Here is a 55,520-nt window from a genome sequence, read left to right as displayed (position 1 = left end):
CCTTAATCTGCTGTTTTTATAACTTAAAATGAGATCAACTCAAGACATACCCTACGTGAATACCGATTGCCCCATCAACATGACACAGAAAACCCATCCCTAGGTGGGATTATCATCACATAGAAGAACCCAATCCAAATCCATGGTCACAGAGTGGATTCCCCTTCATAGACACCCTGTAGGACGGGAGTAGTGTTGCCAGGACTCAGTCTTTTGTGAAGCAGACTGCCAGGATTCATTGTCCCCACCTGCCCCGGCCCCGCCTCAATATACACACATCTTGGGTCAGTAGCTCAGTACGTATCCACTGCATCCCCAGGGTCCTACCTCAGACACAGGGCTTAGGATTTCCCCATACATATTTTTCGGAGGCAGATTCAACCCCTCACATCCCTTCCCAGACAAATTTGCACACAACCCCACCCCCGCCCATAACCATTCGTCCAGTCACCTGCGCTCCTCAGAGTGTGTGTTACGTGCCTGGGGTGGTTCACCTCCGGGTCTTTGCTTCTCAATGCTGAAAGAGTTCAGGCAGGAGCACTTTTGGAAATCCAAGTAACTTTTATTGAGGCAAAGGGTAGTACAGTCTCAGACAGCACACGCTGTCTATGGAAAGTCTGCAAGGCAGCGTGGCGGGGGCGTGGGAGAGTGCCTGACCGAAGATGGTCACTTCAGGGGAGTGCAGGGAAATCACATGAAGGAGTAGGGGACCCAGAGAGCGACTGACCTTGGTGTCTGCCTCTTATCCCCTCGGACCCTCCCTTAAGGGGGCGTGGTGGAGGTATTGGCTGTTCTTAGTGGCTGGGTTCAGGCACACGTGTGACTAGTGAGCATGCCCAGGCTGACATTCACCTGCACCTAGGTGACCTTGGTCTGAACATGCCCAGCTTTGGATGGTCCCCATAGGTGTCCTGTCTTCCAACTCCTTTATTGTGGCATGGCGAGTTACATTTCGTTCTGCATAGGTATTCGGTGGAGACCACCCCCCCTTATCCTTAATCTTCCTACCTATCCAACACACACTCAACTTCCTGAAGCTCTACCCAGTGACCTGTGAGAGGTGTGGACGTGGTGGGGGGGTGGAGGGAAAAAGAGAGAGCAATGTATTGTGGTTACTGTGGGGGATGAGCTGGTTTCCATCTCTCCAATCGCCCCAGCTGTCTCAATCCACGAAGTTCTTCTCCAGTGGTTCTCAACGGCTCCCTTCCACTCCGTCAACGTCGGGGCGTAGAGGCTCCCTGTGAAGAGCCAAGCTGGCTCGCACAGCGTCCTTGAGTTCACCTTGGTTCTAGGTCACTTCCCAGGTCTGCAGACTCTGAGGAAGAGAGAACTTCATAAATTGGATCCGAGCTTCCTTCCTCAGCTGCCTCCCACCCAAGAAACCCTCCCAGCGGCCCTGATGGTTGGTGGTGGCGGCTAACCTGAAGGTTGATGATTCAAACCCGCCCGGTGGCACCAGGGAAGAACAGTCTAGAGCAGTGGTTCTCAACCTGTGGGTCGCGACCCCTTTGGGGGGGGTCAAACGACCCTTTCACAAGGGTTGCCTAAGGCCATCGGAAAAAAACATCTTTTTTATGGTTTTACAAATTGAGACACCTCTCCTCTATCCGTCTCCAGGTGGGTCTGCCCACATGCAGACACCCACCTACTAGTACCCGGTGTGAAGACTGTTACCCATGCTACACCATGCTTCCAGACTAAATTTCATTGATTTGTCATTAGAAATAAAGATTTCACAATATATAATTACATACCGTTTTGTGATTCATCACTATGCTTTATGTTCAATTGGTAGCAATGAAAATCCATCCTGCCTATCAGATATTTGCACGACAATTCTTAACAGTAGCAAAATAAGTGATGAAGTAGCAACAAAAATAATGTTCTGGTTGGGGTCAGCATAGCATGAGGAAGTGTATGAAAGGGGCGTGGCATGAGGAAGGCTGAGAACTGGTGCTCTAGAGAGTTGTGTCAGTAAGTGCGGACGGTATCCGAGGCAGTCGGGTTAAACCCTCTCATTTGATCTCCTTTAGGACCCATTTGAATTTGTTCTCGTTTTTAATATCTCCTGCTTTCTTTTCAAATTGAGGCTTTCCTCTGTTTCACCTTATTATTGTTAGTATTTTTTGGTATTTAAAAACAGCCAACATTTTATTAAGGGCTCTTTACAGCTCTTATAACAATCCATACATCAATTGTGTCAAGCACATTTGTACCTAGGTTACCATCATTATTTTCTAGACATTTAAAAAAATCATTTTATTGGGGACTCAGGCAGCTCTGATCACAATACATCCATGCATCCATCGTGTCAAGCACATTTGTACATACGTTGCCATCATCATTTTCAAAACATTTTCTTTCTACTTGAACCCTGGGTATCAGCTCCTCATTTTCCCCTCCTACCCTCCCTCCCTCATGAACCCTTGATAATTTATAAATTATTATTTTTCATGTCTTAAACTGACCGATGTCTCCCTTCACCCGCTTGTCTGTTGACTAGTCATTTATTATCTATTAAGCCCTTGATGTCAGCTCCTCTTCCTCCCCTCCCCTAACTCCCTCCCCCTAGTTTTGGTTCTGTGTGGTTTTCTGTATAATGAAATCCAGGAGAGGTCAACCTCCCGGTGCTCTTGTTCACTCTGTAGGCCTGTCTGGTGGTTGGCTACACAGGTGATGCCTAGGGGTGGGTCCTGGTCCCATCCCAGGTCTGAAGGGTGTCTGAGGGACATGTTTTTTAGAGGTTCCACTGGTCTACTAGAATGACAGCCAGGGAGTTGTTTTCCCCTTTCCCAACTGAGCCCCTGGGGAATTCCCAAAGAGGGGAATGTGTGAGCAAGTGGGGCATGGGGATGGGGATGGGGAGAGGATACAGCAGTTCTCAGGTTTCAGGTGTGAGACTTTGATCTTTCCACCCCGGAGTCTATGAGCCCAAACTCACCTGGAGCCTCCTGATCATCGGGAACTTGGGCGCAGCTGGTCCTGTGGGAGAGAAACCCAATAAAGGATGGGATCAGAAGACCTTAGGGCACCGCGGGGATGAGCGGAGCAAAGTCAGAGCAAGGGTGGAGAGAGGCTGGAGGAGAAGGTCAAGGCAGGGCTGGGCTTGCTGGTCACCTCTGGTGAACGGAGCAGGAGTTGAGTTTGAACACGCAACGGGACAAGAATATCTACCTCTCTGTGGATTCTCCAGGTGCTGAATCTGTTCAAAAACAAAGTAACAAACGAAAGGTTCTATCATTAGGCAAAGGAGAAGAAGTAAAATCGTTTACTTTCCCCTGGAAGGGAGCCCTTGTGGGGTAGGGCTGCAGCAACCACCAGCTGCTCCAGCGAAGAAAGGCGAGGCTTTCTGTCCCTGTAAGTTAGTCTCGGAAACCCACCGGGCAGTTCTGCTCTGACCTAGGGGGTCCCGATGAGTCGGGATGGACTCAATAGCAGTGAATTTGGTTTGGGTTTGGGGCCTCTCTGCAAACAACTGTTGCCCAGAGTGGATTTGGGCTTCTGGCGCCCCATGTGGTACCGAGTAGAACTGCACTCTGTGCTAAACACCAGCCTGACAACTCCCTTGTTGTTCAACTCGGGCTGGGACTGTCCACCTCTACTGAAGCCGACTGCCACGGCTTTCTTCCCGCAGAGCGACCGTGGGTTCCAAACGCCCGGCCTTTCGTGCAGCCTCCAAGCGCTGGCTAGCTGGGCCACCAGGGATCACTGGTGGAGAACCCACAGCTTCCTTGTCACGACCATGGGACTCCCACCTCGTTATCCTTTGCTGAAGGAGGCTGCTTACCACAAGCTCAGCAGTTTGAAACCACCAGCCCCTCCAAGGGAGACCAATGAGGTTTTCTACTCCCATAAAGAGTTACAGTCTCGGAAGCCCACAGGGGTGCTCCTGCCCTGTCCTGTAGGACCGGAATCAACAGGATGACGGTGAGTCTGGGTTTGGTATTCTTTGCTGAATGAGTCCTGGTGGCGGAGTGGGTTACATGGTGGATTTGAACCACAAGGCAAGAGGTTCAAAGGTACCATTCCTTCAGAGGGAGAAAGATGAGGCTGTCTGCTCCCGAAAAGACTTACAGCTCCCGAAAGCCACAGGGGCAGGTCTCGGGGTCTCCATGGGTCGGAATCAATCCATGGGAATGAGCTAGGAGGTCTCTTTTTTGTGTGTGTTTTAACACTGCCACCGATTCTGGTGGCCTCGTGGTTATGTGTTAGGCTGCTAATCACAAGATCAGTGTTGGGTCCAACCCATATCCGGATGGGTTCTGAGGGATAGCTGTGTCATTGAAGGGCAGAAATAAAAAGGCAGACAGAAGTATTGGGGCACTCACCTCCTCCATGATGCCAATTCCAAGCAGGAGAGAGAGAGAGAAAGAGAGGGAGAGAGAGAGAGAGAGAGAGAGGGAGAGAGAGAGAGAGAGAGAGAGAGAGAGAGAGAGAGAGAGAGAGAGAGAGAGAGAGAATGTATTCTTACACCAACGTCTATAGTCTCAGGGCACGCAAGCCGCCAATCACAGACACCTACTTATGTAACAAATGGGGCAGTAACTTATCCTCCGGAGCGGGGAGCACAGTAGCAACACATCTGCTCCTCTGGTGAAAGCTGCCAGCCAGATTGTCACGAGGCATGTGCTTCATAAGGGTCACTTTAAGGCAGCCCGATGACCGGAGGATGTTGTGGGGACGATTTCTCATTAGGGGCGAATAAAGAATCTGTCCGCAGACACTCTCTTCCCGGTCCTCAATCTCCCACGGGTCAACAGTGAGAAACCGCCAGCCTCTCTGCAGGAGCGCGAGGAGACTGACTACTCCCGTGAAGAGCGCCAGCGTCGGAAACCCGCACGGGCAGTTCTACTCTGACCCATAGGGTCACTCTGAGTCAGCGTCAACTCAACGGGAGTGAGTTTTTAATGGTGATTCGGGAACCCTGGTGGCACTATGGGTTAGGCGTTGGTTGGGCCTCTAACCACAGGGTCCCCAGTTTGAATCCACCGGCTGCTCCCATAGGAGCAGAGAGGCTCCGGGAAAGATGGACAGCCACAGAAATCCACAGGGTCTAAAAAAAAAAAAAAAAAAGAAATCCACAGGGTCTGTTCTCCCCTGATTTACAAGGTCGATAGGAACCCAAGTCGGCTCAGGGGTGGTAGGCTTGGTTGTGATTGCTCTTGGGTGCTGTTGAGTCAAGCCCACTTCCTAGTGACCCCGTGGGACAAAGGAGGGTGGTTGTAAGTTGGGAATCCACTCAGTGGCCGTGGGTTTGCTTTGCAATTTTTAGGGGGGGTGTTCTTTGCTTTTGGTTGAGTGTGGTGACCAACCTGTGGTGACCTCCCCGCCCTCACTCCCCAATCATGTGCAGAGTGGTACTGCTTCCTGGGGATTCCTGGACTGACTTCTGTACAGAGGCAGGTCACCAGGCCCTTCTGACGTGGCACCTTTGAGTGGCTTTGCCCCACCAGTCTCCCAGCTGGTAGCAAGGCACTGAGCCATGGCGGGCCACGCAGAATGGCGGTCAGGGGTGTGAAATGGAGAACTTGGAAGAGAGTACCTGTGGACACATTCTCGACGCTCATATTGAAGGAGTCTGGGAGGAACGAGACTCTCACAGGGGGAGACCTTCACACTCGTGAGGTGGAGATGCATCTCAGACATGTTCACCTACCTAAAGGTGTTCTCCACGAGGTCCCGGTAATAATGCCAATCCTAAGGTGCTGCTTGCAAGCACATGGTTGCTACCTTATATGGTTGAAGGTTATCTGCCATCCACAGCAATCAGACTAAGCAATCTAACCTAAGTAGGGCCCATTCCCTTCTGATAAGGATCATAGATGGTTCCCCTGGAGAAGAGCTCAGGGAACTTAAGGTCAAGCCAGCTCACAGTCGACCAAGGTCAGGCCGCCATCATAACTTTAGAACCCGCCTATCTTGTAACATATATAACTTCCTGTCACATGTATTGCTGTAGTACCTCCCCTTCCTACTGTGGCTATACCCCTAGCTCATCCCCTTCCTGGTACCTCTATGCCTCTATACAACCCTTTCCTGTTACACAGGTGTGACATGGCTTGCCTGCCTGAGATCATATGAGCCTGTGAGAGAATACATTCCTCCCTCATTCTGGTTCTGGTTTCATGGAAGAGGTGAGCTCTTGCCTTGCCTGATGTCTCTTTAATTTACCTGTCAATGACACAGCTGCCCCCTGGACCCATTCGGTTGTAGAGGCTGGTCCCCCACAGGCAGAGGGGCTCACCTTTGTCCACACTCACCGTGCTGGGTACATCTGTAGATGAGGAAGATGAAGATGAAGAGGAGAACAATGGAGATGCAGGTGAAGACAGTGACAAAGATGAGTCGTTTACTGCCTGGTGGAGGAAGGAAGTGTCAGAGGATCCGTTTGGTCCCTGAAAGGCACCCGTGACAGTTTGGCAGAATGCGGACGAGGAGCCACGAGCATACTGCCTTCAAGTCTTGGATCTACCACTTCCAACTGGGCCTCCCCATTGCTTCAAAGGCACACTGAATTCCCACTGTACATGCCTTTTCCCAGCTGTCACATGGTATCATGAAAGAACACGCTTTATTGAGTAATACCCCCAAATTCCATTAATGCTGAGTCAATTGCGGCTCATAGCAACCCTGTAGGACAGAGTAGAACTGCCCTGTGGTAGTTACATGATTTCATGTCAACTTGAAGATCTATAATAGTGTAGGGATAGAGTTTAGCCTGTCAATCAGATTAACTGATGGTGCCTTCATGTGGGCATGGCCTTCTCATAAGGAGGGCCTTGGGAACTTCCTCCTTCTTTCACCTTCCTGTTGGCTGACCCTGGTTGCTGCCAGAGCCCTGGAGATGCTTCCACTGCCATTGGATCCACAAGACTTTGCACCCACCAACCTGTGATCTTCCTGCATTCTGCACCATTGCATGTGGCTGCATGAGTCTGAAGAGGGATTTATGGACTAGTTTCAGACTTAAGGACTTAAGTTGGACTGGGTTGGGATGTTTTCCAGATAAATAATTGCTTCTTGATATAAAGCTCTTCCTTGATAACTTTCATTAGAAACCTCTTTCTTACACATATATGAGTGCATTGAATTTGTTTCTCTAGTCAACCCAGCCTAACACAGGCCACAGAGGGGTTCTGAAGCTGTAACTTTTACAGAAACATGCAGGCTTGACTTTCTCTCTGGAGTGGCTGGGGAATTCGAGCCACAGACCTTTTGGTTTGCAGCCTAGTGCTTAACCAATGTGCCAGAAGGCTCCTTGATGTTGACTCTACCCATGAGGATACTTATCATTGTTTACGTGTTAGTGGCTGGAGGTGGGGTGAGGGGGGCACAGGAAAAGGAAAGCAATACTGAGTCTATTCATAATAGAGAGTATTGGAATCGGGGGAGAAGAGCACTAGAACTGATTGTGATTGTAAAACTGGCCGGCCCCAATCCAAATTAAGTGGACAGCTGCCCCTCCTCCTTGAAGAATTCACTTCAGAGGACAGCACTGAAGCTGCAGCTCGGGAAAAGGGACATGTCTGACCAGAGCACGTGGGAGCAAATGAAGGGGGAGGAAGAGAGAGTGGAGCACATCCTGGCCCACCAAGATGAGCATGATATTCCTGCCTGCTCAGAGCAGCCAATCCACAGAGAAACCACATGGCCGGCCCCACTATGAGACACGACATCCCTCACTGACCCAAAGCCCTACAGGGGACAACCCTGGATACACAGTGTGGGAAATGCGCTTGATCTGACCACACCAAAGCAAAACACTAAGGGTGTGCAACAGAACATCAAGGGGAACAGAGCAAGGAATTCCCGAAGGAATACAAAAAATACACCTTGGGGCCAGGGCTTGACACCCCATCAGACTTAACCAGAAAACACTCCTAAAGGCCAACAAACAGGTCTTGAACTAACTACAAGCTTTTCTTTTTGGTTGTTGTGATGTGTTTTGTTTTGTTTGTCATTGGCTTTTTGTTCTTATTTTGTTTTCTTTTGTTGCTTGGTTTTGCTCTGTCTTGTTTTTGTGCATGTTATTATTACTGCAGGTCTGTCTAAATAAGATAGGCTGGATGAACACTCTGGAGGAGAAAACAATGGAACCAACAGTCCTGGGGGGACATGGGAGAGGGTGAGGTAGGAGGAAAGGAAGTGGTGTTAACAAACCCAGGGACAAGGGAACAAGTGATCCAAATTGGTGGTCAGGTGGGTGTAGGAGGCCTGGTAGGTGTGATCAAGGGTAATGTAACCGAGAGGAATTACTGAAACCAAAATGAAGGCTGAGCATGATAGTGGGACAAGAGGAAAGTCAAAGGAAAGAGAGGAAAGAGCTAGGAGGCAATGGGCATTTATAGAGGTCTAAATAAAGGCATGTACATATGTAAATATATTTATGAGGATGGGGAAATAGATTTATGTGCATATATTTATAGGTTTAGTATTAGGTAGCAGAAGGATATTCAGCCTCAACTCAAGTACTCCCTCAATGGAAGAATACTTTGTTATATTAAACTGGAATTCCGTGATGATCACCTTCCCTTCATGATCACTGAAGACAAAGTGGGTGCATAGCAAATGTGGTGAAGAAAGCTGATGGTGCCTGACTATCAAAAGAGATAGCATCTAGGGTCTTAAAGACTTGAAGGTAAAGAAGCAGCCATCTAGCTCAGAAGCAACAAAGCCCACATGGAAGAAGCACACCAGCCTGTGTGATCACAAGGTGTCAAAGGGATAAGGTTTTAGGCATCAAAGAACAAAAAAAATCATATCATCGTATATGAGGGGCAGTACGGAGTGGGGACCCAAAGCCCATCTTTAGGCAACTGGACATCCCCTTATGGAAGGGTTGTGGGGAAAAGACCAGAGCCAGTCAGGGTGCAGTGTAGCAATGATGAAACATACAACTTTCCTCTAGTTCCTAAATACTTCCTCCCCCCACTCCACCCCCACTCTCATGATCCCAATTCTACCCTACAAAAATGGATAGACCAGAAGATGTACACTGGTACAGATAGGAACGGGAAACATAGGGAATCCAGGGTGGATGATCCCTTCAGGACCAGTGGTGAGAGTGGCGATACCGGGTGGGGTGGAAAGGCGCAACCAATGACAAGGATCTACATGTGACCTCCTCCCTGGAGGACGGACAACAGAAAAGTGGGTGAAGGGAGACTTCGGACAGTGTAAGACATGACAAAATAATAATTTATAAACCATCAAGGGTTAATGAGGGGAGGGAGGGGGGAAAATGAGGAACTGATGCCAGGGGCTTAAGTGGAGAGCAAATATTTTGAGAATGATGAGGGTAAGGAATGTATAAATGTGCTTTATACAATTGATGTATGTATGGATTGTGATAAGAGTTTTATGAGCCCCCAATATAATGATTTTTTAAAGTGATTTAAAATGGAAGTATATGATATGTGAATACTATATCAAGAAACACACACACACACACACACACACACACACACACACACAGAAACCAAACTAGACCAAATGGTGACCTAGGTGAAGGACCGAGAGCTGTTGAGTGGGAGGCATTGAGTTTATGTCCATGGTGGTGGAATTCAGAAAAACTATCAATAGCGGCTGTACAGCTCGAAGAGTATCATCCACAACACTGAACGATACATGGAGACATTGTGGAATTGGAGAAGGATCTGCCGTGTCTGTTCTGGCCACCGTTAGCAAATTAAAATGACCTGAATACCAGTGAGTCCAAAGAAGAAGAAAATGTTCTCGAGTTGAATGTGGTGACAAGTGCACGACTCTTATGATTGAACTACTGAGTTGTATGACATGTGGATGAAGTGCTAATCAAACTTAACAAATAGAAAGAGTGCAAACACAGGAGACTAAAGAAGAGAGAGAGTCAGCTTCCTGCCACACACCTGCACAGCCACAGCCCGACTCTTCTGGACGCTGAGCATCTGTTCGTAAACCTCCTACAGTGATTCTGAAGCACAGTGTCCCCATGCGACAGAGTAGCTAGGGAGGGTTTTCTGGGCTGCTATCTTGACAGGAGCAGGTCTCTGCGTTGGTTCAAACCATCCACCTTTTCATTAACGGCTTTGCGCTTAACTGATCACCGTGGGAGACCAGAAAACAAAACCAAGCAAAACCATCAAGTAGTGAGGAACCTCAACCGACAGATCTCGCAGCAGAAGGGAGGAAGGTCAGGGTGTGGGGGAGAATTTGAAACCCCAAGCCAAGCTGCCCGGGAGCTTGCGGAGTCAGCACTGGCTCAATGGCAGCCTGCTGGGTTGTTGAGCGTGAAAATCGACCCCTGGTGGTACCCAGTGTCAGGTGGCTAACCACAAGGTGGGCAGTTTGAACCCACCAGCTGCTCCTCAGGAGAAAGATGAGGCTGTCTGCTCCCATAAAGAGTTCTAGTCTCGGAATCCCCCAGGAGCAGCTCTGCTGTGCGTCGGCGTGGACTCCGTGGCAGTGGGTTTGTTATGTGGGTTTCTCTTTAAATCATCATCAAGGACTGATTTTCGCGTCTTCCAAAGAGAGAACGATTTTGGCTCAGAGAGGTGGACCCATTTTACACCATTTTACTTAGACCCCAGGACAATCTGACCTCCCAAACCCTCTCTTTGTACCAGTAGACCCTCAGAAGGGAATGAATGACTAGAACCATGCCCCTGCCCTCCAATTCTCCTCTCGTTTCTAAAACAACACCAAGATTCTCAACCCAACCTCTTAGCTGATGCCATTACCTGGTTTTGAAGAAGGAATGTCCAATGCCTCATGTTCTCCTAGAAGACAATTTACACAGTGGTGGTTAGATGAGCAGGGTTATTGCCTGGTTCTCATGCATTTTCCTTCATTGTTACCTTCTGCTCCTTCCTAATATCGCTTTTTAAAATTTTAATAAATCATCTTATCGCGGGCTCTTACAGCTCATGTAAGATTCTTTACATCTGTCAGATCGAGCACATTTGTACATATGTTGCCATCATCATTTTCTAAACAGCTACTTTCGGTTTGAGCCCTTGGTATCAGCTCCTCTTCCCTCCCGCCTTCATTCCCACTTGAAAAATTATAAATTACTATCTCTTTAACAAGCAGGGCGTGTGTGGCAACCTTGTCACGGGCAACTCAAGCCGAGCCATTTTTCCAACAGCACGAGCTCACACTTCCTGTCTCTGCTACATTTTTGGTCCTTCTCATAATATTTCAAAGTTTTCCATCAAGCTGTTTATCCTACACTTCCTAGACTGCAATGCAGTGTCAACACAACTCATGTATTGATTTAATTTGAACAGTTTTATTGACATGTAATCCACACACCCTTTGATGTCAGTGGTTCAAATATATGAAAATTCATTGTCCAATCCTCACCACCATCCATTTTAGAACATTTCTTCCTTCTTGTACTCATGATTATTACCTCCACATTTTCCCCTCAACCTTCCCGGCTATAACCCTAAGAAATTATTAACCTAGTTACTCTCTCTAGAGATTTACCTGTCCTGGATTCAGTATAAAGAAAACCAACTGCCACGTCCACCCCCCACCCAAACACACACACACAAACACACACACACACAAAAGCATCAATCTGAAAAGAAACAAAAAATAACAAAAGCTAGAACACATTCTAAATGAGTCAACGTGGAAAACAAATGATATGGTGTTAAATTTTCACCTATTATCTGCATGAATCCACTTTCTAATGCACTCTCTCTGGCAGTAAGGCTTTGACGCACATCCCTGGTCATTGGTCGAAGGGAATTCAATGGAAACTTAATCCTCTAAATGCGTTTTGGGCTTTCACTACCAGAGCCTTCTGCAAACTCGGTATTCAAAATTTAAGCTCCCATACAATTCCTCCCTCCAGCCTTGGCTTTTATTATTTACGATCCTCGGACCATACTGGCTGGTGTGCTTCTTCCGTGTGGACTTGGCAAACACCTCACTTAGATGGATCGTTAAACATAACATTTGTAGGCACCAGGAAACAAACAACAAAATCTGATGGATGGAGATGGATTGTCATAGTGGCTGCAACGCGGGCTCCGGCACAGGAGCAATGGTGAAGACTGGCACTGGACCGGCCAGTGTTTTGTTCTGTTGTGCACAGGATCTGTATGGGTCAGCAATGGCCCGATGGCACCTAACAACAACATTTACATGTCTATCTATATCCAGAATCTCTATCTCTGCTGTGTGTGCAGAGAAATATCACTCGTGTATATATGAAAATGAATGATCTCACATATATGCAATAAATGATCAATAGGATAACCAAGATGACATTCCTCTGATATTTATCCAAACACACACACACACACACACACACACACACAATGGAACGAGTTCTTAATGGGTCAGGTGAGAGTAGCAAATGAGCAGAGGTTGTGCGATAAGACATGCTTGAATTCTAGTGCTGGTTCTCCCACATACACACTTTGTCACAGGTTAGTCTTTCATCGAATAAGAGGAGTTGGGATGTTCTTAGGTACTGCAGAGTTGGTTCCAACTCATGCACACCAGGATGAAGCACTGCCCCATCCTGCACACTCCTCACAGTCGCTGTTAGTTTGAGACCATTGTTGCAGCCACCATGCCAACCCATCTCCTTGACAGTCGTCCCCTTTTTCCTTGAACCTACACTTTGCCAATCAGGATCTCCTTTTCCTAGGGACTACCCCTTCTGACCATGTGGCCAACGTGTACTAGACTTCCTTCTTCCTAGTCTGCCTTCACCTGGAAGCTCTGCTGAAACCTATCCCCCATGGATGGCCCTGCTGGTGTTTGAAATATCGGTGGCAAAGTTCCCGCATCTCGGCAACACCTAAGCCACCATGGTGTGACATGCTGACAGCTGAGCAGTGGAGAGGAAGCAGTGAGGGGAAAGATCATACCTAATGTTTTAGTCTGGGTACTTTAGAGAAACACATCCACCAAAACTCATGTATAAGAGAAAGTTTTACGTAAAGGTTAAGTGCACATCAAGAAAACATCCCAACCCAATCCTGCCCAAGCCCACAAGGTCAATGGTAAACCATTAACCCATATGTCCAACACCAGTCCACAAAGTCCTCCTACATCTCACAAAACAGAGGCAATGATGCCAACTGCAAGCAGAAAGCCAAGTCAGTGAATGTGTAAGCATCTTAGCACTGGCAGGGGTCTCCACATGGCTGCTCCAGCACCCAGGGCTGAATCGGAGTAGGTCCATGTGGCTTCTCCTTGGGGATGTCTTGTAGGAAGTCAGCCTTGCAAGCTGAAGCAGGGAACTGCTAAGACAGCTGCACCCTAGTGCGACCATCACAAAGCAAGAGACCCAAGAACTAGAAAGGCGAGCCTCGCCAAGCCATTTAGCCCTTCACCCTTCAATTAATTCAACATGTGTTTATCGGCCAGGTTGACACAACTTGAAGTTAGATAATGATGGAAAATACTAACTTTAAAGCAAGGAGCCCAGAATCTGACTCATTTTGTAGGATAATGAGATTTTTGGCTGTAATGACTGTTTTCTCACCCCATACACCACCCACACCCACAATCTGTAACTCATGCTACACCACCCATATTCCCCAATTGTTTTGTTTTTGTTTGTTTTTACATTGCTAGGAATTCTAGATCATGGGTTCTTTCACCTTCCAAAAGGAAGACTCGCAAGCTGTTTGTTGAGGGACTGTCTGGGAGCCCTCCAAGTGTCTTTGGACTTAAGAATTCCAAACCCAAACTGAGTTCTCCGCCATGGACTCAGTGCTGACTCATAGCGACCCCTGTGGATTTTCAAGACTGTCACTAGTTACAGGGGTAGAAAGCGCGGTCTTTATCCCGAGGAGGAACTGCTGGTGGTTCCGAACTGATCGCAGACCAAGGTGAAACCACTGCACCACCAGGGCTCCTAAGAATTCCAGGTCCACCCCTTTAACAATGACTGTGGCTTATGGGAGTATGGATCTCCAAACTTCCTTGCCTCTGGGGTGTAAACAGTCAATTCTTCCCTTGTTAACCAGAAGCCTGGGGGCTGGAGTTCACTTAGGTAACGCTAGATAAATGGAGGAAAGATAGAAGTGGTCAAGGATTTCATTTTTCTCGGGTCCCACGGTCGATGCTCACAGGAGCGCTGGGAACTCAAGAAGATCAACCGGTGTCTGCTGCACAAGACTTTAAAGTGTTGAAGAGCCAGTGTGGGAACCTAACAAATGTCATTCCTGCAGATTCTCTCCTAACAGCTAACCTGCCTTAAGGTGAGCACATAGTTGATTCTGTCTCCCTGTAGAGGCAGACATTCCCTGATTATCTCCTTCCACTTCGGCGCCCATCCCCCCTCATGCCTTCCACCAATGCAGGTATTGGGGGTTTCCTCACCTGTGAGGACTTTACTGTGATTACCAACCACCTTGTGATGTATGTATGTAGCTCATGAATATGCATGACTAATGGCTACCTATAAAATCCCCAAAACAATATTCTAGTGGTCCTGGTCCCTGCTCCTCTGGCCCTCTCTCCTCCAGTCCATTTTTTCTCCTTTCCTCCTTCCCTGCAGTCTCTCTCTCCTGCCCTCTCTTCTTCCCACATCCCCACGGAGACCACCAAGAAGGGCTGTGAGGTGAGCATGCTTCCGTGAAAGGCGTCTGACTCCTTCATTTTACTCTCTCTCCTATCTCTCTTATTCTCTATGACTTTACTATGATCTTTATACATTACAGCTGTACAATTGTGCCTACTGGACCGGTGATTATTTGTTAGGGGCTGGTTACCTTCACAAGCCAGGTTGTCATTTTGGGCACTAAGGTGCACCTGCCCCAAGCCACAGTGTTTTGGATAGCTTCAGACGCATGTGAAAGTTGCACGATGAGTAAGGATGCGTTCAGAAAAGCAGATGCATTTGAATTATGCTGTTCGAGAAGAATACTGAAAATACCATAGGCTGCCAGAACAAACAAATCCATGTTGTAAATCGTAGTGAGGATGCTGAGGCTCTGTCTTGTGTACTCTGGGCATGTTATCAGAAGGAACCAGTCCTTAGAAAGGGGCATCATGCTTGGTAAAGCAGAGGGTCCATGAAAAAGAGGAATATTGTCAAGGAGACGGATCAACAGTGCTGCAACAGTGGGCTCAAACTCACAGCGATTGTGAGGATGGTACAGGACAGGGCAGTGTTTCATTCTGCTGTGCACAGGTTTGCTATGAGTTGGAATCAATTGGACAGTACCTAACAACAAAGGCACCTCACAGGGGGAAAAAAATCTCCTTCCGAGGGGGAAAAAAATTTCAACCTTGATAACTCTCCTTTGTCATAAGACCCAAAGAACCGTATGGTGCCTGGCTACCAATACTGAACATTTTGATCACAGATTGTGTGAAAAATAAATCCAGATCAACATGGGGGAACTGTGGACCAGAATTTCAAATTCTCATGGAATCTAGACTTGCTGGAGCCATGGAGACTGGGTAAACTCCTTGAGTTAGTCTTGAAATCTTAAGAAAAGAAAGAAAACCTGTCCCTCGACATCTCCTTTAAACTCAACAGCAATTTAGCCTAACGAGTAAGGAATGTCCAGCTTGAGTATTAAGCTCTTTTTAGATCAACCTCCGTGGAATTGCATGGACAATGCCTGCTTGACATATTAGATAGGACGTTCACGTTCATGTGGGAGGGATGACTTGGAAGAGGAGAGTAGGAATGGTTGCAGGCGTCGAAGAAGGCATCGGTGTCACCAGATGGTATGTGTAGAAATTTGATTGGTGCCTATTTTGCTGTGCATAGTCTCAACAACCACCACAACAAATCAGAAAAAGAGCCACTCTGTGCAACCCAGGCAAGACATGGGTTTGTCTCCCCGAGGAACCTAGATGTCCCTGTGATGAGGCAACCGTTTCCCTCCAAAGATTATCGATGGGGTGAGCGTTCATGTTCTGCTTGTGCAATGACGCAGAAGGGAACCCCTTGCCTGTGAGGCCCTCTGGGCTGTGTGTAAAGAGATCGGATTGGCCCCAAACTGTGCCCTTTGCCATGCTCTTACCTATTTCTCTTGGTAAAGTTTCTGGTCTTTCAGTTTCTGGTCTTTCAGTTTCTGGTCTCTCATACCCACCTAGGAAACAATGGAAGCAAAGACGTCACAAGGATTAGAGCAGCAGCTAAGGACAACCTGCACAGCTACATTTTGGAAAGCCACATGAAGACATTGTTAGGCAGCCACAGATGTGGCATTTTTTATGCAAATAACACTCTGTTCTACAAGGTTGCTTCCCCCCAAAATTCCACAACGCCCCCCCCCATGTTGGCTCCCTATGTGCTTTATCTGTGTGTGAGCTTTTAGGTGGGCACGTCCGTGGGAAATACGGCATGAACTCAATGTCTTTCAAAGTTATTCTCCATCTATGAGGATCCTTTTTCTTTCTTTTAAATCATTTTATAGGGGCTCTTACAGCTCTCCTCGCAATCCCTACATCCATCCATTGTGTCAAGCACATTTGTACATACATTGTCTTCATCATCTTCAAAACATTTTCTTTCTACTTGAGCTCTTAGTATCAGCTCATTTCCCCCTCCCTCCCCCATGAACCCTTGATAATTTATAAATTATTATTTTTTTCATGTCTTACTCCACCCACTATCTCCCTTCACCCACTTTTCTGTTGTCTGTCACCCTGTGAAGGGGTTATATGCCGATCATTGTGATCGGTTTCCCCATTTTCCCCCAACATTCCCCTCCCTCTCCAGGTATCACTACTCTCATTATTGGTCCTGAGGGGTTTATCTGTCCTGCATTCCCTATGTTCTGAGCTCTTATCTGTTCCTGTGTATATGCTCTGGTCTAGCCAGATTTGTAAGGTAGAATTGGGCTCATGATAGTGGAGGGTAGGAAGCATTAAAAAATTAGAAGAAAGTTGTTTGTTTCATCAGACCTATACTGAACCCAGATTGGCTTGTCTCTTCCTTGTGACCCTTCTGTAAGGGGATGTTGAATTGTCTACAGATATGTTTTGGGTCTCCACTCTGCCCTCCCCCTCATTCACATCGATATGATATTTTGTCCTGCTACCTGAGGGGGTCCTTTTCTTGATCTAAGATCTTTGCTTCTTTCCCCTGTCTTCTCAATAAGAATGTCACCTTCTTTGTCCCGGAGACCTGGCCTGCCTCCATCACCACTGCTCACTTAGGACATAGTTAAGTATCTGAATTTGTAGAGAGAATGGACAGTTATCTGGTGCCAAAATTTTATTTCATTTTTTTCTGAGGGAAAAAAAAGTCTCATTTTTCAATAGGGAAGGAGTAGAAACCTGACCAAAGCCTTGGCATTTTCAATCGCCTCTTAGGCATGCCAATGATGAACCATAAATAATGAAGATCCAAGAAGAGTTGATGCCTTAAAATTATCGTGTTGATCAAGAGTCTTGACAATATTCCAGGACTAGCCAGAAGAATGACCAAATCTGCCTTGGAAGCACAGCCAGAAGGTTCCTTAGAAGCAAGGATGGTGGCATTTGAGCTCACGTACTTTGGACACGTTATCCATCCCCGGAGAAGGACATTCCTCTTGGTAAGGTAGAGGAAGAGGCTACAGCAAAGAGGAAGCTCCTCATTGAGTGGGAAGGACACTGTGGCTGCAAACTACAGCCTCAAACATAGTTAACAAGAGTGAGGACGGTGCAGGACCAGACAGTGTTTCACTCCATTGCACACAGAGCCGCTATGAGTTGGAACCAACTGCATCGATTGGAACCAACATCTACCAACAACAACAAAGAGTAGAACAGGAAAGGGATTTGTAAAGCAGCGCAAGGCTACACGGAAGGCTGACCTGAAAACGACCCACCGACAACTGGCACCACCGTTTGTCTTCTTAAACAATGGTGCGTCTGAGGTTGTGATACAGTGATGTGTCAACCAGCCTCATGGATAACAAAACAAAATGTTGCCTGGTTCCCGGCCACCTTGTCAACTGTTGCCATGTTGACTGCAGTGTGGCAGTCCCAGGGTCAGCCTGGCTCCTTGAAGATCTCCTACTTTTCCCTGGCCCCACTACCTTACCAAACATGAGACAGATGAAGAAACCAGAGAACATTATCAGGAACTGGGAAGTCACCATCTGTTTTTCAGGGTTAAAGAGTGGGTATGATGATTCCTAAGACTGCATAAAAATCACTGGGGAAACAACATGAAATTCACATTAGGGTGATCCTTGTAGGAACATTAAGGGGTCATCGGAGATGAAATATTTCTGGGTGTTCATTTTCTCTCTGGGTCCCCGAGTTAAGGCTAAGCTGCTGATGTGGCCACATGACTGACTACTTCCACACTCCACTAATGATTGTGGGTTTCTCCAGAGATATCCCATGAGACAACTAACCCAACAACAGGAAGAAACTGTAGGCAGTTGAAAGATACCATTGAGTGGTTTATGAATGAGAGAATGGGTGGATAAATAGGATGGTGGATGGATGTGTAGGTGGATGGATGGAGTTGGTAGGTGGGTGGATGAGTGGAAGAATGGAGAGGTGGATGGATTGATGGATGAATGGAGGAGTGAATGGGAGGGTAGATGGAAGGATAGTGAATAGATGGATGGATGGATGGATGAGTGGAGAGATAGGTGGATGGAGGAGGACAGGGTACATGGATGGGTGGCTGATGGTTGGGTGGCTGGATGCATAATTGCTAGATAGATGAGTGGATGGATGAATAGATGAGTGGATAGATGAATGGGTGGATGGATGGAAGTGTGAATGGATGGATGGAGGGATGGATAGATGAGTGGGTGAGTGGACAGATAGATAAGTGGATAGATGGAAGACTGGATGGAGGAGTGGATGGATGGGGAAGTGGATAGATGAGTGGGTGGGTGGATGAATAGATGGGTAGATGAATGGATAGGTAGATAGATGGGTGGGTGGGTGGGTGAATGGATGGTTGGATAAATGAATAAGTGGCTAGATGGAGGAGTGGGTGGATGGATGGGTGGATAGATGGGTGAGGGGATGGATGTATGGGTGGCTGAATGGATGAAAGAATGGAGGGATGACTGTGAGAAGATAAATTTCTGTGGATTAAAGCCACCCCCTTTTGATAGCTCAGTCCCAGCGGCATTGACAAACTAGAAAACCAAACCAAACCCACTGTCATTGAAACTAGCACAGGGGTGAATTACTTATCATAGAGACTGGGACACAGAAAGCAGGTAAGGTAGGTAATCGACATTAAACATTCCATACCCTCATCCTTCAACGTGTATTTCAAGAAGTTGCTGGGGAAGGAGGCCAAGTACGGGAAGTCCCACTGGTAATACACACAGCTGTAGTTGCCGGACTGCTGGATCATCACAGACCAGGACATGGTCCCAGGATGGTCTTTTCTTACTTTCACGACTTGTAATGGTGCCTGGAGTCCTGCTTTCAGCAGAGCAACAGCCAAATATTCAGTGCCATTGTATGGAATCAGACACTGGAGCGTCAGTCTATGGTCCTCAAGGCGTAGGTTGTAGGAGAGGAAAGGTTTCGGGAGGGATCCTACAGGGGGCAAGACAATGGTGGTCAATAGATGGGCCAGGGCTTCCCACCCTATATACGCCTGGAACTCCCTTATCCTTCTTTCCCGTAGCCACACAGTGAAGCCCACTCCAAATTCCCCACGAGAGACTTGTCTTTATATTTTGCCCCCATTTTCCTACACTGAAGCTGTTGGGTCTGCCATTTTGCTTCTTGGTGATAATTTTGAGTTTTACTTGAATCCTCCCCAAAACAAACAGACAAGCAAACAACAACATCAACAACAAACCCTCACTGCCATCAAGTCAATGCTGACTCATGGTGACTCTACAGGACAGAATCGAACTGCTCTTGTGATTTTCCAAGACTGAAACTCTTTATGGGAGTAGAAACCCTCGTCTTTCTCCTGAGGAGCAAAGGGTGATTTCAAACTGCTGACTTTGAGGATTTCAGCCCAGTGTGGAACCTCTAAGGCACCAGAACTTGAACCCTATGATAACAGAAAAAGTCACGGCTAAAGAAACCGTCCTACCCTTTGTGTCCATGAAAATGGTAGACTGCAAAGAACCCCCTTTCCCACAGGCTTTAGATAAGGCTCCTGGGCGGCCCCTCCTCCTTGTGGACACAGGACAAATCCAGAACATCAACCCATCAAGTCCACTCTGATTCACAGGGACCCACTCTAGGGTTTCCGCAATTATCCACCTTTAAAGTAGGAGACGACCTCATCTTTCACCCTCAGAGCATGGCTGGCGGTTTTAAATCAATGACGTGGCGATTAGCTGTCCAATGCTTACCAGGCAGCCTGGTTCTTTCTTTGTTTTATTTTTTCACATTTTTAAAAGCTATTTTATTGTTTAGTTTTTATGATCCGATGCGCATAAACTGATGACCTCATTACGGTTTTCATGTACATGTCCCTGCATGTTGGAGAGATGGAGCATTTTATGTTTATAGGTTGTTTGAGTTTCTATATTTCCCTCTTTCCAAAACCATTAGTATGAAAAACGTGTCTTATTTTCCCTCTTCTATTGGGGGTCCCATACTTCTCCTTTGTGATAGACTTTGTGTCCTCTCAATCCATCCATGGTGTGAACTTCTTTGCCATTTCTTCCTTGTTCTTTAACGATGCGTCACTTCCCATCATAAGAGCTCTGGTGGAAGTACAGTGGTTACGTGCTGGGCTGCATGAGCATTTCAAAACCACCAGTGGCTCCGGGGGAGAAAGATGAGCCTCTCTACTCCCGTTCAGGCAGGTAGTTTATTGTGCCAACCTGGCCGATAAACATGTGGGGGCAATTGAAGAGTGGAGAGCTAAATGACTCTCTGAGCCTCATCTTGCTAGTTCTCGGGTCTCTTGCTTTGTGATGGTTGGACCAGGGTGCTGCTGCCTTGGCAAGTTCCCTGCTTCAGCTTGCAAGCCTCACTTCCTGCAAGACATCCCTGAGGAGAAGCCACATGGACCTCCCCTGATGCCGCCCTGGGTGCTGGAGCAGCGGTGTGGAGACCCCTGCCAGCACTGAGATGCTTACACATTCACCGACTCAGCTTGCCTCCTGCAGTCGGCATCATTACGTGTGTTTTGTGAGATGAAGGAGGACCTTGTGGATTGGTGTCGAACATATGGAATAATGTTGGCTTGGGCAGCACTGGGTTGGGATGTTTTCTTTTGTGTGTGTGTGTGGGGGGGGTGTTTTCTTGATGTGCACATAACCTTTATATAAAACTCTCTCTTATATATGAGTTTCTATGGATGTGTTTTCTCTAAAGACCCAGACTGACACACCTGTAAAGAGTTACAGTCTCAGAAACCAGAGAGGCAGTTCTACCTTTTCCTTGAGGGTTGCTATGTGTGGACTCAATGAAAGTGAGTTTAGTTTTGAACTCTTCATGGTGTGTATGTTCCAAGGTTTATGCATCCTCTCACTGATAGACATTTAAGTTAAAAAAAAATGTTTGTTTGTTTGTTTTTCTCTAACCCTTTAAGACACTTGCTGATCTTATTACGGTCTGAGTGGTGTCCCTTTTACAATTGTGGTGGTTACATATCTGTTGTCAACTTGAGACTAGAGAGTGAATGGGTGGAGTTCAGCCTATCAGTCAGATCAGAGCTTGATGGACTCCTTTGGAGGCGCTAAGGAGATAAATAGCTCACTGAAGGCGGGACACTGACTCATTCCCTGCAAGACATTCCTGTTGACAAGCCACATAGAGCTAGGCTAGAGACCTGGAGCTGGAGGAGCCATGTGAAGACCCACTCCAGCGCTGAGATGCTTCCACCACCACTGGATCCACAAGACTTTCCACCCTCTGGCCTGTGATCCTCCTGCATTTGGCGTCATTGCATGTGTTTCATGAGTCTGATGAGGACTTTGTAGACTGGGTATCGCACATATGGGCTAATATCGGACTTATGGACTTGGACTGGACTGGGATGGTTTCTCAATATTCCATTGCTCTTTATATAAAGCTCTTTCCTATAAACATACGAGTGTCTATGAATTTGTTTCTCTGGTCAACCCAGACTAACACAACAATGGACTCAAAATTTTAAAAAACGTACTCCCATTGATGGACTCCAACCCACAGAGACCCTACAGGACCAGGTAGAACCATCCCTGTGGGTTTCTGAGACTGTAACTCTTTATGGGAGCAGAAAGGCCCATCTTTCTCCCTTGACGGGGCTGGTGGTTTCAAACTGCTGACCTGGCAGTTGCCAGCCCAATTTGTAACCACTATGCCACCAAAGTGCCATTACCATGGACCCTCCCTCTCTCTCTCTCTCTCTCTCTCTCTCTCTATATATATATATATATATATATATATATATATATATATATATATATATATATATATATATATATATATATATATATATATATTCTGACAGTGGAGACACTTCCTGATCTTCTGCTCACAGTGTTCCACCTGTTTCCATGACCCTTTTATTGTAATAAATCTTTCCCCTCCATCCTTCTGGACAAAGTTTTTCCCCATCCAAGTTGAGTTTGGTTTTTCACTCCACACTAGATTCCTCCCTCCTCCCCAGTCAGGTGTGCATCACGGGAGCAGAAAGCATCCATGCCAAAGAGCCCCCCTCTCACCTGTGACCACCAGATGAAGATGCTCCCTCTTGGACCATCCCTGGGAGTCTGCTGTCTTGTAGGCACAAAAGTACTGGCCAGCGTCCTCCGGCTGAAGGTCCGTGAGCAGGAGTTCTGCATCTTTTCCCACCGGGCTCAGCTGCTGCTCCTGCCCAGTGCTGTTCAGCTTCCCCAGCCAGAAGGTCGCGTTCCGGAATGGAGACCTGCATGTCAGAGTCACGTTGCTTCTGCTTTCAACCACCGAGCTGGGCCAGGCCCTGAAGAGGGGCTTGGGGAGGGTCTCTGGAAGGAATGAAGAGTCCATGTCTGCCCACAGACAAATAGTCAAACCAACCAGGGGAGATTCAAAGCTCCAACACAAACTCACTACCATGGAGTTCATTCCAACTCATGGCCGCCCCACAGAGCAGGGTCGAGCCCCCACTTGTCTCTGAGGAGACTGTACTCTTCACAGGAGCAGAAAGTCTCATCTTTCTCCCACAGAGTGGCTGGTGGGTTCGAACCGCTGACCCTGTGGTTAGCAGCCTAACCCGTGACTCACTGACCACCCAAAACTCACTGCTGCCAAGTCCATTCCAACTCACAGAGACCCCACAGCATGTAGAATTGCCCCTGGGGGATCCTGAGGCTGTGACTCTGACAGCGTCATCTTGATCCAGAAGAGCAGCTGGTGGTTTTGAACTGATGACTTTGTGGTCAGCAACCCAGCACATCACCCAACATTGTGCCAGGGCGCTCCTTACAAGTCAGAGAAAGAGAGACAGAGAAAAGGAAAAGGGGAGCAAAAGAAAGCGCTCTCTCTCCCTCCCTCTCTCTCTCCATATGTATGTATGTATATATGTGTATGTATATACAATCAGTGTATTTTCTGTTGTGATTGAGAATCTACATAGCAGAACATACACAAGTTCTACAGTTGCTACAATTCAGGGACATGGATTCAGTTCTGAAGGAATTCTCATGGTGTAGTGGGTTACATGTTGGGCCACTAACCACAAGGTTGGTGGTTCAAATCCACCAGTCACTCCACAGGAGAATGAAGGCTGTCTCCCCCTGTAAAGATTTACAGCCTCGGAAACCCACGGGGGTAGTTCTACTCTGCCTAAGGGTCCCGATGAGGCAGAATTGACTCAACGGCAGTATAAAGTATTTAAAGCGAGTTAGTTAAGAGGTAGGCTGCTAACCACCAGGTCAGCAGTTTGAACCCACTAGCCACTCTGAGGGAGAAAGATGAGGCTGGCTCCTCCCATACAGAGTTACAGCCTCCGAAACCCACAGGAGCAGTTCTACCCTGCCCTGTAGGGTCACCATGAGTTGGCATCGACTTGAAGGCAGTGAGTTTGGTTATGTTCTGTGAGTTGTGCATCCAACCTCACCTCCTTCTCTCTTTCCTCCTTCATGGGCATCAACTCGCCGCCCCCTCCAAGTTCCCATCTAACCTTTCAAGTTGTCGTCAATTGGATCCCACGCAGATTGTACTTTGAAAGAGGGCAGTGCCCAAGGGAACAGTCTTAAAGCAAAACAACTCTTTAATGTGAATTGGGGGAAGGTTTACAGGGTAGACCCTCAAGCCACCATTCATACACTTTTATTTCATCTCATCCTCGGCCCTTCCCTTAGTGGTCCCTTATGATGCAGTGCCATCCCTAATTTTCCACTTCCTCCCTAAAGTTTGTTTCCACCCTTCCTCCTTCTCTACGTGGTTGATGATTCTCCCACAGGAGGGAGTTCTGTTTGAGGCCTGAAGAGTGACTAAGGGCCACAGTGAAGGCTCCCACCTGGCTCTATCTGACCAGTAAGCCTGGTCTCTTTCATCATTTTGAGTCTCGTTCCACATGTTCCCCCACTCTATCTTGGACCCTTGTGGTAGTTATGTAATCTCCTGTCAACTTGAGAAAAAAGGTGGAGTCTAGCCTGTCAGTCAGGTCACAGCCAATGAGGCCTCTGTGTGGGTGTGGTCTTCTGCTGAGGATGCTGAGAACTCCTGTCTTCCCCCCAGGAAGCGGGACATACTCCCTGCAAGACATTCCTGTTGACAAGTCACAGGAGCTACATTGTTGGACCCAGAGCCCTGGAGCTGGAGGAGCCACGTGGAAACACCTGCCAGCGTTGAGATGCTTACAATGCCACTGGATCCACAAGATTTCCCACCCACTGGCCTGTGATCTTGCTGCATTCAGCGTCATTGCATGTGTTGCGTGAGTCTGAAGAGGAATTTATAGACTAGTATTGGACATATGGGCTAATATCATTATGGACCTTATCTGGACTGGGACGGGATGTTTTCTTAATATATAATTACTCTTTATATAAAACTCTTTCTTATACACATAGGAGTGGTCTATGAAATTTGTTTCTCTAGTCAACCGGGACTAACACAACCTTCTAATGCAGTTGGTGGAGGCCGCTGGGCACCATCTAGTTCTTCTGATCTCCAGGTTGTGGAGACTGATGTTCTTATGGTCCTTTAGTCCACTGGACTAATTACTTCCCTATGTCTTTTGATTTTCCTGTTTTTCTTTCCTGTGGATGAGGAGAAGCCAATGGTTCCACCAATGGACGGGTGCTTTGAGGGGAAAAGTCTTTACTCATTAAGTTAAACTATTCTTGGGTTTAAAGATAGCTTAGGGATGATTTTGGTTTACAATGAAGAGATTAACTTGGGGCAATAGTTACAGGGGATCCTCCAGCTTCTGACTGGAGTCCATGAGAAGTTTAGCTTCTGTTCTGCACCCCCACCCCCTGGCCCTTTGACCACGATTCTTCTTCTAGACTATTTGATCAAAATGGTGCAAGAATGGTAGTTGGGCACCAACCCATGCTTCTGGTCTTGTGGCAATGGAGGCCATTAGCCACACATTCCGTCTTCTCCTCCTGCTCCTCTGACTCTCCTTCTCCCTCTGCGGCTTCCACCACAGTGTCATCGTGCAGAGAAGACACACACAGATACCTAAACATGTCAACGGGTCTCTTCAACTAAATGTGCTTGATGTCTGGAATTAAAACTTCAGAATTGAAACAAATCAGAACATGTATGCCAGCAGAAACGTTTCTGTGGATGACAATGAAGCCAGCATAGCTAGGAATTTCGAATGGAGAGGGAGGGCTAGATCAAAGGAGAAGCCTCTAAGCTTCTTTAACTCTTTCTAAGACTTGCCTTTTGTCACTCCAGCAGCTCTGGACAATGCAAGCATAACAATTTCTACAGTGGAATATTGGGTTGTTATGGGTTAGATTTAACTCAACAGCTATATGAGTTTTTCATTGGATCTTTGTGTTAGTCCAGGTAGACTAGAGAAACAAACCCAGAGAGACACATATGTGTATAAGAAAAGGATTTATATACAAGAGCAATTGAACATTGAGAAAATATCCCAACCCAGTCCAGTCTAAGACCATAAGTCTGATATTAGCCCATATGTCTGATACCAGTCTAAAAAATCCTCTTCAGACTTACAAAATTCATGCAATGACATGGAATGCAGGAAGATCACAGGCCAGTGGGTGGGAAATCTTGTGGATCCAGTGGCGTTGTAAGCATCTCAGTGCTGGCAGGGGTCTCATGTGGCTTCTCCAGCTCCAGGGCTCTAGCATAGTTCCATGTGTCTTGTCAGCTGCTATGTCTCTCAGGGAGTGAGCATAGAGACAGACGGTGTGCTAGGTTGATTGTGCCAACCTGGCCAATAAACACATGTGGGATTAATAAGGTTGTAGTTTAATTAAAGGACAAAGAGAATCTCCCGCCTCCAAGGAGGAATACAGGAGTTCGAAGAATCCTCAGGAGAAGGGCATGGCCACACAGAGGCCTCAGTGGCTATCTCCTGATTGGCAGTCTACACTCCACCCATACACTCTTAATCCTCAAATTCACACCAGATTATGTAACTATCACAGTCTTTATATAAGAAATACGTTTTCAAATGGATGTGATCCATCCAAGGATTAATGGACCACATAAACCAAAGCCTCCATTGCTCAGTGTGGTAGATATACAATTGTTTGTCAATTTGAGGAGTAAGAGTGTAGGGGAGTCTAGGCGGTCAATCTGGAGATAGCCAATGAGACTTCTGTGTGGGCATGGCCTTCTCCTGAGAATTCTGGGAAATCTGGGACTTCCTCCTTGGAGGTAGGAGACACTACTCTCTCTCTGCTACCCCCTGGGAGACATTGCAGAAGACAAGCCACATGGACACAACCAGACCTCGGAAGCTGGAGAAGCCACAGAGAGACCCCTGCCAGCCCTGAGATGCTTACAATGCCACTGGACCCAAAGACTTTCTACCCACTGGCTTGTGATCATCCTGCATTTGGCTTCATTGCATGGTGGTGCCCGACCACCACCACTGACTGCTCTGACTGGGACCACTAAAGGTCCTGGGTAGACTGGGAGAAAGATGTAGAATGAAAATTAAAATCATTAAAGAGACCAGACTTTGGACGGTGTCAGACATGACAAAACAATTATAACTTATAAATGATCAAGAGTTCGTGAGGGAGGGAGGGGAAAATGAGGAGCTGATGTCAAGGTCTCAAGTAGCAAGCAAATGTTTTGAGGATAAGGGTGGCAACAAATGTACAGATGTTCTTGACACAATGGATGGATGGATGGATGGATGGATGGATGGATGGATGGATGGATGGATGGATGGATGGATGAGTGGATGGATGGATTGTGATAAGAGTTGTATGAGCCCCCAATAAAATGACTTAAAACAAAAAAAGAGAGAGACAGACCAGACTTGCTGATCTGATAGAGTGTGTTGGCCCCCACAAGACTGAAGCCCTTAGATATCGTTAAGCCTAGAATGGAACCCAGCCCCAAGGATCACCTTGCAACCCAACACAGCTGCACTTAATGCGCGAAGGATAACACCGGAGAGAAACCAAGCAGAACAAACAGCCACACGAGACCCAACACAGAAGCATTGGCCCCAACCCAAATGGTTCAGAAGGCAGAACGAGGCAAGACAAAAGGACAGATGGAAACGGAAATCCCGCTGAGGACCTGGAACGAGTGTTTTTGCGTCGCAACTAATGTTACACATTAAGACACGTACAGGTTGTGGAATGGAAAACTACTTTGTTTTATACACCACAATGTACCACGACAAAAGCACATGGAAGTAATCGTTGGGTTATTTACATAAACTCTCTGGAATTCTGGTGCAAGTGAATGACTCTCGGTTCGTTCACTTGAGCCTCCATCTCCATGACCATGAAGAGCTTGGGGGCATGCACAGGGTTGGGGGGAAGGTCAGGGGATTTAGGGTGCAGAGAATATGTGAGCTGAAGGGGAAGAAAACTCACCATGCCTTTTCTCCTCTCCGTAACCCAGACACAGCCCTGGAAAAGAACCACAGTGAGAGACGAATGTGTACTGATCTCAAGAGGACAAGTAAGGCAGAGGGGAGAGAGGGAGAGAGAACTATTTTGCCGAAGGAATGTCACACTCCTTGAAGATATTCCTACAGGTTGACCATTGACTCTTATCCCGTGGGAGACCTGATGTCGCAGTGGCTACCCAGCAGTTCAAAACCACCAGGCCCTCCAAGGAGGGAAGAGGAGGCTACTTCTGTAATAAAGATTCACCTACAGTCTCAGAAACTCATGGGCAGTTCTACTCTGACCCACAGGGTCACTATGAGTCATCATTGACTTGATGGCAGTGAGTTTGATCCTGTTGTTTATTACTAAGATAATGTTGGGATACACACAAAGCCCCGGTGGTGTAATAGGTTACAAGTTGACTTGCCAACCACAAGGTCAGCAGTTCGAACTCACCAGCCTTTCTATAGGAAAAAGATGACGCTTGGTTATAAATTAGGCTGCCTCACGGGAGACTCCCGGAAAGAGTTACAGTCTTGGAAATTCACAGGGGTAGCTCTACCCTGTCCTAGAGGGTCCCTATGAGTCACATCAACTTAATGGCAGTGAGGTTGCTTTTTTGTTTGTTTGGTTTTCCACTCTGGTAATGATTTTAAAGTCTCAGACACCCACGAGGGCAGTTGTATTCCGTCCCACAGGGTCACTATGAGTTAGATCACCTAAATGGCAGTGAGGTGTTTTTCTGATTCCTCATATGGCTTCCATGATTAAACTCTTTCACCATCTAGAAATCGCTCGAGATTTACTATGTTTTCTGCTCATATTTTCTGTAATTGAAGTTTTCGCCCTTTACCACTCAAATAGCGACAAGGTTATTGAGCAGTGAAATGTGCGGGGCAGGTTTTCTCTGTTATTCAAACAGAGAGTTAGGAGCTGGACTGCTAACCGCTAAATGGACAGTTCAAACCCACCTGCTGCACCGTGAGACACCAATGAGGCTGTAAAGAGTTACAGCTTGAAAAGGGTAGACTTCAGTCTTCTTTTTCACCTCCCAGGCAGTGCCTGGGTGATGCAAATGGTTAGGGTGCTCAACTGCTAACCCGAAGGTTACAAGTTCTATCCCCACTCTGAGGTGTCTCAGAAAGGCCTGATGATCGACTTCTGGAAAAACCAGCCATTGAAATCGTCAGAGAACACAGTTCTGACACACATAGGGTCACTGTGAGGCAGAGATCACTTGGCCGTGACTATTTTTTAAAGAAACTAATATAGGAGTTCTGGTATTATCGGGCATTATGAATTAAGCTGCTAATCAAAAAGTCAGCGGTTCGAACCCACCATGAGGCTCTTTCCTCCCCTAAAGAGTCACAGCCTCAGAAACCTACAGTCGCAGTTCTTCTCTGTGCTGTAGGGCTGCAGAATCGACTCGATGACAGTGAGTTTGGTTTAGGTTGTGAGAGTGTAGTGGAGGGAAGCCTGATGGCACAGTGGTTAAATGCTTAGCGGCTCACCAAAAGGTTGCCGGTTCGAATCCACCAGAGCCGTCCCTCATGGGAAAGATGAGGCTGGTTATTCCTGTTAAAGGGTTATAGCTTCGGAAGCACACAGGGGCAATTCTGCTCTGTCCCATAGGCTTGTTGTGGGTCTGAAGCAACTCAATGGCAGTGAATTTTAAAATTTTTTTATTTTGGACCCAATATTGCAAAGAATTCAAGATCCGTGGGAGTGCGGAGATTAGCTTAGTCCCATTGCCTTTCTGAGTGGTTGGCATGGTTAATGTACTGTCCGCTCATATGAAGGGTGGAGGCTCCCGTCCACCAAGAGGGATGTGGAAGTAAGACCCGGTGATCAATCTCATGAGAAAACAGTCCTCAGAGACCCATGGAGCAGAGTTCTGCTCTGATGCTCGTTGGGGCTGACAGCCGGCTCTGCGGTGTGGGTGCGTGTGCAGGGGAGGTGCATGCCTCCAAAGGGAAGGGTCGGCATGAGAAGAATGAAGGAACTGGGGCGATGCACTACACCCCAACATCACCAAAGAGGAACCAGGAGGAGGCTCCGTGAGCGTAGACACTCCAGAGTCAAGCCAAGTTCTTGTGTGGCCAAGTGGCGGCGAGACACCAGCCTTCCGTTTCCCAGTCGGCGAGGTGTGGTCAACAGAAACAAAAATAAAAACAAGACCAGCATCAAGGAGTCGACCCCAACTGGCCAAAAGCCAAACTCGCTGCCATTGAGTTGATGCCAACACATAGCGACCCTACAGGACAGGGGAGACCTGCCCCCAGGGAGTTCCCAGACCGTAACTCTTTACCGGAATAGAAAGCTTCTCGCTGGAAGCAGCTGGTGGTTTTAACCTGCTGACCTATGGTTAGCAGCCCAATCGTCCTCACAGCACCTCCAGGAAGGGCCCCCCCGCCCCATCTCACAGAGACCCTACAGGTCAGAGGAGACTGGCTCACAGTCTTCCCCAGGTGATGTATCTTTATGGAAGCAGTCAGCCTCATCATTCTCCCACCGAACAAGTGTGGGCTTCTCACCTTGACCTTGCGGTCAGCAGCCCAATGCTGCATACTTTGCTTTCGCATTTGGATTGAGGACGGTTAGCATTCCTCTGAGAACGAGGCTGGCCAGGAAACGCCCCTGAAGGAGAGCACTCTTCTCTGTTGCCCTCACGCCCAGACCCGGAGCTTCCTGTTCTGGGGGACTGTACCACTCTGCCCTTCTGGTATTTAAAGGGTCCCATAGTGAGACTGTTTGCAGTTTCCAGCCAGCTTTAATCCTCCGCTATTTGTTTACAAACAATGTTCTCTGTGCATCTGGGAGAAATGACAGTCACCACGGCCTGCAGCCATGAGCATCCGCCCAGGGGTGCAGAAGGAGCCAACCAGAAAGATGTGCAGGACCCCTGTCTAAAAGATCTCTCTCTCTCTCTCTCTCTCTCTCTCTCTCTCTCTCTCTCCCACCCCCCCCCCACCTGCTCCTTCTCTGCCATAACCTTGCTCCATGCAGTAAAACGACAGGCAGTGACTACCTCATTAACTCCTTCTTCACCAAACTCTATTGCAGCTTGCTAGTGAGTCTGTATTAAAACCTCTTCCTCTCGTTTTCTGTGCAACGGAGGTTCTTGTGGCCTCGATACCTTACAGGCTGGTCTCTCCTTTCCTTTCACCGGACTCCAACTTACCCTAATGGTTAGGGTAATCCCTTTTCTCTCTTTCCCTTTGATCTCTGTAACTCCCATTATCCCCAAGTAAATCCTATGAACTAATACTAATACCTTGTCCCTTGCCTCTAGAGCAGTGATTCTCAACCGTCCTAATGCCATGACTCTTTAATACAGTTCCTCATGTGGTGGGGACCCTCCCCCCAACCATAAAATCGCCATGGAGATATCTGATAGACAAGATGGATTTTCATTGTTACAAATTGAACATAAAGCAAGCATAGCAATGGATCACAAAAATAATATCATTCTAGCTTGTGAAATATTTATTTCTAATGACAAATCAATGACATCGTGTCTTGAAGCATAATGTAGCATGGGTCAGTCTTCACGCTGGGGACTGGTATGTGGGTGTATCTGCATGCAGGCAGAGCCGCCTGGAGACGGATAGAGGAACGGTGTCTTGGTTCCTAAGACGATGGGAAATATGTGTTTTGCGATGGTCTTAGGTGACCCCTATGAAAGGGTCATTGGACTTCCCAAGGCATCGCGACCCACAGGTTGAGAACCGCTGCTCTAAAACTTTCTGGTGGTCCCGCCCCTGGAGAAGGGCATCCAGGACAGTAAAGCAGAGGACCCAGGAGATGGAGTGACTAGGTGGATGCCAACGTAACAATTGGGAGGATGGACAAAGACTAGGTGTTGCTTCATTCTGTTGTAAGCAGGGTCTCTAGGCCATGAAGCTTGAAATCACCTGATGATAACCTGTCAACGGATGACCTGTGATGGAAAATCCCATCCCGGGCATACGTCTCCCAGCTTCCTAAACAGAAGGGTGTCCCAACAGATCTCTCAGTCTCTGGTGTCTTGTGTAAGCCCGGGACTGCTGAATGCCAGGTCGGTGGTTCAAACCCACCAGCTGATCCGAGGGAGAAAGATGAGGCTTTCAGCTTCCGTAAAGATTTAAAACAGGGGTTCTCAACCTTCCTAATGCAGTGACCCTTTAATACAGTTCCTCATGTGGTGGGGACCCCTAACCATAGATTATTTTCGTTGCGACTTTATCACTGTCATTTTGCTGCTGTGAAAGGGGCATTCCACCCTCCAAAGGGGTCACGACCCACAGGTTGAGAACTGCTGAGTCACAGCCCGAGAAACCCTGTACAGGGTCTCAATGGTCAGAGCCGACTTGCTGGCCTTAGTTGGTGGTTGGGAGACCTGGTGGTGCCGTGGATTAAGCGCCAGGCTGCTTGCTGCTTGCTGGCTCATCAGTTCCAACCCACCTAGCAGCTCCTCAGAAGAAGGATGAGGCTGTCTGTCTGTGTAAAGACTGACAGCCTTGGAAACCCTCTGGGGGAAGTTCTGCCCTGTCTTCTAGGGTCCCTGCCCATCAGAATGGACTTGACAGGAGGGGGGTCTTTCATTTCGGTTCTCCCACATGGTACTGTTGTTGTTTGGCGCCATGGGGTCAGTTCGGACCCATAGCGACCTCAGGCACAACAGACGGAAACACTGCCCGGTTGGGCACCAGCCTCACAGCTGTTCCCAGGCCTGAGCCCATTCGGGCAGCCGCTGTGTCCATCCATCTCTCCTTGAGGGCCTTCCTCTCTTTCTCCACCCCTCCACTTGACCAAGCACGAGTCCTTCTCCAGGGACTGCTCCTGTTAAGCAGGGTAGCGCAGGCCTAAAAATGTCCATTAACGCATGCCCAGAGAGCCGAGCATGGGACCAAGGAGTGGCACTGCACATGCTCAGAGGTTTAGGTTTCCCGCCAGTAGGCATGGGTGGGCGCTACACCTGGATTGGCCCACCCAGGCCACCTGGATTGGCCCACCTAGGTCAGGTGAATTCAATTCAGCCAATGGGGTCGATCAGGAGTTGTCCACCAGCCTCCCAGTGCAATCCTTGAAAAGACAGGAGCCCAGAGTCAAGGCACACTTTTTCTGCGTGACACTGAGCAGCTTCTGCCAGGCTACATGGTCGGGAGGAGTCCTATGGGTGCTATGTAAACATTAAACTTCTTCTAACTCTCATAAAACGCACTTGGATCACGAATCAGGCCTCGGCGTGAATTCTTTCTCACGCAGAGCCAAGGACTGAGGTATAACTCTAGCCCCAGAGAGATTCCACACTCCCTCCTGACAACCTGTCCAAAGTAGGTGGGAGGCAGTCTCGCCATCCTTGTCCTCTAAGGAACCCTGTGATAAGGCAGTTCTATTGAGTCTGGGTCTGAAAGTAGACGACAGGGTGTGTCCAAGCTTGTGCAAATGTCAGCCTGACATTGCAAAATATTCCGCTCTGTACACTGTCGCTTTTAGAGAAACCACATGCCGGTACAAGCAGCTTTTTTTCGGGGGGGGGGGGGAGAGCTGCAAACTAAAGATAATGCAGAGTTCGCCTTAAAAAAAAAAAGACCCCTTTGTGTGAGATGCCTATAAAAGCTTGTCCCAGGTGGAAGCTCGGGGTCCACACTCGGTACTGGACAGAGTCTGGTGTGGACCCTCAGCGCTGAGTCTGGGTTTGAACCCAATAAATCTCTCTAAGCTGTACTCCGTCTCTGCCCATTCTGTTCTTCCACAACCTGCCTACAACACCCTCCGGCCCTACTTCCCTTCCCACGTGGAACTCGAGAATTCCACCGCACCCCCAGCTCTTGACCTACACCCCCGGACCCCTGGAAGCCATCTTCTCTGTTCTCCTGAGCTGTCCATTTAAATCCCAGCCCAGCCCGTATTTGCTCCACCCCACAGTCCCGTTTGCCCTGGTCCTGGGAGACTCACCCAGGCAAAGCAGGAGGAGGCTTTCCAAGTGCATTGTAACTCTTTGGAGCCCAGATCCCAGCCCAGGCCCAGGCCCAGGCGGTGCAGATCCCAGGAGACAGCAGCGCTGCCCGGTTAGCGGCTCTCTTCCCACCCACTCTGAATCCAGGATGTGTGGGTGGCCAAGGAGCCCGACCCTCCCTCTGGGCCTCTTGAGCCCTGGTTCCTGGCTTCTGCCTCACAGCCGGTTTAGGAAACACATCCTCTTTCCACACTGGGCTCAACGCCTGCGACTCCACCCAGCCCGCTTCCACCCTGCTCCCCTGCCCAGCGGCTCTCTGCTTTTTTTGTTTGTTTTTAACTTGAAGATGTACAGAGCAGACCTTCACATTTACATTTAACAGCCCCTGATTGCAATCCCACGATCTGACGTCACTCCCCCCTCTTCTCCTACCCTTTCCGAACTCCCTAAATCAGTGGTTCTCAACCTTCCTCATGCCACGACCCTTCCATACCAGTTCCTCATGTGGTGGTGACCCCCAACCATCACATTATTTCCGTTGCTACATCACTGACATTTTGCTACTGTGATGGATCAGGTGACCCCTGTGACAGGGTCGTTGGACCCCAAAGGGGTCCCCACCCACAAGTTGAGAACCGCTGCTCTAAATGCTGCCCCTTGGGTCTCAGATGGTTCCATCTTCTAAGGCTGGTTATCTCCCCGGGGTTCCTGTTCGCTTCTAAGACAATCACCAGTCCATCCTGCAATCCCCGTACTGGGTGTCCGCCCTAAAGAAGTCAAGGACACAACCCAGACAGACCTATCCGCACCCGTGTTCACGGAATTATTTTTACAATAGTAAAACCAAGGGAAGAGGCAAAGTCGGTGATTACAGAGGAACAGAATAACAAGCCCCGGTGCCTTCATACAATGGGGTAGCAGTCTGCACCAATTAGAAACAATGATGAATGGGGAGCTGACAGCATCCCATTCCATGGGATGGTGGGAGCGAACAGCAGGACTGTATCTGAATGGATATATTGGATTGTGTAAGATATGGCAAAGACAAACAAAAACTATTATAGGAAATAGAAGAAGGGCTGGGGGAGGGGATAAAAAGGGGAAGTTGATATCAAGGCATTCAAGAAGAAACTGTTTTGAAACTGATTGTGGAAGCAGTTGTACAATACTGTGTGATGTGATTGAACTGTGGAATGGTACGGTCTCTGTAAGAGGCCCCAATAAAATGAGATGAAACCACCAACAACCAGAAAAAGAAACAAGGACGACCCTCTTAAACACGGCAGGACAGGACGTGGGTAAAGCAAGAGAAAGGGAGACTGGAGTCAAGTAAGTCCAGTTTATAAAGACTCTTGCTTAATGATGCCCTCATTATGAGGACAAAGAAGTGTGGTTTTCACACCCAAGGAGGTGTGACACACAGGAAACCCGAGATGAGATCTAGGTGGGATGGGGATGGGGGAGGGACAAGAAATTATGGGGGGAGGGAGAGTGGAAGATGGGGGCAAAAAGAGCCACTGTGCGTGTGTGTCTCTGTGTGTGTGTGTCTGTCTGTGTGTGTGTGTGTGTGTGGCTGTGTGGGTGGGTGTGGGTGTGCGTGTTGTTTAAGGGGATGCTATTGTTGATTGGATGAGGTGGGCTATGCAATGACACAATATATTTTTCTTTAAAAAACAAAATCAAAGGTCTCGGCTAGACAGTAAATGTTTAGAAAACAATGGTGGCAACATGTGTACAAATGTGCTCGACACAATTGATGTGTGGATTGTTATAAGAGCTGTAAGAGGCCTCCAAACGTGATTTTTAAAAAGAATTCCCACCCTCTGTATGTTAAATCCATAAATCTCCAGAGACAGTAACTGGATCAATGGTTTCTGGGGGGTAGGACAAGGGGGGTTAAGGGGAAAACAGAGCGCTAGTAAGAATGAGGCCAAAAGAAGAGAAAATTTTCTAAAACGGATTGTGCTGATTATTGGACAACCCTTTATGATTTTATTAAACTGTTGACGTGTATGGTGTGTGAATTATATTTCAATAAAACTGTGTGTGTGTTATTGTTTGAAGTGAACTTGGTTGTTGCTAGACTCCAAGTCCGTTTCTGTTTCACTTTCCTCCTTTTTTCTTTAAACCACTCCGACCACGGTTTAGGTTTGAAGGCTAAAGAATCTGGAGGGGAAAACTATTTGTTTTGTTTTTTTTAAGAATTCACATCCTAGAGGGAAAAAATAAAATAAAGTTTAAAAAATATTTTTTTCACACCAACAGCCTTACATTATTTATTGTTAAACTTGATTAGGAAGCAAAAAAACAAGGAATAAACCAGATTATTTGCCAATAGAAGTTCAAGTCATCAGGTGGGGACAAAAGTCTTAATCCATGATTTGAGCCTGGGAAAATGCGGCCATGCATGCCACCCTTCAGGGGGCTCCTTACAGACCCAGCTTGGTTCTTCTCCAATGTCTTCTCTTGGAGTTGTACCTGTTTTAATTACCGGTTTTCATTCGAATCCATTGGGGAATGGGCCGATTCTGCTTCTGTTTCTTGACCAGGAATCTCTTGGTCCTGAACGTCTTATGAGACGACATGGTGAAGTCAGATCGGATCACCACCACACTTGGGGTGGCAGAGAAACGGAGAGAGGGAGGAGAGCAAAAAATATTTTTTTTAAAGCATGAAACTCCACAGCCTTCAAAGCCCTCCAGATTCCTGGCCCCTATTAAAAATATATACTCTTGAACCAAAACAAAAATGCTGGTCATATGAGGCTGGTTTCAAAATGAAGGTTGTGTCAAGAGCAGAGGAGAGCAATAACAGTATAGCAAGTAGGGAATTCTGTGTTGACAAAAACCAAGTGAGGGAGTGGCAGAAAATGAAGGCTGACTTGGAACAGATTCCAAAAGCGAAAAAAGCTCGTCGTGGTTTAACGTCTTTTTATGGGGTTCTAGAGAGTGAATGGCATAAATGGGCTATGGAGTGTCGTCAAAATGGTTACTGCGTAACACGCATGGGAATCCACATACGTGCTCTACAAATGGCAAAGGATGACAAATATAAAACACCAGGCATTGAAATATTTGCTGTGTCAGCAGAATTGTGTACCCGCTTCATGAATAGGTTTGAAACAAAGAACAAAGATTTCCCAGAAATTGCCACAAGACTTTGAAGAAAAAATTATGTCATTCCAGTCATTTATTATAAAACAAAGAAGCATTTATAATTATGACCGGGCAGATATTGGGAATATGGATGAAACTGCCATGACTTTTGATCTTCCAAGCAACAGAACTGTGGCAAGTTTAGGAGAAAAACCATTTTACTCAAAACCACAGGAAATGAAAAACAACACTTTACAGTTGTTCTATCATGTTTGGCTAATAGAACCAAGCTGTGTCCTGTCATTATTTTTAAAAGAAAGACCTTGCCTTAAAAAGATCAATTTCCCACCAAGAATTACTGTGCATGCACATGTTAAAGGGTAGATGGATGAAGACGGAACAAAAAAATGGCTGGAAGAAATTTGGAACCGACGACCAGGAGCAGCCTTAAAGAAAAAACCATCGTTACTTGTTTGGGATATGTTCAGAGCCCACCCATTGGATGGCATAAAAAAATTGGCAAAATCTAGTAAAGTTACTTTAGCCGTTATTCCAGGTGGGCTTACATCTGTACTGCAGCCTCTGGATGTATCTTTGAATAAGCCTTTTAAAGACCGTGTGTGAAGGATGTGGAATGAATGGATGTCATCTGGTCAAGCCCGACTAACAAAAGGAGGAAATATCATGAAGCTTGACATAGAGTTAATAGCAAAGTGAGTTCGAGATGCATGGGAAGACATTCCAGAAGACAGGGTGTGACGTGCCTTCCAGAAATGTAGTATTAGTAATGCTATGGATGGCAGTGAAGACTGCACTTTGTATGAAAATGACAGCAGTGATGGTGATGATGGCGATCTCAGTGAGGACAGCGTCTATGATGACATCACACCAGCTGAAGCTTTGCATTGGGATACGGATGCTGACGAGGAATCCAGTTTTGAAGGATGTTAACTCTTTACATTTTAGCTTGTTTGCTGACTGAGCTCAGGGAATAGTACTCTTAAGGTATCATTGTTGATACCTTATTGTTTTTGTTGAACCTATTTTCCACTTACTGTGCTGGTTTACTAATGTTAAATGACTTATTGTCCTTTTATTTATGTTTTTTATTTAAAATGAATATTTAAATACATTACCCCACTGATGTCTCAATTTTTAGTAATTTTATTTTCATTTGTTTTGATTATTGAAACTCACCAATAGCTTCTGCATGTTCCACCCCAGGCTTATACTTGAGTCAATCAGCTTTTCTGGTTTCCCAGGTAAGAATTAAGTACCTTGGCTTATACTTGGGTCGGCTTATATTCGAGTATATATGGTAAGTTTCTGTTGTTCATCATCCTGGAGTGCGTGTGTGTGTTGGGGGGGGGGGGGGATTAGTTATACATCCTTCATTGTGATCGGTTCTCCCTTTCTCCCACCACCTTCCTGCTACCTCGTGGTATTGCTACTCCGATTATTGTTCCTCTTAGTAATTCCTCACAGCTAGATTGCTTTTGCTCCAACACCCCCAGGATCTCTATCCCTTTCTTGTTGATTTTAATTCCCTAGTTGTTCCCTGTCTTTTCTCACTGCTCCCTTCTCCCACCTCCTTCTCCCCTGAGTCCCTCTGGGACCATCAATCCTGTTGCTATCTCCTTGAGCTTGCTTCTCATGGTTATACATCAATTCATAAAAATAGAGGTGTTGGCCTATGCACATATATTTATATGGCTATACGTTGCGGTTGTGGAAGGGTTTTGGACCTCTGCTGAAGCCCTCCCTCATTGCAAGTACACTTTGTCCTAATAACCTGGCATTCTGTGATGCTCACCCTCCCAGCATAAGCGCCAAAGACAAAATGAGTGCGTAAGCAACTGTGGTGAAGTTGGTGCTTGGCTATCAAGAAATATCACATCTGGGCTCATAAAGGCTTGAAGTTAAACAAGCAGCTATCTATCAGAGAAGCAACAAGCCCACATGGGAGAAGCACAGCAGCCTGTGAGATCATGAGGTGTTGCCGGGACCAGGTAACAGGCATCATATTGTTGAGAATGAGAGGGTTAAAGCAGAGACCCAATGCCCATCTGCAGACAATGGGACATCCCCTCACAGAGGGGTCACAGGGAAGGGATGAGTCAGCCAGGGTGCAGTAAAGCACCAATGAAACACATAATACACCTCTGCTTCCTTGAGGCTTCCTCACCCCCCAACTCTCATGACCCTAGTACTGTCTTTCACTGCGGGCTAGACCAGAGCATGTGCACAGGCACAGATAAGACATAAGAGCTCAGGACACATGGAATCCAGGAATAAGAATGGGAGTCGCTATACCAGAAGGGGAGAGGGAACGTGGGGAGAGGAGGGAAAGAAGTGGGAACCGATGGCAATGATGAACACATAACCACACATGCACCCTCCCATCCAGGGGGACCAACAACAGAAATCATGGGGGAAGGGAGACAGCGGTCGGTATAAGAAAATAATAATAATTTATAATTTATCAAGGGGACATGAGGGTGGTGGGGGGAAAGGAACTGACACCAAGGGCTTAATAGAAAATAAATGTCTAGAAAATTATGATGGCAGCCTATGTACAGTCGTGCCTGATACAATTGATGTGTGGATTGTTACAAGAGCTGTAAGAGCCCTCAATAAAATATTTTTAAAAAAAAACAACTAGCTATCAGGTCTTCCCAACTAGTGTGAACCGGTTGACTCCCACCATTGGAGTGTATAGAAGTGCACGGTCCTCACGCCCTGAGAGATACAAGGTGTCTTAGGGCTCTCTGTTATTCACACCCACTTCCGCACTACCTACACAGGTCCTGCCACCCCAGTAGAGCTGCAACCATGCCTAGGTACTACCTCCCAATTCAAGGACCATTCAGGAGTCTAAGGCAGTCAGACCTCAGAATGTTGTGCCTCTCAACACCAGCCCCTGTGGACACACAAAATAGGGACCGAACCCTGGAAGAACAGGATGCCACTGGTGACCTCCTCAGGGAAGGTATCTTTGTTCACAGAACCTGGCTTTTGTGCCAGGAAATTCCTAAATTTGCTTTGTTCCCTTCCTCTGAAGTTTAGCATCCATGCCATTCCCTTCGCTGACCAGTAAAAACAATGGAAGGAAACCCCCTTTTTGCTTGTTGGAAACGAACACATTTGTCACCAAAGAATTGCACCATCCCCCTTTTAAAGAATCATTTAATTGGGGGCTCTTACAACATTCATACATCAATTGTGTCAAGCACATTTGTACATAGTTTGCCATCATCATTTCCAAAACATTTTCTACTTGAGCCCTTGTTATAAGCTCCTCTTTTTCCCTTCTTAGGATACCTTTTGTTGTCATTTTTTCTCCTTTTGTAGACTCTCGGACCAGTATATAGAAAACAGTGGTTCTCAACCTGTGGGTCGCGACCCCTTTGGGAGTCAAACAACCCTTTCGCAGGGGTCGCCTAAGACCATCGGAAAACACATCTTTCCCATGGTCTTAGGAACTGAGACACCAATCCTCTATTGTCTCCAGGTGGGTCCGCCCACCTGCAGACACGCCCACAACCGAGTCCCCTGTGAGAAGACTGTTACCCATGCTACACCATGCGTCAAGACCAAACTTCATTTATTTCTCATTAGAAATAAATAGTTCACAAGATAGAATGATATATTGTTTTTTGTGATTCATCGCTGTTTTCATGAAGTCCCATTTGTAACAATGAAAATCTATCCTGCCTATCAGACATCTATGTGATGATTCATAACAGTAGCAAAATGACAGTGATGAAGTAGCAACGAAACTAATTTTATGGTTGGGGGGGTCACCACCACATGAGGAACTGTATGAAAGGGTCTCGGCATTCAGAAGGCTGAGAACCGCTGGGTTACAAGGAGCTTGGCGAGTCTTTAAAGCTATGACCCTTCCCAATTCCTCTCTCCTTTCTAAGTTTAACTTTATTTATTTTGGTTCTGGTTTTCAGTTATAATGTATTCTGGGAAACTGAGAGGAGAGTGTAGGCAGACAAATTCTTTATTCTCATATTTTAAGAAGCCTGGCAGGCAGGTTTCTGGGTGGAGGGAGCCCTTCACCCTTGTGAGTTAGAGATGAGTCCCAATCACATCCTCATAATTAAAATTGAGCCCCACAATATCCTCCCATAATAGCACTGTCTAAAAGTGATGTCTTACAAACACAAGGCTGGATTGTTATCTGGCCAGCCGCTTTAAGTATAGGAGCAGACAGGTTGCTAATGCTCTTGCTCAGAGGCCAGTCACTTCCCAGGGACCTCTGGGGTTAAGGTACAGCCACTTCATTAGGTATGTGGTTACCTGTAATTAGGGGGTTTGCATGCCCCAGGACTATATGAACTGATGTAAGAATAAATTTTTTCTCTCTCTCTCCTGCTTGGACCTGGTATCATGAAGTAGGTGAACACCCAAACTTTTGTCTGTCTTTTATCCTTTCATTCAATTACTCCATTGGCCCGGACCTATCCAGATGTGGGCTGCATTCCTCACTATTTATAGATATGACATAGGCCACACCCCCATTAAGACATCCTCAGGTTGTGACCTGCTCCTTAGCGTGGATCCTGGCCCAGCCAAGTTGACACGAAATCTAACTATCCCAGGATCCTTCTACCTGAATTGGACCTTCACACTTGAATTTGACTGTGTTCATAGCCTTTCTCTGTGGGAGACTTAAAAAAAACACAAAAACACGTTTCCTATGAATTAGGAGAACGTTCACAGAGCCGATAATCGCTTTTACAGTCAACAATTTCTGCACATTTGTTTCAATTCATCCATTGTAATTCTCCTCGATGTACCATCACCTTTTCCACTTTCTCCTCACATTTCCCGTCCCCGTTCCTCTTTCTTTCCCAAACCTCTGGACTTTGTCCTCGCGTCCATGCCACTCTTTTGGTCTCACGTAGTTGATGATTCAATTGATCGAAACTATTCAATGAAATCCCAATCAGTACTCTGAAATGAAGCCAAGACAAGACATTTAACATGCAAGCCTAAGAGCTTACTGGTTGGTGAGAACACCTCATCTCAGAGAGCATTGCATGTCCCTGCGGACAATCCCAGAACTCTCTGGTGTGAAGACCCGACTGAAAATGGAGCCCTGTGGATGTGTTAATTCTGGGCGCAACTGAAGACAGTAATCTCTGGGGTTCCTCTCGTGGAAGACAGCTCTGTCTTCTCATTTCCTGAACGTGGTTGTGACACACACACAAAGAGGGTCACATGACAAGAATGAAATAAATAGCTGGAGCCAAGTTGTCACGGCACACATCGGGCTTTCTTCCTGCTATGAGCTCCAAGACAGAAAGGGAGTCCCGAGAAGAGACAACACGTCCAGTATGATCCCTGAACTCATTTTGCTCCTCGGCTTTGGTAAGTGCCTGGGGGTTGATGTGTTGGGATTATAGAGGAGGGTGGGTTGAGGGAGAGAGGCAGCTTCTTCTTGAATGCCTATGCTGACAGCCAGTCAGATGTACCTATTTGGACCCCATTCCTGACCATGCTCCATGTCAATACCGCCTCTGCTTTCATTGTTTACCTTCCCAAAACGTCTTGTTGGGGAAGAGGCGAAGGATTACTGAGAAGTTCATCCGTGTTACTCTCGACAGCTCACACGCGTTTCATTTCATCTCAGTCGGCGCCGCCAGATGTACCCCACGTATTCCGCCTCCTCCCTGCGTTTCCTGTCTCCATCCTTCCCTCTTTCCTAACCCTCGGAACGCTGTCCTGGGGGAAATCCTTTTTGTCCTAAGCTGTGGATGATCCTGGCACAGGAGTGCGTTTGATTCTACATCTGAAAGGTAACTAAGGGCCATAGTTGAAGGGGCCTTACCTGTCTCTATCCAACCAGTAAGCCTGGTTTCTTAGGATGTTGAATTTTGCTCCACGTTCTTTGCTCTAAATCAATGATCGTGAGTCAGTAGTTTTTGTTTACGTTCCAAGTATTTATGTGATGATGCAATATGTACAGCCATGCTGTGAGTCATAAGCCAGCGTCACTTATCACTATGAGAAATTCCATTTAAATATACGCATACGCTCAAGTGTGTACACACCTGAGTGAGTCAAAACGTATTGCTGGTAAGGGCCTAGTGGATCCATGCATGGGTTTATTCCAAATAAAGCCTGTTGAGCCATGACTCTGGGATCCAGAAATGGCTTCAAACAAGTTCCCTCGGTCATATGTTTGTTGCACTCTCACTGACACAAACAACCAAACTCACTGCCATCGAGTCGATTGCAACTCATAGTGACTTTATTGGACAGGATAGAACTGTGGAGTGGTAGAGCCCTGTGGGTCTCCAAGACCCAAACCCTTCACAGGAGTAGACAGCCTTGACTCTCTCCCTTGAAGCGGCGGGTGGTTTTGAAGTGCCAACCTGGTGGTTAACAGCCTTAACCACTCTGCCCCCAGGGCTTCGATAGTCTCAGTAAGGTGCCCCAAGAAGGATTGGCTCTGAAACCTTTCAAAACCAAAGACTAAGTTTGTCGCTAATCAGCCAACGCTTGCAAAAGACATCCCTTGTTCCATCTCTGTGTGCATGCCTTATAATAACAGAAGGAAGTGGTTGATGATGATGATCATGGAAAGGGGCCAATGTGGTGGCCCTATCCTTTCACGTGCTTGTCACATCTCCCTGTGTGAGGCTTGGCGAGTTATCTCTGTGAGTTATCTACTCTGGTAGTCCACATGCATTTGCTGAGCTCTGGCCAGGACTTGGGTAGACCCTGGGGATGCTGAAGCGATTTGTGCAGACTCCCCAACTTCCAGACGCCAGCATGGGAGTTACACCTTGTGCCTTCTGTGGTGATGCTGTACTTAGGTGCCATCAATCCCTTTTGGGCTGAAAACAGCCCATGGGCAGCAGAGCAAAACGCTGCCCAGTCCAGGGCCCTCTCTCAATCTCTGTTCGGTGGAGCCCAATGTTGCAGCCACTCTGTCAGTCTATCTCATGGCAGGTCTCTCATTCCCTATGACCTTCTACTTGACCAGGCAGGATGTCCCTCTCTGAGGACAGGTGTCTCCTGGTAATGTGTCCAAAACACACAAGACAAAGTCTTGCCATCCTCACTTGTTTTAGATGGCACCAGTAAATCTGCTGGTCCAACCCAAGCACTAGGCTTCCTTCGTTTTCCACAAGGGTAGTATTTTCTCTCCTGGAGTAGGGATTGGGGATCCAGAAAGTAAACAGAGGCACAAACAAAAATGGGAAGGCTTGGGGGTGGGTGTATGTAAGAGATGAAAGTTGTGGAGCCAAGGAAGATCTTGAAGATACTGAGAGGTGAGATCCATACAGGAGTGTGTGTAGGGGGGGCGGGGGGGAGCCAGCCCCTCACACTATCATGGGTTCAGTAAGCACAATACTATGGTTAAAACATATATAAAGATTATAATAAAGTCATAGAGAAATAGGAAAGAGAGAGAGTAAAATAAAGGAGTCAGACACATTTCATGGTAGCATGCCCACCTCAGCTGCTCTTGGTGGTACACGTGGAGATAGGAGGCGAGAGGGCAGGAGAGAGTGATCTATTGCTAACCAAGGCTTATATATCTTTGGGGGCATGCATGCCCTCTAATTACAGGTAAAGATATATGTCACAAAAAGAGGCTTTACAATAGGCTTAAGCGTGACCGGAAGGGGAGGGGCTAGGGTGTACCCATAATAGGAAGGGGAGGGATTGGGCCACACATGTGAAGATGGGCAGATCCTAGATTCATGATGGTTGCCCTTGAGCTGGTGACTTGATATAGTCTAAGCTTTCAGGGGAAGCAGTGCACTGTCCCTCACAGCAGGGAGTGAGTCCCGCCTACTGTGGGAGAAACCATGGTGTCTGCTTGCTCTGGATGGCTGGGTCTTCAGGGAGATAACTTGACAATCATTTACCATTAGTTGCAAGCATTGCCCTAGGACTGACATATATATTTGGGGGACTCGAGCTGGGGAACAGTCTTTTTACATCCCATAGGAGGATAGAGGGGAAACTCCACGAGGAATGGGCAGGCAGAGAGAGGAGCTGAAGCCAGAGCCCAGAATGGGAGAGATGAGGACTCCTATGTGTACAACATCCAGGGCAAACGAATTCAGGAAGAGCCTTGAGGGCGGTACCTCAGGTACCAGAACAGGGGGTGCTGTGGGCTGAGGGCAGAGAGCAGGTGTCTCATGGGAGATTCTTTCACAGGACTGGGTCTTGGCCATGGACGCAAGACTGCAAGTGGTGAGTGTTTCGTCAATTAAACCCACCTGGATCCTTCACCCCCATTTCCTCACTCCGCCTTCCCCGCCCCCCTCACATGGGCTCCCTGAGAGGAAGGTGAGTGTCCGACACAGCCCTGGTCTCTGCTTTCCTTCCAGACCCACTTCCCAAGCCCAGCCTAAGCATCTGGCCAAGCTCATTTGTCCTTCCCGGAAGCAATGCGACTCTGAGGTGCCAGGCTCCGATCAGGGATGTACGCTTTGTTTTCAGAAAGTCAAAGCAGTTTCAGCATTCCACACAGTCAACTGATGCCACAGAGAGCAAGGCTGAATTCTCCCTCATGCACGTACAACACAGTGATTCCGGGGAGTACACTTGTGATTACTCCAGAAGGGGCTCCAGTAGATCCTCACCGCCCAGTGATGTGGTTCTCCTTCTGGTTACAGGTGAGGAGGGGGCTCTGGGATGACATACGGGCTTCCTTGGGGCAGGGGCAGTTAAGCGAGGAATCAGAGGAAGAGAGCGGGACAAGGACTTGCATCTCCAATGTAGTGTAGTGTAGTGTACTGTGGTGTGGTGTAATGTAGTGTAGCATGATGTGGTGTGGTGTGGTGTGGTATAGTGTGTGTGGTGCACTGTAGTATGGTGTAGTGCAGTGTGTTGTAGTGTAGTGTAGTGTGAGAGATGGTGAAGAGAGATAGGTAGAGAATTTGAACTTTGGTTTCCTCCAGGACTCATGGAAGGGAGCGTCCTTCCCCAGCATCAGGAGGAAGCATTGGGGGTATTTTGGGGACTCCCTGTCAGAAGAGCAAGGGTGAAGGGCGAGCCGAGACTTCTCACGTGACCTCTGAGCCTTCCTTCTCCACAGGAAACTTTCCTAAGCCTTCCCTGCAAGTCCACGTGAGACCTAATGTGACTGCAGGAGAAACAGTGACTCTGGATTGCAAGCAGTTTGGCAATGCGGACAAATCTCTATATTTCGCTCTGCTGAAGGAAGGCACCTCAAAGCCCATAAAAGTGCAGAGTCAAGAAAGGGGAAGAGCACTGTTCCTCCTTCAGAATGTGTCCATCAGCGACTCTGGAAAGTACAGCTGTGCCTACTTCCAGTCTGCACTCCCTTTTTGGGCCTCCAATATCAGCGATCACCTTGAGATCTGGGTGACAGGTGAGGTGTGGGCCATCGGGAGACCGACAGCTGGGTCACCTGCCGGTTCTCCTTCCTGAGGGAGCGTCCTGCAGGGAGGTCATGTCCTTGCCAGGCTTTAAAGCCTGGAAAAATCACTTGGGGAGGAAGGAGTTGGGGCCAGGGTGCTAGAAAAATGGAGAGGCCCTGTGATGAGAGAGGGGAGTGGGCAGGGCAGAATCGTAGAATAATTCATTAGTGAACTACGGACAGAGTGTGGATACATTGGCTCCTTTTATTGGGTGGAGAACATGGCTTTCTAGGTGTACCTGGTTTCACAGCTGGCAAACCCACTCTGGGAGACGGACTGATGTTCTTTTTCAAAACCAGTTCCCAAAGAGTCCTAGGATCCCAGGTTTCGGCACACACACACACACACACACACACACACACACAAAAGAGTTCAAGAGAGTGGGTGGATTCAGCCTGTGGCAGTTACATAATCTCCTGTTAACTTGCAAAGGGGTGGAATCTAGCCTGTCAATCAGATCACAACTTGCTTACCTCATTCAGAAGCATGAAGGAGATAAATAGCTCGCTGGTAGCCAGATACTCTCTCTGCTTTGTCTCTCTGGGAGACATTTCTGTTGACAAGCCATCTGGAGCTACGCTGATGGCAGCCAGAGCTTTGGGGCTGGAGGAGCCACGTGGAGACCCATGTCAGTGCTAAGATGCTTCCACCGCCACTGGATCCGCAAGACTTTCCACCCACTGGCCTGTGATCTTCCTGCACTTGGCGTCATTACATGTGTTGGTGAGTCTGAAGAGGAAAGTACAGACTGGTAACGGACATATGGGCTAATATCAGACTTATGGACTTGAGCTGGACTGGACTGGGATGTTTTCTTCACATACAATTGCTCTTTTATATACAACTCTTACATACATATGAGTGTCTCTGGATTTGTTTCTCTTGGCAACCCAGACTAACACAGGCCCATTCCCGCCAGATTGGCAGAACCAATACCTAATTTAAAAAAATACATGGAAACTAAATAACATATGACTAAAAAGCAAGGTATTCGGTCATAGAATAAATTAAAAACTGAAAATGTAAAAGGACTTAGAATCCAATGAGAACAAATTAGATTTTTTTGTTTCTTCTTTCCCTATTCATTTTCCTCCCATTTTTAGTTGTATCATTTCTACTTACCTGCAAATTTACACCTGTACAGTAGTAGCCTTCCCTTTCATCATCACTATTTGTTTGAAAATTATATGTACACACATATCTATATTTAATTGGGAGATAATGCATATATCATATCATTCCATAGTTCAATCACATCAAGTAGTACTGTACAATTGCCACCACAATCAGGTTCCAAACATTCTTTCTTTCCTGGACTGTGGGCAACACAGAACAGGTAAAGAGTGTATATGGAGGAATCCTTTGGTCTCATGTATGAAGAAGCCTGGCAGGCAGGGTTTCTGGAGGCAGAGGGAGGCCTTCACCCTCGTGAGTTGGAGATGAGTCCCAATCACATTCTCACAATTAATATTTCCCCCATTATTTTCTACTCATTATATAATATAATTGTATATATTTATTATATTTATATATTATATTTATTATATTATATACAATAAGGTAGTATTATATATAATAATATGATAAGGTAGCATTATAATATAGTATATAAGACTACCTTAAGGGTACCTCTTAAAAGCACGTGGCTGATTGCTATGCAGGCTGGCAGCTTTAACTACAGGAGCAGACGTGTGCTATTGCTCTCTAGGCCTGAAGACAGTCACTCTCCCTTACCTGCCCCAGGTACTGGTGGTAGGTTACTCCAGTGAACTCAGGAACCTTTGGGGTTAAGGTACAGCCCACTTTGTCATGTGTGTGGTTACCTGTAATTAGGAGAGCTTGCACTCCCCCTGGAGTGCATATAAGCCTTGGTTGGAAACATCTTTTCTCTCTCTGTGCAGGCCTGGCTCTTGGAGTCATGGTGTCCCAGAGGTGAGCCCTTGCATGCCTTATCATGTCTGATGTCCCTTTAATTTTACCCCTCAATTACACAACCGCCCCTTGGACCCATTCGATTGTGGAGGTTGGTACCCCATACGTGACTCCTTGACATCATTTCCCTTTTACTGCCCCACCACCAACACTTTACCTACCCCCCAGAAAACCTTATTTTACTTGTTGTCCATATAGGTTCATCCAGCTTGGGTTCAGACGTAGATATATTTTTTAAGTTAATTGGAAATTTTAAGGAAGCATCCTCTAGGCTGCCAACCATAAGATTAGGAGGTCAAACTCACCAGTAGCTCCATGGGGAAAAAGATGAGGCTGCCTGCTCCCCGAAATATCTACGAACTTAGAAACCACGTGGGACAGTTCTACTGTGACCTCTCGGGCTGCTGTGAGTTAGATTGGACTCCATGGCAGAGGTTTATCATCCTAGAGGCAAAGGGAAATAGTGCAACCCATGTCTGAGTGTTCTCTATTGATTCTCCCATATCGTTTCAAATCTCCCGCATGTGAAGGATGAGTTGAGTTGGTCTTTCTCCTGTTGAGAACCTGTGTTTGGAGGCTGTGAGAAAAAATATTTCTCCTCTTCCTCTGTGTTAGTGTGGGTAGACTAGAGAAATAAATCCAGAGACACTCATAGGTGTATAAGGAGGAGCTTTATATCAAAGAGAAATTGTATATTGAGAAAACATCCTAGCCCAGCCCAGACTGAGTCCATAAGTCGGATATTAGCCCATATGTCTGATACTAATCCATAAATTTGTCTTCAGAATCACACAGCATGTCCAATGATGCCAAATGCAGGAAGAGCACTGGCCGGTAGGTGACAAGTCTGTGGATCCAATGCTGGTGGAAGCATCTCAACGCGAGTCTCCTTGTGGTTCCTCAGCAGAAAGGTGAAGCAGAGAGAATGTCCCACCTCCAGGGAGAAAGAGAGAAAGTTCCCAGAATCCTCATGGAAAAGGCCACGCCCACACATCATCAGGCTATGACCTGAGTGACAGGCTAGACTCCACCCCTAGACCTATTTATCAAGTTGACATGAAATTCTGTAACTTCCACATCCTCACTCCACTCACCTCAAAGTGTGACCTGATTAATCCTTACTGGTCACTGACCAGGAAATACAAGTGAACTGATGGCCGTATGAGATCCAAAGTCGGCGGATTGTTTAGAAAAGGGGCAAATGGATTTTTGTGTTCCTTGTTTGGCACCATTGAGTGGCTTCTGACTCATGGCACCCTATGTACTAACAGAACTGAACACTGACCAGTGCGGCACCATCCTTACCATCTTTGTTCTTGTTTGAACCCACTGGTGCAGCCACTGTGTCCGTCCATCTGGTTGAGGGCCTTCCTCCTTTTTTCAGACCCCGCTTCTTTACCAAGCATGATGTCCTTCTCCGGGGACTGGTCTCTCCTGACAGCATGTCCAGAGTGCCTTCATCCCATGTATTTTGGGCAAAGGGATCGCCCTCAAGAAAAAGAACCCAAACCAGTTGCTGTCAAGTGGGTTCCAAGTCAAGGCACTCTACTGTGCTGCAGAGTAGAGCTGTACTCTGTCAGGTTTTCAGTGTGACCTGTGGGAAGTACTCCGAGGCACTTCTGCGATGAGCGGCTTATGTCACTCAGGGCCGATCATTTCTCCATTTTAGGTTCTCAAAGTACCGCTTTCATACGAGATTATACCACGTGGAACCTCGCCCGCCTGGGTCTGGCTGCTGTAATTCTGATGATCATGAGTGCTTTCCTGGTGGAAGCCTGGCTTAGCCAGAAGAAGTCTTCACGAGGATCCAGGTAAAACAGCCGACCCCTTCTCTTTTTCATGGAAGGTCTGTTAGCACGGTGGGTTAGCCGCTAACCTGCGAACAACAAGGTCAGCGGTTCAAACCCATCGGGCACTCTCTGGGAGAAAGATGAGGCTGTCTACTCCTGTAAAGAGTTAAATTCTCATAAACCTAAAGGAGCAATTCTACTCTGTCCTATAGGGTCGCTATGAGTCAAAATCGACTCGATGATAATGCGTTTGGTTTCGTTTGTTTGTAATGATAGGTTGTTGTTGTTGAGTGTGATTAAGTCTGTTCCAACTCATAGCAGTCCACTCTGACAGGGGTTCCATAGGCTAAATCTTTATGGGAGTAAATCATTAAGTCCTTTCTCGGATGCATCAGCTGGTGGTTCAAGCTACTGACTTTCGGTTAGCAGCCAAGCACTCATCAGCACACCACCAAGTGTGTGGATGTGTGTGGGAGGAGACAACAAAACAAAACAAACCCAATGCCATCTGATTCACGGCAACCCTAGAGGATGGAGTAGAACTGCCCTGTGGGTTTCCAAGATGGGGCTCCTAATTGCTGCTTGATGAGAATCCCCTATGTTTTCAACAAGGACGCTATTGGAATTTTAGGTAGGCGGTTTCTTTTTCATGTGGGAACATTAGTTCATTGTAAGAACATTTGGTATGCATTTTCTCTTCTCCTAAAACACCAGTCAAAGCCCCAATCACTGTGAGAACAAGACTACCCTCCGATACCTCCCCATGTATCCTGAGCTGTTGAGGAGGGCGCATTGAGGTGGTCTCCTCCGAGCTGTTGAGGAGGGTGCATTGAGGTGGTCTCCCTGGCTGAGAACTGGTGTTTGTAACTCAGGAGACATATAAGCTCTCCTCATCCTCCCTCAGTTGTCATTTGATGTGCCCTCTGCTTGCAGGTCCCACAGCTTTTGTGGCGAATGAGAGCGTCGGGTGGAGTTGGACCTGCAGCTCCATCACCATTTCCTGTAGTCTTGGTTCTCTGTACTATTGAAAAGCATTCCAGGACACAATAATGGCTTTTCCAGACAACCCTGAGGATAAAGATCCAACCAAGCAAGGATGGTCGCATAACTTGAAGAATCTAATCCATGTCACTGGGTTGTGCGTGTAGAAATTGCCGAGTTGGCGTGTGTTTTTGTTATGTCTACTTGCACCACAGCAGAAAGAACCATTTTTAATTTACCGTATATACTCGAATATAAGCCAGCCCGAGTATAAGCCGAGGTACCTAATTATTACCTGGGAAACCATAAAAACTGATCGACTCAAGTATAAGCCTAGGGTAGAAAATTCAGAAGCTATTAGTGAGTCTCAATAATCAAAACAAATGAAAATAAAATTATTAAAAATTGAGACATCAGTGGGGTAATGTATTTAAATATTTATTTTAAATAAAAACATAAATAAAAAGACATCAAGTCATTTAACATTAGTGAACCAACACAGTAAGTGGAAAATAGGTTCAGCGAGATGTTACACCTCGCTGGGGTACCACCACTGACGAGTGTATAAGCCGAACCCCAGTTTTTCAGCACATTATTTGTGCTGAAAAACTCGGCTTATACACGAGTATATACAGTAATTAAATCTTAGAAGGTGCCGCTAAGGAAATAGTATTCAATACAACATTGAACAGCCTCTCATTTCCCTGCTCTTCTGTCACCTGCCATCGGTCAGCTCTCACATAAGCCAAAGCCCATATGTTTGTCCATGTGTTCGTGGGGATTATTATTCCAAATAAATCCCATTTATTTGGTCAGTGCGGTTGTGTTTCTCATTTTCCTTGTCAGGGGAAACCAGCCTCCAAGGATCGAAGGTCCAGAAGGCGCAATGTACAGCAATGATATATAAGGATTATAGCGAAATCATAGAGGGTAGGAAAGATAGGAGAGAGAATAAAATAAAGGAGGACGCTCACCTCAGCTTCTCTTGAGGGACCATGCTCAGCTTCTCTTGAGGGACCATGCGGAACTGAGTTGGAGAGCTGGGAGAAGTCAGGGTGAGTCTTTATTATCTTGGGATCTTTATAGGTAAGCTTAAGACGTGCATATTCAGTGGTTACATATGCCACAAGGTGGGCAGTATCTGCATTAAGGGTCTGTGAGCTCACGGTGAAGAAACCTAATGTCTGCATTCGAGGAAGGTGTAAGGGGGCTGGGTGTCACAGTGCAAAGAGAGAGTAAAAGGATCATGTCTGCTTCTATAGGGAGATATAACCAACCATGAGCTCACTTTAAGGCAGCACAGCTGTTAGGGGAGAATCTGTGGGAACGATATTTAAAGCAGAATCATGTACTTGGACCTTACATCTAACTTACTACGGTGGAAGCTTTCCTACTGTGGAATACCAACTTTCCAGATTCCCTCTGTAATAAGTTAGAGAATATAGTCCTCATCCTATTTCCCTTAGTGTACGTTTCCCACATTTCACAATCGGTCTTTTGGTTGAGCATTTTCTTATGTGCCTTTGCATAGAAAAATGTTTCATCATCAAGTTAATTCTGATGCACAGTGACCCTAGAGATCAGCGTGGAGCTGACTGACCCATCTAGGGCTCCCAAGTTCGCCATCTTTATGGAAGCAGCTCAGCGGGTCATTTTCTTGTGGAGCGACCAGTTGGTTCAAACTATTGACCTTTAGCTTATCATCTGAGTGCTTAACCCCAGCACCACCAGAATTCCTTCTATTAGATAGGTAGATATACATTAATCCCAAAGATTAACAAATAGATATGTATGTGTGTATTAACATACAAATGTACATATATGTGGTTTTTTGGTATACCTACCATTGTTGACTTTACAATGCTCTCTATCTGATAGCAAGATTCTTCACATCCCTCCACTATGGTCAGAGGACATTCATCAGAGGCTTAATCTGTATGCAGAGCCCGCCAATGGATTTTAGGTTTCCACCGCTGTCCACCGCATTCTGCAAACCAAGTGCGCACAATTTAAGTTCTGGTATCACTCCTTCCTTTGGATTTGGATTATATTGCTTATTGTACTTGGATCACACAAGCTGGTGTGCTTCCTCCATGTGGACTTAGTTGATGCTTCTCTTAGATGACCATCTGTTTGAAGACAAGTCTTCAAAGTGTATTCTTTCTGATAGCCAGACGCCGTCTAGTTTCTTCACCCCACTTTGTTATGGCACGCATCTCTTCATGAGAGTAAGCATCAAGCAGGAAAGTTATATGTTCCTCTAGTTCTTAAATACTTCCTCCCTCCCCCCTACTATCATAATCCCAATTCTACCTTACAAATCTTGCTAGACCAGAGGATGTACATTGGTACAGGTAGCAACTGGAAACACAGGGAATCCAGGTCAGATGACTTCTCCAGGACCAGTGGTGAGGGTGGCGATGACTGGAGGGTGGAGGGAACATGGGATAGAAAGGGGGAACTGATTACAAGAATCTAGGTATAGCCTCCTCCCTGGGGGATGGACAGTAGAGAAGAGGGCAGGGGGAGATGTCGGACAGTGTAACATATGACAAAATAATAACAATTTATGAATTATGAAGGGTTCATGAGGTAGGGGGGAATGGGGAGGGAGGGAGAAAATGAGAAGCTGATATTAAGGGCTGAAGTGGAAGACAAATGTTTGAGAATGATGATGGCAACAAATGTACATATGCACTTGACACAATGGATGGATGGATGGATAGTGATAAGAATTGTATGAGCCCCCAATAAAATGATTTTTAAAGAACTAATTGTTCTTAGATTGGGGCTGGAGTTAAGATGCAAGTCCAAAATCCATCCACATATCTATGGTTTATGTCTTTGGTTCGCCTTAGAGGTATCATTGTCATTTAACGTTGGAGAACATTATGAATCATCTCCCTGAAGCATAAGGTAATTCTATTGGTAGGGTCATTCATTTAGCCAATGGTATAGAATTTAACACAGCTGAGAAAAAGGAAATTATATAAGTTTAGGCTGGCTACGAATTATTGACTTGTACCGATGAAACTCTTAAATCATTGGAAACTATTTATACAAACCATGGGGGTTGTTGACAGGAGAATATTTTCAATAATAGTCACTGACAGTGGCAGAACCACATCTGCCAGATGAACACACGTGATCATAAAGCAAGGGGGTCATTAAAATAGTAAATAAATGGTAGTTTCCGCCCACCATTCATTGGGCACCATGAGGAAAATTTTGTTGCAAGTAATTTTTACATATTTGCAGCAGTATATCAACAGAGAACTACCAGAAATTTAAGCTGGATTCAGAAGAAAATGTAGGAGGGAGGATATCATTGCTGATGATGACAAATGGATCTGGGCTGAAATAAAAAAATACCAGAAAGATGTTTTCCAGTGTTTTATAGACTACATGATCACATTTGACTGTGTGTCTCATAACACAGTAGGGATAACAATGCAAAGAATGGGAATTCTGAAACATTTCATTATGCTTGTATGGAGCCTAGAGGCCGTTCAAACAGAACAAGAGGATACTGTGTGGTTTAAATTCAGGAAAGGTCCTGATACCAAGGGCTCAAGTAGAAAGCAAAGGTTTTGAGAATGATGATGGCAACACATGTACAAATGTGCTCACCACCATAGATGGATGGATGGATGGAATGTGATAAGAGTTTTACCAGCCCCCAATAAAATGATTTTAGAAAAAATTCAGGAAAGGTGTGTGTCAGAGTTGTATCGTTTCACCATCCTTATTCACAATGTACGTGGAGCAAATAATCCCAAAGGATGGACGGACTCTTCCATGAAGAATGCGGCATTGTGATTGGAGGGACGACTCGTCAACAACCTGTGATTTACAGGTGAAAACCTTGTTTGCTGAATGCAAGGGAGACTTGAAATACTCACTGATGCAGATGGAAGACTACAGCCTCCAGTCAGGATTATACCTCAATGTAAAGAAAATAAAAATCTTCACAACTGGACCAGCAGACCATAGAGAAAAGACTGACGTTGTCAAGGAGTTCATTTTACCCGGATCCACACTCAACACTCAAGGGAAGCAAAGTTGAGAAATCAAGCGAGATCTTACTTTGGGCAAATCTGTTGCAAAAGACCTCTTTAAAGAGCAAAACTGTCTCTTTGAGGACTAAGACGCATTTGATGCAGGGCATGGGCTTGGACCATGAATAAATTCTGAAGAACCAATGATTCCTTTCAATTATGCTACTATCAAAGAATATGATGTATACCATGCACTGTCAAGGGAGCTCTGTTGTGGTCATGGTTTGTGCATTGAGTGGCTCACCGAAAGACAAGCAGTGTGACCCCACCAGTCACTCTGAGAGGAAAAGACAAGGCTGTCTGTCCTCATAAAGATGTACAGTCTCCGAAATTCTCTGGAGCAAATGTAATCTGTCCTACAGGGTTGCTATGAGTTGCAATCAACTCAGCGACAATGGGTAGATCTAACAAATCTGTCTT

General features: G+C 46.6%; 1 protein-coding gene across 6 annotated transcripts; it reads right to left on the bottom strand.

Moving 5' to 3' along the window:
- Positions 1–541: 541 nt before the first annotated feature.
- Positions 542–34,074, bottom strand: LOC142432028 (V-set and transmembrane domain-containing protein 1-like). Of its 6 annotated transcripts, none has more exons than XR_012780864.1 (10): positions 33,825–34,072; positions 27,867–27,902; positions 22,560–22,841; positions 19,183–19,476; positions 15,990–16,058; positions 10,719–10,757; positions 6,261–6,356; positions 3,118–3,202; positions 2,942–2,982; positions 542–1,315 (listed from the first exon to the last, which is right to left on the bottom strand). XR_012780864.1 is itself a non-coding variant. In XM_075537068.1 (10 exons), the coding sequence occupies exons 1-10, from the start codon at positions 33,856–33,858 to the stop codon at positions 1,278–1,280; spliced, it is 957 nt and encodes a 318-aa protein (XP_075393183.1). In that variant the 5' UTR covers positions 33,859–34,069; the 3' UTR covers positions 542–1,277. The 6 variants fall into 6 exon arrangements, 4 of the variants coding, with proteins under 4 accessions (XP_075393183.1, XP_075393184.1, XP_075393185.1 ...); XM_075537068.1 differs by having other exon boundaries at positions 3,175–3,202; positions 33,825–34,069; XR_012780865.1 differs by lacking the exon at positions 6,261–6,356 and having other exon boundaries at positions 33,825–34,074.
- Positions 34,075–55,520: the final 21,446 nt, after the last annotated feature.

The sequence above is a fragment of the Tenrec ecaudatus genome, chromosome 18 (genome assembly GCF_050624435.1).
Source record: "Tenrec ecaudatus isolate mTenEca1 chromosome 18, mTenEca1.hap1, whole genome shotgun sequence".
Lineage (NCBI taxonomy): Eukaryota > Metazoa > Chordata > Mammalia > Afrosoricida > Tenrecidae > Tenrec > Tenrec ecaudatus.
The sequence above is the reverse complement of the archived record's forward strand: the minus strand, read 5'-3'. Positions and strand labels throughout refer to the sequence as shown.

What these genes read in the sequence shown, in the direction of transcription:
- LOC142432028 (XM_075537068.1), bottom strand. Translation starts at nt 33,858, where the DNA reads ATGCACTTGGAAAGCCTCCTCCTGCTTTGCCTGG. An exon ending in CCTCCTCCTGCTTTGCCTGG is followed by an intron (nt 27,903 to 33,824) that starts GTGAGTCTCCCA and finishes GTTCTTTTCCAG; the next exon opens with GGCTGTGTCTGGGTTACGGA. An exon ending in CGATGATCAGGAGGCTCCAG is followed by an intron (nt 1,316 to 2,941) that starts GTGAGTTTGGGC and finishes TCTCTTCCTCAG; the next exon opens with AGTCTGCAGACCTGGGAAGT.